Source organism: Eublepharis macularius, chromosome 1 (genome assembly GCF_028583425.1).
Source record: "Eublepharis macularius isolate TG4126 chromosome 1, MPM_Emac_v1.0, whole genome shotgun sequence".
In the NCBI taxonomy this organism is placed as follows: domain Eukaryota; kingdom Metazoa; phylum Chordata; class Lepidosauria; order Squamata; family Eublepharidae; genus Eublepharis; species Eublepharis macularius.
In genome coordinates, this window is record NC_072790.1 from 149,969,465 (window position 1) to 150,041,553 (window position 72,089).

The 72,089-nt window shown below is 44.0% G+C and overlaps 1 pseudogene; it reads right to left on the minus strand.

Annotated features, from left to right (window-relative positions):
- Positions 1-639: 639 nt before the first annotated feature.
- On the minus strand, positions 640-42,262 carry LOC129324720 (AT-rich interactive domain-containing protein 4B-like; annotated as a pseudogene).
- Between the last annotated feature and the right edge of the window lie 29,827 nt (positions 42,263-72,089).

Genomic DNA, 72,089 nt, shown 5'->3' on the forward strand with positions numbered 1-72,089 from the left:
ACCCCTTCTCCGTACATCACGTCACCATCATGCCACTCTTCTGATGAGGGCGAATTACCTGACGCTCCTCCTTCTAGCTCCCTTCCATGACTATGCTTGCAGGGAGAACTTGTCTCATCATCTATCACAGAGAGACTATAGTGGGCATGGATCAGATTATTCCAGGTCCCATCGTTCATATTCCCCGAATTCTGGCAGGGATGACTGGGGAGAGATTAGAAGTGAGTACTCCCGTTATGGCTTCCCTGGATGGGACCTGGCTTATCAATCTTCAGAACCGGGTCGGGATCAGAGCCCCAGTTCTCCTTCTGATCCTTCTCCTGAAGACATTATTATTGGGACAGGACGTATTTCCCTGAATGAAGATTACCAACTTTGCACAGAACAGATGTTTTGGATGGCCCGTTCCCTGGATATTGAAGTGTCTGCTGTAAATCCGAAACCAAAGGATAAAACACTGCAGTATATTCATCCTGGAAATCCTGCCACCATGCCTTTCCGTTTACAGAGGGCTTAGTGGAGGTTATCGCAGCAGTCTGTGAGAAGCCAGCCTCTATTTATCCTACTTCTCTTAAATTGGAAGCCCTATACAAGACAAGGGATAACGTCTGTACCTACCTCTTTTCACATCCACCACCATCATCCCTGGTCACCAAGGAGATGTAGGCTCGCCAACAGCAGGGATCTCATGCTGTACCTGCAGATAAAGAGAGCAGAAAATTGGATTCGTTGGGCAAGAAATTCTACTCATCTGCAGCCCTAACTCTGAAGATATCCAATTACTCAGCTATCATGGGAGCTTATCAAATCTTCCTTTGGAATCGCATCATGATCTTCATAAACAAACTCCCGACACTGACCAGAAGGTTCTTGCTAAAGTTATTCTGGAGGAAGCCTTACGTCTGCCAAGGCAACAAATTAATGCTCGCCGTGATTCAGTGGATACATCTACAAGAGCCCTAGCTTCATCTATTGTGCTCCGCAGACATGCCTGGCTCTGCACGACTGCGTTACCTATTGAAATGTGAAACAAGGTAGAGAATCTACCTTTTGAGGAACAAACCTTGTTTTCGAGCAAGACAGACAAGTATCTGTTGCAGAAACGTAAAGATCGGCTGACAGTCTACTCCTATGGGATTCTACCAGCCACACAACCTGCCGAGCAATGCTACCAATATCGCTCATTGCAGAGTTACCGTGGTAGGCACCAGAGATACCAACCGTATCCTCGTTATGGGTCCTACAGGCAGTTTCAGCCTTCGACAGGCTCATATCAGCACAGGAGGTCCAATTATTGACCCTGTCGCAATCAGCTGAGTCCCAGTACCAAGGAACCTGCAACTCAACCCAAGCAGTTCTGAATATCTCTAAAACAATCTGTTGTTTTGGGGGACAGATTGGCTAAGTTTGCCCAGGCATGGGCTGAGATTACAGTTGATAGTTGGGTTCTTAATATCATAAGAGTTGGTTATAAAATTCAGTATGAAATTTATCCAGAGTTGTCTCTTCCTGATTTTTCCCAACAAACCTCTTCTGACAACTTGCAGACGGAGGTTGAATCTCTTCAGCAGAAAGGAGCAGTATGGGAAGTCCCCTCACAGGACTCTCCTTGGGGGTTTTACTCTAGGATGTTCCTGGTAGACAAAAAGGATGGAGGAGTTTGCCCCATCTTAGATCTGAGGGAGTTGAATAAATTCATTCAACTTAGGAGATTGAGAATGCTTACATTAAATACGGTGCTTCAATTAATGCCCGATGACATGTGGTTTGCTGTCCTAGATCTTAAAGACGCATATTTTCATATTGCCATACACCCTGAGCATAGGAAATATCTTAGGTTCGTTTGTAAGGGCAAGATTTTTCATTACCAGGTACTTCCATTCGGGCTATCCACAGCTCCCTGAGTATTTACTAAATGTATGGCTGCAGTGGTGGCTTTTCTTAGAGAACAAGGATGCACAGTCTATCCTTATTTGGACAACTGGTTGTTAGCAGCCCCTTCAGCAGAAGCACTCCAGGAGCAAGTCAGAATGGTGGTGCTTACCTGCTCCCATTTGGGTCTCTTAGTAAACGTTAGGAGAACGCTAGGAGAATCCTGTTCATAGGTATGGTACTGGATGGCATGTTAAATAAGGGGTTCTTACCCGGGGAGCGGGCTATACGGATCTGTAGGATGGTGGCCCTTTTTACTAGATGCAGGTTCCAATCTGCAGCCGCTATCCAGAGACTTTTGGGACTAATGGCCCAAATGGTTAAGGCAGTGAATGGGCAAAGCCACCTGCTCTACTTCTGATCCCAGCTGGGTGAAAGGGGGTGTGTGCATTGCCAAGTGCTCTGCTACTAATACCAGCTGGGTTAAGGTCAGGGGTGTCATTGTCACCTGCTCTGCTCCTAACAACTGCTGTGTTAAGGTGGGAGGGGAAATTCTACCTGCTTTGCTCCTAATACCAGCTGGGTTAAGACACGGGGAGGGCATTGCCACCTACTCCGCTCCTAATACCAACTGGGTTAAGGTGGGCGGTGGGCATTGCCACCTGCTCCGCCACAAACACCAGCTGGGTTAAGGCAGGGGAGGGCATTGCCATCTGCTCCACTCCCCAACAACACAGTCCACTTCAATTGTGCTATATGTTTTCACTCTTGATACTTCGTACCTCTTCTTGATTTGGTGCCAATGTGTCAGAAACAGATACACTGGATTGATGTCTACTTGATTCTGCTGTAGTGACAGATGGTGGTGATTCAGGTGTGGTTGGAGGAGTGTTTAGCACTGAATTACTGCCACTACTTGGGAATTCAACTTTCTTGTCATTCATTTCAATTGTTTTCTCCTCAACAGATTTGGGATACGAGCTGAGAGGCAAAGGCCTTTCAACTTTAGAACTGGACAAAGAGGTCTCCTCTTCTACCAGAGTTTGCAGATGCTCCTCTGGTACAGCATCCTCTGGAGAAGCATGTGGTGGAGAAGCTGCTGCTTCTGTGTCAGAATCTGAAAAAAGTTCCTTGAGAGTTTTTTTAGGCCACTGCCCCTGAATACTAGACCATACATCTTTCTGATCTTTAGCTCTGGTAGTTTGAAGCCTTTCATCAGAGTTAGTTAGGGGTTTTACTCTCTTTTCTGCCGCTTCAGAGAAACCTGAATAAAAAGCATTTGTCCGTAAAGATTTCCTCTTTTCCTCTAACCCATTATACTTCTTTGTCGGTGTGATTTTTAATTTTCCCCCCTCATCTGCATCTGAGGAGCTGTTCTCTAAACTAAGCATGTCTTTGCCATTTGTTTTGTCATCCTTAATATTAAGTGACCCAGTTTTTAAACATTCTTCTGTGACACAGATCCTCCGTTTACCACGTTTTGGTGGTGGCTTTGTCTTATCCACTGCTTCTTTTTTTACCTCTTTCCTCTTCTTGGTGGTTTCATTTTCTCCATCATAATCAGTATCATCTGATAGCTCTGCCTGTTCTTTCCGCAATCTTTCTGGAGATCTGGATATTGGTTTAGAGACTGTGGCATCTGCCAGGGTTTTAGTCTCTTCTGGAAAGGAAGAGTTGTTCTGCTCTTTTGGACAGTTCATTATTTTCTTTGCTCACATTTTCATCTTGAGGTTCTTCCTTACCATTATTATATACACTTGGAACACTTTGGTCATCATCTTGCTCACTTTCATCAGAACTTTCAAAAGCTATTATTTAAAAAAAATAAACATTGCATGCCACTATTGTGATCACACTTCCAGATATATTACAAGTACAGTGATAAACAATATTTACATTTTCTACTTCACATCTACTTCACATTTACATTTATTGTATTCGAAGGACTAATGATTTATGTCATTATTCAAAAATAGAAAATGTTAATGTCAGAAATCTAGACTGAAAGGGAATTAATGTGTTAGTATTTATAGTTGTAAAGAAGCATTATTAGGTCATGACATATGCCTGCACATAATTATAAAAATTACATGCATCTTGACATATGTAACGTCCATCAATTTAATGATTATTTTAGATGGCTGCATTTGCTTATGTCAAAGGACTGACAGGCTTGATATTTGCCCATCTTCAGTCCAGATGTATGATGTTGGCCCCTTTCTAGCTTTATTTTTTAAAAAAAATTAAATGGAATCTCTTACTTTTAAGTCTTGTCTCGGCAACCTCCCCAAATCACCCCTCCATTTTTGCATCAAAATACTACTTGTCAGTTCTTGTTAATGGTAACTGAACATTTGAATATTATCAATGAAAGCATTTATATGAATATTACAAGTAAATATTATTCTAAGATAACGTAGATAACTTGCAAGACAAACAATGAAACAGGCTCAAAAATGCACAGAGACAAAGGGTAATGAGAATTATTCTGTGTTTTGTGCTGGAAGGGCTATAACTGTTTGTTGCCAACTTCTGGCAGGAGCTTTTACAAGTAGCAGGAATTGAACAAGGATTAAGCTCCACCTATCATCCCGAGAGCGACGGACAATCGGAAGGAATTAATCAAGTTCTAGAACAATTCCTCAGACGTTACATTAATTTTCAACAAGATAATTGGACCCAATATCTTCATTTCGCCGAGTACACATATAACAACTCGATTCACACCTCAACTGGAGAAACTCCATTCAAAATTGTTCATGGATATGAAGGTTTAACCTTCCCCTTTGAAAGTAGCCCAGAATCAAAAAAATCGGGGGATCTAGGAGAATGGTGGACCTCCCTCACGGAGCAGTGGGCTGTAATCCAAAAGACTTTAACCAAAGCCAAAGCGGACTACAAAAAATATGCTGACTGCCATCGTGTGAAGCAATGGGAATTGCACCCCGGAGATAAAGTTTATGTCTCCACCAAAAACTTCAAAATGGAGCAATCCAGTAAAAAGTTGGGATTGAAGTATCTAGGGCCCTTCCCAATAAAGAAGGTCATTAATAAAGTGACTGTAGACTTAGAACTGCCAAAGAATCTCCGTCAAGTCCACCCTACTTTTGACAGCAGTCTCCTCAAAAAGGCACCTCTTCGAGATGACTGGCATCCTGAGACACCGGTGCCCCACCCAACTCTTATAGATGGTGAGGGGGGGTCTTAAGGGGGGCAGAATGTCAGGATGTCAGTTCTCTAGCCAGAGTCACGCCATATTAACTTGTGTTATAATCAGTAGTTATCTAGTTTTCCTCCCTCCAGGCCCAGGTGTCGTCCAGGCCGCTCGTATCCATGGGAGCGAACAGTCCTTATCTACCCAGTCCAGTCAACGACCTTGATGTCCTCGTCTTCTCATGCATTCGCAGACGGGATTGGGGGGAAGCTGGGAATGGGTGTTTGAAGTATTGTAACTTTTGCTTTGCGTGCCAGTCTCAACAAAGCTTTCGTTCAGCCAAGGGCCTCATCAGCCTTTGGATTATGGACACCTGTATCATGAGCATAGTCTTTCAATAAACCTTTTGGAATCAAGAAATCTTGTGCTTCTTGCAAGAGGGGGGAGACGAACTCTGGATAACTGGGATTCCATAGTCTGACAATAACACAGAAATATATATTCAGAGGACAACACTGGATAAATGCCAAATGCAGAGTTACTAAGAAAGAAGGGGTGGGGAAGGAAAACCCAGGACCGACTGGGAGTTAAAAATGGCCCCAGAAAGAAAGAGAATCTGCCCAGCCGATACCACTCGAGCCTTCCCAGGTGCTTCCTTTCTCACATGGGCCTTGGCTAGGCCAGGTACCTCCTTCCCTGCGCCACCTGGGTTGAGAGCTGCTGACTTGTAGCAGTGGTTGTTGCCCACCTCTCACTGGGCAAGGACTGCCCTTCACTTGGGGCAAGGTGTTCCAGTGAGGGGTTGGACCCCCCCAGGGCCACTGGCCCACTGCAACCTTTTCAGAGGTCTTAAATGGCCAATCCACATATGGCCTCAAAAATAGCAACACAACTTAGGAGAATGCTTCTATTGTGAGAAATAACAAACTGATATATGTTATGGACCATGACCAGTATTTTAACAAAGCCCTCCTGGTCATTTCCATGTGCACAAAGGCCCTTTAGATTTTATTTTCCAGAAAATCAGTCCCTTACATCACATGGCAAATTGCATTTCAAAGCAAGGGAGGTTTCATGGCATTCCGCTGTTCAAAGAAAGTCAAAACTTTCTCTGGGTATGGCACGAACCCTTGGGCACACATATGGTAACTTTCCAGATTCTCACCCAAGACTAGAACCTAGAAGTTGCTTCAGCAAGGAACAGAACCACTTGTAAGAGGCTGTGATTCAACAGAATTTTAAAATAAGACAAGAAATGAACAGCAAATCAAAAAATGTGTTGCTGTGCCATCAAAAAATGAAATATAGCAACCCTTGATTAATAAGTTTCAAAGATCCAGAGTTGTCTTCTGCCAATGAGAGAACATTTTCATGATCAGAAACTTGGGGGGAGTGGTGATTTTGTAATTTCCCTCTGCAGACCCCCACAGCAGACCCCAAATACTGCTCCTGGATGACTCCCAACCTCCAAAATCTTACTAGTAGTGAATAATGAATAGTCTACTTAAGCAACAGAGTAACTGTGATAGGGAAGAGCAAGTTGCAATGTACTTCATGGAGGTGAAACAATCTTCTAGGTAGCTAAGCAACAGTAACATAAAATAGGAACATCACTCTTCAGGCACTGAACTCTAAAGTCATATTAGGGTGGTAGAAGCATGCATATTAATGATACAAAAATTATAGACACACTATAAATAACTTTCTGAGTTTAAAAAAGAAATGCTCATTTTGTGCAACTCTCTATTTAATGGTTGCTTTGTTCTATCAGCTGCACAAAGGTGTCCTCAAAAATTTCCAGCCCATTGAAAACAAACACAACAGCCCTAATACAAATTCCTGCCTGCAAATACTTTTGCTAGCTGTTGATGAATACAGACTACCAAATATCTCCTACTTCTTAAAGGAAAAAAAAAGACACATTCAGACAATGAATCAGAAAGTCTGTTAACACTACCTTGCAGTCCGTTAAGGAGGGAAGCAATCTCTAAAGATTTATTTGGAGTTGAGTCAGAGGTTTTGGCTTCAGTGCTGTCTGATTTGGATGCCATCTCAGGTGATATACTGGCACGAAAGGGTGGCTTTGATGAGCGGCGCTATTTAAATGTTTTAGGAGAATATTTCTCATCTTTCTCTCCGTCAGCTTTATTCTAGTTTAAACAGGGGAAAAGCCATTATTTACATTCTGTTAATTAACCCATAACAATTTAGGAGTTCACTATGCTGTGCCAAAAGAAAGCAGTCAGAGAAAGAGATTTTTTTCTGTCATGGACCCTTCAATGTCCATCACAGAGATTATATTAGCACAAGGGGAAATAATGGCATATTTCATGCAATGTATCACATAAGAAGTAGACAAGTTATTGGAAAACGAATGGAGCTTTTCTTCCCTAAACCCTGCTAATGAAATGTTGCCTTTATTAAATAGTGCATTGCTGCAAAATGAATAAATTATAAAACATCCTAATACATACCTGCATAAGAATATTTAGTTTTGTCATTGTACAAAGTCCTTTCACTGATCTGTATTGAATCACACATTCCTAAGACTTGAGCTGTGCAATTCTGAGACTTAAAAAGGGCTTAGAAGGATATAAATGTTTAGACTTGCACTGAAGGTCACTTTCATTTTCTTAAGGAGTAGTAATTTCTACCATTTCTCCTTCCCAATGCTAACCCCTATTTGCCCCAGGAACAAAATTGTGAAAGCCTCAGATTGCTGCAGCAGGAAGAGAAAATTGGCCCTTTAAGAAAATGTAAGTGCCCTTGTCTTCAGAACTATATGCTAATATACAGGTCCCTTTCTGTCCCATAACAGAATCTTATGCCTAAATCAGCATTCTGTGCTACAGAATTCATTGAGAACCTAAGTCAATCAGACTAGAGGTGGGCAATTCTAGGTCTTGTGTGGTGAGTCTTAAAGGGAACTGCAGTTTCTTTATACAGCTGGCACTGAGATTGGTCACAGTGTAAGCCTAAATATACTCAAATTGTTTGCATTCTTAATTTACTTTCCTTGTTCTGCTTTATGGATAATACAGAGAATTCGCCTGTTTTCTTATGTTGGAAATCATGCATGTTAGTTCACTAACAAAACTGGGCCAATAGACAGTATTACAGTGTCTACTTTTGTATTCAACAAACCAGAAGATAGCACTCATTAATGAATATCTGAAATAGAAATATTAGCTTTGTTCTTCACAATCAGCAGAAGGAGCTTAAATTTTGACTCTTGGAGATACATTATGCACAGATAGAATGTAAATATGAACTCTATAGCCTTATTTCACTGAATCTCCCTTCAACAATAACACAGAGAAGTATTGTGTTCTCTTCTCCCTCTTTGCATAAGAATAAAATTCAGCTGTAGTCCTTAGTGAGCTTTATTTTCTTTCGATGTTTTATTTTTGGCACATTTTTGTCAGCTGGTCTTACTATCTTGTCTGCTTTTATCCATTCATCATATCTATGAAGAAATAAAATACATTCAGTTACATTATGGGTAATATTCAAAGTGCAGTTTTTAGGAAGACACATTATGTTTTACAAACCCGTCTCTCTGCTATAGATGAACATACTTTCAATATTCAGGATAACAACAAGAATAACTTTTAGCATTTATACTTCAGAGTTCCCAAAGCATTTTGTATACATTATCATACTGAAGCAACAATTCATTCTGGGAGGTTAGTGTTTATTGTCCCCCTATTGCTTAGGAATTAAGGTAGAAAAGGCCACCTAGGGAATTCAGTGCTTCCTGATGTTAAGCTTACTCTGCTGGTCACTATGCTATACCAAATCTCTTGTATTTTTGCAACTTAGCATTTGTATATACTTCTTAGAAGAATCACAGAATGAGAGGCGCTTTAATCAGGTTCTTCTCCTTCTATGATTTTGTTATGGACCAGCTCTCTCCCTATATATGGAATATGCTTCAGTTGGAAAGCCACTTAACAATAGTGGAAAGTGATGGAAAAACAAGAGAAGAGTGAATTGTACCAATTTTCATATCAAAACAAGTTCTGAGAGTAAGAATAAAAATACAGCATTATCAGCAGGGCTTTTTTCAGCTGGAACGTGGTGGAACAGAGTTCCGGAACCTCTTGAAAATGGTCACATGGCTGGTGGCCCCGCCCCCTAATCTCCAGACAGAGGGGAGTTTAGATTGCCCTCCACGCCACAGTGCGGAGGGCAATCTAAATTCCCCTCTGTCTGGAGATCAGGAGGAGGGGCCACCAGCCATGTGACCATTTTCTCTGAGGGCGACCCACTGAGTTCCACCACCTCTTTTCCCAGAAAAAAAGCCCTGATTATCAGTAACATAATATAATTTATTACTATGAACTGGACAATCTACAGGCCTTATGCTCAAGTCCAGACAAGAATGTTTACATTATTATTTATAGTTTTGATACAAAGAACTGGAATTTGCCAGTTTCCTATTCCTGCTGATGCTTCCCAGTTGCTCCTTTTGGGAATGGTCTAGGATTAAGCATGCAGGACATGCCACACACAATGAAATTGGCTCTTCCACCTGTATGAGCTGTTGTCTGATCAACATGTCCAAAAGTATTGGTTAAAAAAAGAGCACCATTATGAAGTACAAAATTTGTGGTAGTTAGGCAATTCTCTCAGCAACAAGATCATTTACTACAAAAGCACTTCATGCCAGTTTATTCAGAACACATTTCATCCTTTCCTTTAAAAAAGTAACACAGCTCTTATGAGATAAACGCATCACTTGTGTTTGTCACTCATTGAGTACACTCACTACACAAGAGCAATCACATCAACACAAATTAATTATGGGTTTGATATTCAAAGTCAGACACTATTCAAGTGATGTGAAATCACCAGGTAAGCATTCCTTATGGCGACTGCCTTGAAGAGACTAACTAAAATCTATGTCAAGTGTGTAAGACTTGGAATATGACCCGAATAAGGGCCAGTTTACATCTTACACAAGAGTAAGACTCTTCCTTGGCTCCTTAAGACACAGAGGACTGACAGCAAAGGCAGTTTTCTTGTCCTGTCTCTGTTCCGCTTCTGTCTGTTCTACTTCTAAGCAGATCAATTTGACATTGTGTCTCAGGTTTGTCCATTTAAAATTCCAAACATTGCCAGTGCTGCTCCTATCGGCCATTGGAGAGACTGCATTGCCAGTGCTGCTCCTATCGGCCAGTGCTGCTCCTATCAGCCATTGGAGAGACTGATGTGTGGCCATCTGTAATGATTTCAAGTAAATGTGTGCACCCCCGGAAATATGTGGTGACGTCACTTCCAGAAGTGACGTCACTTCCGGGAGTGCCATCATTGCACAGGGCGCAATCACCCCCAGGAGCCCCCCTGCAGTTCAGGCCCACTCACCTTCCAGCCCCTTACCTGGCAGCAATGTTCCCTCTAAGTGGTGCAGTATTGTGAGCCAGAAATTTACTTTGTGAGCAGCAACTTGCAAGTTTTGAGCACGCCTTTTCCAAAATCAGAATCCATTTGATTAAAAGACCTTTGAATTAGATTGTCTGAGGCACTGGTATTGGATATCATTAATATTTTAATGACACCCACTTATGCATGTGGTTCTCAAAAGCTTATGCCTCAATAAATTTGGTGCTACTGGACTTTTTACTATTTTGCAACTAGAGACTCACTACTATTACAACTACAGACTAGCAATATGACTATTCCCAACTGCTGTCTATCAACATACAATAAAATCATATGAAAACCAATTTATAAAAACAAAGAGGGAAAGAAAGGGGAGAAGCAGCATGGTGGTACTACTGGGCAATGGCTGAAAGCCTTTCCCAGGAGTAAACACAGTGAATAATAATGTGGACTGACTTTCTGTGTAGACCTACTTGCTCATAGAGTTGATGGTTGCTAGGCTGCTACCAATGCTGATGTGGAAGTGTATCAAAAAGAGTTGAAGTTCTTCTTACCCAGGAATCCTTCCCTTATCTTCAAACCAGTCACCTGGTGTGGCTCATTAGCTTTTTTTTTTTTAAGTGTTACCCTGTGCTTGGATTAGATCATTAGAGGGTATTGCCTTCCCCTGGCCAGCTGAAGCTGTGGGGGTTAAAGAGCTCAATTGTTAACATTATAGTGTCTCCCCTTCCTCTCACCCACATGCATGAGTTTCTCTTTGCTAACAAGATTGAAACCCTCATTTTCAGAGATCAATGCTGGAGGAGATGGAAACATTTTGTTTCTTTCAAACGCAAGCTCATATCCCTGGAGTGACAGTCACAAGAGTAATATCAACATTATATTTCTAACATCCTAGTACACTTTTTTCAAGTTTTTTTTAAGAACACAAGAGTCATACTTCATAATTGTAAAGTGCTTCCTTTATAATGCAGTTCCCAATTCAGAAAAGCTCTTAATAATAATAATATTTGACTTACATACTGTCCTTCAGGACGTCTTAATGCCCACTCAGAGCAGTTTACAAAGTATGTTATTATCCCCGCAACAAACACCCTGTGAGGCAGGTGGGGCTGAGAGAGCTCCTAGAAGCTGTGACTGACCCAAGGTCTCCCAGCTGGCTTCACATGGAGGAGAAGGGAATCAAACCCGGTTCTCCAGATTAAGAGTGCCGCTCTCTTAACCGCTACACCAAACAGAAGAGCTTAGTAATTATTTTTAAATACGAGGGAGGACAAATCTTTATGGTCTCTCTAGATGTCTCTTTAGCTTGTAAAAACCTAGAGAAATATATATTTTTGGCAGATAAAGAATGTATGCAGGAAAATGTTAAAGGAATCCAAGCTTGGGGTATATTATTAATCACAATTTTTTTTGTTAATAATAGAGTTCCCTCACTAAAGATGGGACACTTCCTATACCAAGTCAGACTATTGGTTCATCTAATCTTTGACAACCAGAGTTTCCCAAGGCCTTAAGCAAAGGCTTTGGGAAATATACAACACCTGAAATTTATGGAGATTAAACCTGGGACTTTCTGTGTAAATGGCCCATGCTCTGTCTCTGAGCCATAGCCCTTTTGACAAACGGGTGCCTTACAGAGTAACATTTGTTTTTACCTGCCTTTTCCTTGGGCTGAAGGTTGCTCAAAGTTCCAAGAATTAAAACCATACAAAATTACAGAGTAACATCTAGTTATACATTTATCCCCTTCCCCAACAAACTGCAGCTTAAGCGCCAATAAATAATGCTACTCACTGTTTATTATTGCAGTCCCCTCCCCCTTTTTTGCAGGCTCCCTATGTTATTTGTCGAGAAGCTGTTTTCCCTTCAGATTGCTATTTTCAAAGCTCCCAAATTCCTTCATTTACTCTCTTCCTGTACTAGCCCAGTCAAATTCTGTTTCCCTTCTTTCCTCTGCCAAGCTTTCTTCTTGTCCTTCTTTATGTTATTCACTTTATTTTATTAACTTCATTTCTCTCTAAGATTTTCTCTAGTTACCCCTTTTCAGTAAGCAACATACTTCCAGCAGCAGTAGTTTCGGTTTTGAAGCACGCACCAGGCTTGCTTTTTCACTTCCTGAGTCACTTAAAGTGGCAATGCCTCCCTCACTTTCCCGCCCTCTTTCTCTACTGCAGATCGTGAAAGCTGCCAAACCGTGGTGATTTTAAGAGGCATTTCATTTCCTCATTTAGGATTCATTAAGTAGCTTAAAAAAAACTTCTGTTGCGATGAGAAAAATTACTCTGTTTCTATTTTCCGTCTAAAAAGCACGCTTGGTCAGTGGTTTAATGGAGCTCTGAGCCTAATAATCAGCCTGGCAATCATCAAAAATCTCCTTTGAAGTCAAAGGAATACTTTCTTTTCTCCTTTTGTAAAAAGGGAAAGCTGAGCAGCAGAGGCTCCTCGGCAGTTGCCTGCCCTGTTCTGTGCCCCACAGGCACAGGCCTTCCCCTGCTGCCCCCTCCCACCAGGGAAGCCTAGAGGCTTCTGGGTAGGGCCAGCCAGCTGGGAAAGGGAGGGAAATTTAAATCGTGCTAGGTGCTGCTGCTCCAGAGCTGCACCAAGCACGATTTGAAGTTCAAGCCCCAACCCCTTCCCCAGCTGACTGGCGTGGCCAGACAGCTAGGGGAGGGGGGAACTTAAATCGTGCTTGGTGCTGCTCCAGAGTGGCAGGGAGCCGGATTAAACACACACCCCCTTCCCCAGCTGACGGAAGGTAATGGAATCAGGTGGGTGGGCCACCAGTCATGTGACTTTTTTCGAGAGGTTCTGGAACTGAGTTCCAGCACGTTCCAGCTGAAAAAAGCCCTGTGCAGAAGAGAGTACAAACTGCCATCAGCATATACATGAAACTCCACTATAAACTTACGAAGTTCAACTATTAAACATATGGTTCTACACAAGCCCATCAGTTTAGTATTGTTGTTTAGTTCCAGTGTGGACTTTTTAAAAAATTGCTTGGCAAATCATATATTTTCCACATGCGCTTTTAATATTAAACTTGAGGGAAAATATAAACATGTTAGGTTGTCAGACATGCTTACCAGATGTCTGCCATGCCTCAGCTACCTGCCTGGGTCCCTGTGTGCTACTTGGATGGGGGGAAAGGGGAGATGGTATGAACCTCCCCCTACCTCCTACCGCCTTATCTGCCTCCTGCTGTTTTGTTTACACAAGCCTTTCTACTTTGTTTGAGAAAGGATGGCCTTGAGGAACTTTTCTCATGGGAAAGACTAACGATTCCCCGCCTGAAAGCTTCCCGCCAAAATTAACGGCCCCAGCTGGGGGAAGGGGTGGAAGAGGGGAGTATAACCACTGATGCTTCACTTTGTACTAGTATTCCTGTCAATGACCTGCTGCAGTCATGAACTTCAGATCCACTAATAAAGAGCTTTAACTCATACAGCCTGGTCTGATACAATGAGGTATCTGGGGGGGGGGGGTGTCAACTGCCACGACCTGACAGTTTGACAGGAATCATCCTAATTCTCTCGGACTTGGAGTATTTATGAGATCCTACTACCTGTGCCATGACAACAGAAGGTGTGGGCAGCAGTACTCCCGTGAGACCCAAGGAACAACCCAATCAACCTAAAGACCCTGCGAACCCACATGGGCCTAATGCCAATGCGTTGGTCAAGGAGGAGGTGCAAACTCCCCTCAGCTTTCCGTGATGGGACAGCAGCTTCCTAAATAGGTTGGAAGACACCCTGCCGGGAGGGACTCCTCAAAGGAGGGAGAAGAGAATGCGGAAGATCCGATGGAAAAGCCTGTGTTGATGGAGCCTATTCCTGCGGGAAGGACCCCCCAGGAAAGAGGACGGAGAAGACAGTGAACAAGAGTCAGAACGAGAGGGGGTAAACCCCGTAGCTGAGCTTCAGGAAGAGATGGAGGTGCTGAGGTGCGACATGTATGCCTTCATGGAATCTGTACAAGGCATGGTGCAAGAAGCAGTCCAACCCAAACAACCAGGAAATCCAGACAGACACCTAGACTTAGTGGCTGGAGCGCCATAGAACCAGCACCCCATGCTCCCGGAAGACCTGTGAGGCCAAGAGCTGATGCAGCTGGGGGTTCCACCTCTTGTTCCCGGGGAAGGGCTGCTGGGAGGGGCCCTGGCCCCAAGGGGGGGGGAGTGCCAGGGATGCCACTTCAGCATCTGCTGGAATTACGCAAGCTGGAGGCTCGATTTGAAGGGGACCTCAAGGAGTTGGGGTACTTCCTAGTGCAAGTGACAGAATTCTTGAGAGAATGGGGCCACACTTTCCCTGATGAAGCAAGCCAAGTGAGTTATTTGGGTTCTCGGTTTTGGGAGGGGGGGGACAGCAGCTAAATGGTATGTGACTCTCTACGCTGCCAGAGCTCCAGAGCTGAGTGTGAATGCCTTCATGCAAGTGTTAAAGGAACAATACGAAGATCCTCACAAGGAGGAGAGGGCGAGAACAAAATTCCTTCTCTACAAAGTTAGGTAAAAAGATAGAAAACAGAAAAGCATCCTGCCCAACAATCAACCTGAAAACTATATGTAAGATAACAATCATAACAAAAAAACAGAATCAGTTCTCATCAGGTGCCAAAATAATGAATCACTCTCTAATGCCAGAAAAAGAATACTCTTGCCTAGAGAGGGGCATGAACCAGAAAAAAAACAAACCAAGCGGTTCGTGGTTCGTCACATTTTACGAACCATGAACTTTCACGAACCTACCCTGGTTTGCGAACCGGTTTGTATGGTTCATGAAAACGTCACATCCAGGTCAGGAAATCATTACTCCCGGGTCAGCAGAAGGCCACTTCCAGGTCAGCAGAAGGTCTGCAGGAAGTCCATCCCCTGTTGCCTAGGAAACTGATTGATCGGTGCCAGGCTATCTGCAGTGATGAACCAAAAAATGAACCAAACTAACCAGCCTAAAGTTCGTGGTGATTTGTCAGAAATGGGCTCTGATGAACCACTGGTTCATGAACCACGAACAAGCCTGGTTCATCAGAGAGCAATACACTGCATTAGGAAGAGCAGAGGGAGAAAAGTTCCATTCTGTTGATACAAATTTAAGTCTGGAGCCACCCCACTGGGGTTCTGCAGCCTAAGCCCATTTGGTTGGATTCAGGTGAAATTTTCCTTTAAGGGAAAGCACCTCCATCAGTATAATGGCAGAAGCAGGAGGGGTAGGCAGAATAAATTCTGTTATACTGATGTAAGAGCCTTCGACTAATGAAAACTGAACTTTGGATCCAGCCCATTATTTTTATGCACTAACAAAATTCTGAGACCTCCAAAACAACTGATCCTGGAGGTTGCAGTACCTGCATCGACAAAAGATGTGGGGGAGCTGCTGTGTAGAGGGAGAACTGGGTGAAATTGCCCTACTCTCTCTCTTTTACCAGCAATGATTGTGAAAAAGTGTCTGTTGAAGTAACAGTGAGGTAGGGTTGATATAAATTACTCCCCTTCCTCAATGTAGCCCCTAAGGCAGTGGCCATGCCCATGCAAGCCCACAATCTCCAGCACCAGCTTTTCAGAGGTCTCTGGGTAGCTGAGAGAAGTGTGAAAAATATGCCTCCACCAATGGCTTCTGTCAGCAATTATATGTTCACAATGATTATATTCAAGAATGTTCACTGCATCAGGCTAAAGAGGAGCAAATATCCTCACCACAAAGAATTTTCTGAACTAAAATCATGACAACTGACCTTGTACACGTAGCACATGTTGATACTACTCAGGGCTTCCCTTGAACCTGATCCGGCGGTTACAGCTGGTACAGAATGCGGCGGCACGTGTTATCACGGACTTGCCAATGCGTGAGCATATAACACTGGCACTGCGTCAGCTGCACTGGCTACCAGTGGAGTACCGAATCAGGTTCAAGGTTTTAGTAATAACCTATAAAGCCCTATGCGGACTGGGACCGGCGTATCTGCGGGACCGCCTCTCCCCATATGGAACCCAGAGGACTCTCCATTCTAGTGAGAAACATCTGTTAAAGGTCCCTGGCCCCAGGGAGGCCCACCTGGCATCGACCAGGGTCAGGGCCTTTTTGGTCCTGGCCCCAGCCTGGTGGAATGCTCTGTCTGAAGAGACTAAGGCCCAGCAAGATTTGTTATCCTTTCGCCGGGTCTGCAAGACTGAGCTGTTCCGCCAGGCATATGGGTGGTGCTAGGCGGAGCCCCCCTGGCCGGTTGATGAGGGATTGGGCCCTCCCCACCACCACCACCAATACCCCCATTTTTAAAAAACTCTTTAATGCAGAGGTGCTCTGAAGTTCTTTTAAATTTGATCAGTGGAATTCTGTGCCACTATGTTGATATTTATAATTGTATTTTAACTGTGTAAATTGGATGTTTTTAGAATTGTTAACTATAATAACTGTTCTATATATTTTAACCTTTATGTATTTTGTAATCCGCCCTGAGCCTGCTGGAAATGTGGGGAGGGCAGAATAAAAATAGGAAAAAAAAATAAAAATAAAAATAAATGCAAGTAGAGACAAAGCGAGCATGCTGGCCCAACCCTTCCCTTTCTCAAATGAGCTTCTTCCAACCTCTCTTGTGTGTCTGAAGGTAGGCATAGTTCTTAAGCTCATACAGGTAGGTTGTGGTGTCCAGGTTTCAACAAACACCTAAAGGCAGGGCTTGCATGCTTGAAGTGAAAGACAGAGCTATCACACTCACCCCCCACTCCATCTCTATGAATACTGACTTATCTGGATATATGTTGTATGTACAGGGCTATAGACTATAAAACAAACCTTATTTTCCCTTTCTTCTAATGTCAGAAGAGTGGACTGCAAGATCTACACTGAATTTTACAGAATGGAATTGATTCCCCCTCCCCCCAACTACTACAATGACTAATTATACATATAATATTGGTCACCAAATTCGCTGGGTGACCTTGGACTAGTCATTTTTTTCTAAGCTTACTCTTAACACACAGTACTTGAGAGGATAAAGCAAAGGAGGATAGAACCAAGTATGCAGCCCTGAGCTCTTTAGAGAAATGGTGAGATAAAAATTCTATAGCTAGGTAGACAGACTTTTCCTGCTCTTGCTGGTACCTTGTAAAAATAACAACATTCTGATAGTCCTGAATCAAGAATTTATTAAATATGTACTAGTTCCTACACTGCTTTAGTTAAAAGATAGTCCAAATTAGTTACGTTAATACAAGGCTTTGACTTGATTAGATTGAACTCAGATCCTTTGCCTAAAATATTGGTGCAATGCAAACCCTGATATACAAATAGGTTTCTGCCAAAGGGTAAGACTCAACAGTGAATAGTCTACAATTATGATGGTCTTAACCAACATTAGAACTATTACACAAATACTTTTATCTAACGCCAAAGCATGCATTACTCACTACCAGCTGAGAAATATTTTCAGCCCATGTCAATGTTCTCTGCATGGAATTGAGGGTGGGGTGGGGATTGGAAATAGAGATATATAACATGCTTTATCTTTAAATTGTTTACCCTTGCAGATGTACTTACAGAAGATGGCAAACACAGCTGGAAAGCTTCCTGAAATACCCCTTCACCACTACAACCAGCAACATCTCCTCTAAATACACGTAAGTGGTACATGGAGCTACATTACACTATATCAGGGTTGCCAGTCCCCTGCCCCCAGTTGGGAATCCCCCACTTCCACCCTCCACCACCACCCCACTCCCACTTACTTGGCTGGTGGGGGGGAACATACCTCCTGGGGCATGCTCCTGGGCGGTACAGCTCACTCCCGAGCACCACAGCGGCCCAATTTGGGCTGAATCAGGTCAAATTCAGGCTGGATTTGGGCCGAATTGGGCCGCTGTGAAGCACAGGAGCACTCTCACACTCTGCAGCAGCCTGAACCAAGCCTAAATAGGGCTGCTGAAGAGCACAGGAGTACTGCGCTCCGCAGTGGCCTGTTTTGGGCCCAAATTGGGCCAAATCTGGGCAGATTTGGGCCTAATCAGACCGCAGCAGAGCGCAGCAGCACTCCCGCGCTCCACAGTGGCCTGATTTGGCCCCCAGCAGAACGCTGGAGGCCTGCATGATGATGTCACTTCCCAGAAGTTATCGCGCAGGCTGGGAGCGTGTGCACAAAATCAATAAGATAAGGTGTGAAATAATAAAATAATAAATAAAACCTCCCGCCTGGGGGGAGGGGGGAACTGGCAACCCTACACTATATACAGTGTAAGAGCACTGTATGCATATAATCAAAATGAGAAATATTCTGTCCTTGGAATCTGAGCTGAGAAGTCCAAGCTATCTACAAGTTTTATAACTCTTGACAGTGCCCAGTGGCATGGCTTCTAGGGAAAGTAAATCTAGAATCACACTGCCCTTGAACTGATTTGATGGCCTACATCGACTACTGGTGATAATTCTTAAGATCAGATTTAAACATTAATAACAGAAGTCCGTGTACATCTCCTTCTCTGAACAACAATGACATAGGTTAAGAAAATTTTGAAGAAAATAGTGAAATATTCTCAATCTTGTCCTCAAAAGCAAGAATTATATCCAGAAATACAATTAAAGTTCAAAAGAACCACCCAAGCCATGATAGAAACTGCTTACAATTTGCTACTTCAATCTTTACCTATTATCAGCTAAAAATTAATTGGCTTATACATTCCATTGAAAACTCAACATACAAAGTCTGGACTTTTTATTTCAGATTGTAGTAAACGAGGTCTGCAAAAATGGTCTTAGGTTTCAACTCATTCCCACTCTTAAGGAGAAACAAAGAATGTTACTTGAATAAAGGTCTTGGTACTTGAGGAGGAGGAGGAGTCGAAAATATATGGCCTTTCTAAAGATTAATAAAATAGGATAAAAGCAAAGGATATAAATGCCTTTTGCACGTTTCTGAGGCAGTACAGAAGTGATGTATTGTATTTTCATCGTTATACCTATGAGATGGTGGTGGTAGAAGTGCTGTAAAGTCACAGCTCACTTATGGTGACCCCTACTGGGGCTTTCAAGGTGAAAGACTATCAGAGGTGGTTTGTCATTGCCTGCCTCTGCAGCCCTGGTCTTCATCGGAAGTCTCCCATCCAATTACTAACCGAGGTTGACCCTGCTTAGCATCTGAGATCTGATGAGACTGGACTTGCCTGGGCTCTCCAGGTCAGAAACATTATACTGTGATCTATATTAACGTATGTAGTTTGTATTGTCTGTTGTTGTTGGTAGGATTCTATGATATAATTTTTGTACCATTTAATGTGTCATATTAATGCTTATATTTTGCTTCAGTTCTGTTTTTATTTTTGGTTGGTTCCATATCCTATTGCACTCTCTGCTGGATGACCCATTCTATTGATTATATTGACTTACTATGTGTAATTGGCCTTGAATGCCAATGAGAAAAGCCGACTATAAATAACGTAAATAAATGAATAATCTTCTGAATAACTACTTTGCATTAAACATGCATGTGGGTCAGGCAAGAGTTAAGGAAACAAGATACTGTAAAAAGCTTAACACAGAATCTTCAGTATCAGCCTCTGATTTGTCTGATTAGTGATTTCATTGCACATAGTTCCACTATGAAAACAGAGGTGGTGGTATGACAGTTTTCCAACTGTGAGTCATGCTGGCTACTTTTGCCAGCACTACAGAGACTAACATGGCCTCTCTCCAACCTTCGTAGATAAAGGTGATATAAAAGTAATGAACATCCAAATGGCAAAGAAAAGATGACAAAGAGTTCATAGCCAATATTGGTGAGAAATGTTGAGTCTGCCACAAAAACCTTTGCAAAGAACATATTCATAATCAAGCTTTTAAAAGAGAGCCTGAGGATACAGCAATATGGAAAGTACACAGAGAAGAACATGAATGACATAAAAGACTTCAAGAACGTTTTGGCAAAATATTAAACCTGTCATTTGCCAAAAGCACTAAATTATGGCAACAAGCCATAAGGATAGGAAGGTGCTCAGACATAAAAATAACTCAGTCACCAAGCCAAAAAAATTCAATATTCTGTGTGTATTTTAGAAGTAGAAATACACTAGTGTGTTTTAGACGTATTTAAAGGAAGTAATCACTAGCTAAATCTCAGTTACCTCACATTCCATCCGCAGTAGTGCACCAAGTAAAGGACTTCTCCACCTTCAATATCAGAATCTTTAATACTAGCTTCGTACATTTTTTGATTTTTCCCTCGTCCATACCGCACTTGGACTTTCATGCCTGGTGGATAACATTCAAACTCTTCCTCCTCATTGTTGTCACTGTGGTCATCTTCCTGTTCTTCCTCCTCCTCTTCAACTTCTTCATCTTCATCTTCCTCCTTAATGGTGCCATGGCTTGAAAGGTTTAAAAAATGTCAGTTAATAATAAAAATACTTGAAAAAATGCTCAGTGCCAAATGGTGTATACTGATTAATATTGTGGATGCACAGAGAGTGAAGAACAGCAGGCTCCATATATATGTGTATATATATATATATATATATATATATATATATATATATATATATATATATATATATATACACACACACATATAAAATCCTTTACAGATGAGATTTTTTTAAGTTAGTATTGTCAACTGACAAGAATATCAAGCAACCAGGATCAGTGACAGAAAGATGCTTTAAAACTCAGAAGATTTTAAAAGATGACTTGGTTTAATGAGAAATGTCTGTTACATCGATGAAGATTAAAGATGCCCTTTTAGGTCAAGATGCTACTGGATCTGACTACCCTAGTTGAAATACCTATTTCCCCAATACTGGGCCTATAATTAAATAAAGATATACAGTCTTGCCTTTTTCTTTCTTTCTTTTGCTGTGTATATTATACATGATTATTCTTCAAAAAAATTGTGATTTACTTACGGGAATTAACTGATAAGAAACTGCTTGAAAAGCAGACACTTTTTTCTTACTAAGGTCTGGATCCAAAGAACTGTGCACCTAAGTAAGCACTCTCAAGGTGGCTTGGGGACTGTTTTTCTGAAACAGCAGTGTCCCATGCCTCTTGTTAGACCACTTCATTACAAAAGGTGTTTTAAAAACAGTCTGTGACATGGTATAGGGAGGGTATTAAGCTAAAAATCCCAGGCCTCCTTTTATGTTTAAAGTAGTTTTTTGGATTCTGGATAATACAAAGAAATATTTGTGATGAATAAAAGTCTTCACATTAAAAAATTCAATTCAATATTTTCATCAAATGTTAAGACTTTAAAAAAATACATTTCATTTTGGCAGTCTTTCTATAAAGCATTGGGCAGGCGGTCTATCACATCTACTAAATTCGGTCCAAAATTTTGTCATGGTAGGCACCCAAAATTAGAGGCTATTTTTTTTAATGTTTAGATCAGGATTCAAAACAGAGGATATCTGTGTGTGAGAGAACATGCATAACTGAAGCTTCACTAGCAGTTTTTGCTGCTGAAGAGGCAAGTTCTATATAGAAGGTGGTTTCTCTTAAGTGCTCGGGACCGTTGTGCCAAGAAGAGAACTGAGATATACACAGTTTTCTTTTACATTATGTGTCTTTTCTCTGCTTCCCAGCCTAGCAAATTACCCTCTAATCATAAAGTGGATCTGGGAATGTACTTATATTATGGATATTAAAAACATCCATGCTTAATAATTGAATACTATTTAGAGAAAATCTGAAAACTGAACAAATATTTTTAAACAGATTAACAATTAAACAGAGCAAGGTGCTCTTCTAATGATGTAAAATTCAAATTTAACTCTTAAAATACTTAGTATAAACAAGCCATTTCTCATAGAATGAAATGTAACCCAATTCTCCTGGACGACCACAAACAATTTTAATAATAATGATAATGATAATCATGATGATAATAATAATAATGCCCTGACCTGGATAGCCCAGGTGAGCCTGATTTTGTCAGATCTCAGAAGCTAAGCAGGGTGGGCCTTGGTTAGTAATTGGAAGGGAGTCCTCCAACAAAGACTAGGATTGCAGAGTCAGGCAATGGCAAACCACCTCTGTTAGTCTCTTGCCATGAAAACCCCGCCAGGGGTAACCATATGTCAGCTATGACTTGACAGCACTCTCCACATAGAATAATAATAATTTATCCACTTTCCCCACAAAATTTAATTTATTGAGCTGCTTCAGCATAATATAATCTACCACAGCACTGTATTAACTGTTTATCTTACCTATTTAAAATCAGTGCCTCAGTTTCAAGCCCTTGCTTTGCCTATCTTTGTCTTCCAAGTATGTGATTATTATGCCATTCTGCCAAGTTACGGAATCATCTATTAAGTCTGATTCTTATTTGAACAAAACAAATACTCTTTTGTACTTCTATCTTTTGAATAAAATAGTAGTTTGTAAAGCTTTACTATGGGATTCAAATAATTAAGCCCAGTCAATTTTTTAAAAGTGCGTGTGTGTGTGTGTGTGTGTGTGTGTGTGTGTGTGTGTGTGCATGCGCGCATATACACGTGTGTGCATGCTGGCACAACAATCTATGGAGAGCTTTGCTAATAGCAGAACCATTCCCCATGTTGACTAGCAATAATTCAGAAACCTCTGGTGACTTAAAATTGGTGATCAGATGAGTGATGGCTTGTATAAAATTGTCATACGCAATAAATACAAGTAATAAATATTTTAGCAAAGGGGATCCATCCATTCTGCTAAGTAAAGTTTGAATCATTCCCCTAGTATAAGGTGCCATCCACCATGTGGGTCCACTTAAGTTAAAGGAAGGGTTCTTAAACTGGATGAAGGCGTCAAACTTTGCTGAGTAGAGCGGAAGGATCCACCCCATTATTTTTAAAATGCTTTCGATGTTTTAAGTGCTTCACATACATTATCCTGTAATTCTTGTAACAGCTCTGTTAGTATTATTGTCCTTATATTACAGATGAGGGGACTAAGGTTGAGTATGCAGCAGGTGGGTTTGTGGCTGATTCTCTAGTTCACAGGTCATTCTTTCAGCCACTGTTATATACAAGGTCTATAAACAAATTGTGAATAGTATTTTGGTAAATAGTCTAATCTTACTTGCGTCGCACAACAATTTAAAGTTATACAAGAGACAGTTCACCATATGATGTGAACTGTGATATGTAACTTCTAGAGCTATACAAATAAAGCTATCAAACATATAACAGAGAAATACTTACCAACGCTGGAAACCAGAGATTTTTCTTTTTATCCACACTAATATAGTCTACACATACAACTTCTCCTAACAATTCATCAGTTTGTTTCCTGTCATCTTCGTCATCTTCACTTGAGGATGATGAAGATTCTTCTTCTGGGCTACAAGGGAAAAATGCAAATTAACTATATAGTTTATAATTCAGAGGTAATAAATTACAAGGATTTAAAAATAATCAGAAACAGGAACAATAGTTATTTGAAATAGCCAATGGATTCAATACCAATCTGTTTTCTAAAACATAAAAATCTAACACAAATACATTCTCAATATACTATAACAATTATAATGCCATTTCTAAGAATTAATATGCGAGCAACTGTCTTTTTCAATGGAAAAGAGCAAGAGCCCAGTAGCACCTATAAGACTAACAAAATTAGTGGTAGGGTATGAGCTTTAGTGAGCCACATCTCCCTTCTTATTCAAGCATCTGATGATTCAGCCAAATAGTCAGCTGATCTGGGAGAGTGTCACATGACATGGGCAGCTTAACTACAGAAATATCAGATGGGCAAACCTGGCCTTGAGTCAGAAAAGGTAGAAGTGGTGTTGTGAAAGCTGTCATGCCAGGGATCAATTAGTCTTGGAATTAAGTGAGGGGAAAGAAGTCAGAGAGGGAACTGGTGTCTTTGGCTGTCTCTTAGGTAACTGATGAAGTTTATTTAAATAAATTTAATAACAACATAATAATAACATTTGATTTATATACCACCTTCAGGACAACTTAACACCCACCCAGAGTGGTTTACAAAGTAGGTTATTATTATCCCCACAACAATTACCCGGTGAGGTAGGTGGGGCTGAGAGAGCTCCTAGAAGCTGTGACTGACTCAAGGTCACCCAGCTGGTTTCAAGTGGAGTGGGGAATCAAATTTAAATCCCACAGTTCCACAACTCTCTACTGCTGTTATTTATATGGATCACTTCATTAGATTAACCAATAGGGTTTCCCCCCCTATTTGTTTAACTTTGCTCCTCCTGCTACTCTTCACTACCTCTAAAAAAACTTAACCACAGATTTGGTCAGGATGGAGAACAGTACCTCTCAGTTATCACTTTGCCCCAGGGGACCAGCAAAGTCTAGTCCTATTACTGACCTTTCAAAAGACCTGGAAGATGTATCTATATACAATTACTTGAAAAGGCTGGGTAATATAGAGATATATTTGAAGGAATATACTTATATAGAAGTATTTATGAAGGAATGTTCTTATTTGTTAGGAAGGGATCCATTTTATAAGTTATCACTTTAATTAGAGATGGGCACAAAACGAACTACGGAACAAAATTCTGTACGGAACGGCCGGTTCATAGTTAAAGAACCACGTGTTCCATGGGATTGCATTTTTCCGAACCAAACTTTTCTTACCGTTCCGTTGCCGGTTCGGACACATTTGGCGCCAAATACACCCTCGCCAAGGCAACAGTGGCAGTCTTTAGCTTGCCCCCAATCTGAGGCCTCCAGGCTTGATTGGCAGCTCTCCCTGCCAACTAGAGAGCTCCCACTCTGGCCTATCCAGCTAGGAAAAGGTGGGGAGGGTTAGAATCTCCAAGGCAACTGAGGAGATGGGCCTTTAGCAGCCATGGTAACACCAATCTCTTCCTTCCAAAATCATGTTAGGCAGGTTTTTCTGCCAACCACAGTGCTGCTGTATTGTTCAATCTTTTGGCTTTTCCATAAATAGAAGCCGTGTGATTCCTGGTTTCAGTTTCTCTAGAGTGGGAGAGGGAAGAGAACTTGGTGGCTGGCTGTGGTGTTGGGATTGGAACTAGAACTTGGATCTTTGGCCTGCACTTCTGGCTGCTGGAAAAGGGGCTGAAAAGCCTCTTTTCTTTTATCTTGCTTTCTTCTTTTTCTTACTGACTGGGGACTGGGGAGGTTGTTTGGGGAAAGGGTGCATTTTCCTCCCCCGCCCCCATCCTAAGCTTTTCACACACACCCCAGCCTAGTCTTAGGCCTTTGAGTTCAACTGCGGTCTTCTTGCTTGACCAAGATTTGCTTTTATTTTTCTCCTTCTCTGCTTTTTGGAGGCTTTCTATGCTGGTTTGGTTTCTGGGGGGGGTTGCCCCCCCACCCCCCCAGGAAGCTTCACTTTTATTTGCTTTTATTTCTCTCTTTCTCTGCTTATTGGAGGGTCTCACTTGTTTATTTTGTGGGTCCCCCCCTCCCAGGGAGCCTGGCTTTTCTGTTAGATCCTGTTAGATGCATCTGAAGAAGAGAACTGTGATTCTCAAAAGCTTATGCAACAGTAAAGTTGGTTAGTCTTAAAGGTGCTACTGGACTCTTCTATTTTGACTTTTCTGTTAGCTCTCTGTGTGGTGTAGTGCAGTTTTCTCTATTTCTGCACACCCCTTTAGTGCCCTTTAGTTTTCTTTTGTGTGCCTCTGCAGCCAGTGCCAGTGACTAGGTGGTGTTTTGGGGGGCTCTGGTGCTCTGACTCACACCTGCATGAGGTTGCTCCACTGTCTCCGCTGTGCACACCATCAGCGCACACACAGTTTAATTTTATTTTGAGTCCCTTTCCAGCTGGGGACAGTGTCTGGTGGAGGTGGTTTGGGGGGCTGACCACTGACTCACATCTGCATGGGTAGCTTTACTGCCTGCAGGCTCCCCACTTGCACACTTCACCAGTGCAGCTTGCCTTTGCTGTGTGCACGCACACCATCAGCGCACACAGTGTTTTATTTTATTTTGAGTCCCTTTCTAGCTGGGGACAGTGTCTGGTGGAGGTGGTTTGGGGGGCTGCCCACTGACTCCATTTCTATGGAACTTTCCTGGGGGCACCAGCTTTGGGGCTCTATAACTCAGAGATCCATACTGCAAGCTTCATGAATCTTGGAGGGTGGCTGGAGGAGAGTCTACTGAAAACTCCCTGTGAGTTTGGGCTCTCTGAGCATGAAGGGGGCAGTCCTGGGCCCCCCCAAACCCCGAACCAGTTCAGAAATTGTATGAGTTCGTTAAGCCCATGTCCTGTGGAAATTAACGAACCACAAACTGAGTGGTTCATTTTTTTCCTGTTCTGTGCCCATCTCTGGTCTCAATGCCACTACTGATGTAAGCAAAAACATAAACTGAAATCCCCTGTAAATGTCATGCTCTCAGTAAAGAGAATAATCTTGTCTACAAATGAAAGATGAAGAAAGTTCAGATAACACACAAACGTTTCAAGGGTGCTACTAGTAAGACAAATGTCATGAACATTTGAAGTTGCCTTCTACTGAATAGACCACTGGTCCATCAAAGTCAATATTGTCTATTCAGACTGGAAAGGGTTTTGCAGTTTCTTAGGGAGAAGTCTTTCACTACTGGAACTTTTTATCTGGAGATGCCAGGGGTTGAACCTGGGACTTTCTGTATACAAAGCAGATGCTCTAGCACTGAGCCACCGCTCCTCCAAAACCAGTATGTATAACGCTTGATCAAAGACATTTTAATATCAATGATTTTCTCGAATATGGTGCAACTCACTGCATCTTTCCTTCAAATCAGTGGTAGGATCCAGTGACCCATGTGTACAAGGTTCAGGCTTTCCCCCCCCCTTGGTCCCCTTCTCCACCAGCAATCCATTCTGACCTTGGTTAAAACCAGGTTGCCATCTGTAACTGGTGTTCAGAACCTGCATAGATTAATAGAAACTCTCCCAAATTTACTACGTTAGAATTCGGAGCCAAGCATGTCCCAGTTGGATAATAATCTGTACTTCTTTTCAGTAGCTATAACTCTGGAATCTCTGGTCATCATCACTTTTATTTTCCAACTGTGACACTATTTCAGAACCAATTCAGAATAGATGCAACAAAACCTATGTAAAGCAAGGCAGCCCAGCTCTACATGCTGCAAACACAAATACCCTTCCTGAGGCAAGCCAAGCAAATCTCAAACTCTTTGCTTTATCTATTGCTAAATACAAGGAAAATCTGAACTGGCATTAGGAGTTCAAGGCCACAATTGCAATCTTTTCTTGTAAGGCTAGATCTCTGGGTCCTCTACTGAAACACACAGACAATAGATCCAAGGATGACAAAAAGTCCCCCTACATTTAAAGCATGAAATTTGCTACCACAACATATGGTGGTGACTGCCACAATAGCTAAATGGAACCTCCGGCCTCTGCTTACAGGTTTCTCGGGGACATGCAGAGATTGTAGGCTTCCTGGTCTGATCCAACAGATGGGAAACAAGAGGCCAGTATTAGGTGGGTTTCTGTGTTGGTCCACAGTAGAACAGCAGGATTCGAATTCAGTGGCCCCTTAGAGACCAAGATTTTCAGAGTGTAAGCTTTTGAGAATCAGAGCTCCCTTCTTCAGACACCCCAGAAACAAGAGGCCAGTACTGTCCCTGCCCTGTCCTTCCCCAAACTAACCTGCAAGAAAATTATTCTCCTTTTATGGATGAACTTCACAGCAGTGCTTTCTACTTAAATTTCAATCATTTGCCACATTATTTTTCAACAATACAAATTAATTTGCTGACAATAAGATAATAAACCACAGAGCAGTTAATAACAACACTTACATGTGATTAGATCTCCTTCCTCTGTTTGTTTTCTTTCCAATGACAGGAGTTCCAAAATGTTCAGGGTTGGTAAGTGGGAGCTGATCTAGTGTCTGTTGGTAAAGCATTACATTTGTTAGCATACACAGATGTGAGAGCCCAGAAAAAAAAACAGGGAACCCCCCCCCCCCCGTTTTCCCCATCAAGTCCTTTTTTCCCAGATGGAAAAATTGAAAAAATCTGGGGAAGCACTAAAAAGAAACTAGTTTTAAATATTTTATCTTTTATAATAATGAGCAAAATGCTTCTTAAGACAAGGGTTTTTACACTCAAAATGCGTAGTCTGAAAAGTTTGAGGACTTTTTCAATTTTTCCAGTGGGAAAACTGGGGGCACACTGAAAAAAACCTCCTATGAAATATTCTCTCATTTTGAATGAGGAAAACCTTGTCTTACAAAGCATTTCACTCAATCCAAACATACCACATGAATAGTCTGAAGATTTTTTTTATTTTTCCAAAGGAAAAAATGGGAAATTTGGGGGAACACTGGGGGGAAATTCCTCTTATATTTATAAATGTAAATAATTCTAGGAATAATTAATATACTTTAATGTGTTTATTAAGTTTTTGTCCAAATTAATACACTTTCTTTTTTTTACTACAGAACTTGTTTTCTACATTCATCTTTAATTTTTCCCATGTGTCAGATGATAAAAACTAAAGATGCAGCAGTCTGCAGTTCTTTCTCAGGTATTGGGTATACTTAGAATTTTAATTATAGAAAATGAAGATATTTATTCTTTTAAATTCCATAAATATCCCAAACAGGACAATTTTACATGCTTACTTAATTATAAATGATACATTTTATGATATTCAATCAGTTGACTAAGTTTAAGTTTGATAGGCAAGTAAGTGTTGCATATATTTCAATGACAGTCACGAACCCCGGGGGGGGGAATCTCAGGGTTTTTTCCTGTGGCTTCAAAATTTCCAGAAATTTTACATCTCTATTAGCACATAAATTTTCTTCAGGTAGTCTCCACCCTTGACCACCCTTGAATATTAAGGAATGAACTAAATTTAAAGTGAATTTTTGGAACAGGATCTAGTACTTACACAACTATCTATTTGAAGGAGTGTATAAAACACTGAAGGAGAAGAACAGGCTGTTGAGTCTCAGCTGACTCATGGCAACCCGATCTATGGGGATTTCCAGGTGAGAGACGAGCATAGGTGGTTTGCCATTGCCTTCCTCTGCACAGCAGAAGAAGCCATCCAAGTACTGACTGTGGCTCACCCTGCTTAGCTCCCGTGCTTTGATGAGCCTGAGCTATGCTGGACTATTCATTCAAAACACCTAAACAGCAATTTGGCAGTAAGAAGGGGATCTACAGACATTCTTGTCCCTCCAAATTTAACTCCTCAGTACCCCCAAACCCAAGATGCACTGCTCTTTATGGCAATAGCTGCTCCTTGCGGGTAAAGCATCAATAGAGGGAAAAAATCCAAAATTCCATTTTGGAGTAGCCCTGAAACAACAATTTCTCATTATGCTGGATGGTGGTTAATTGCTATAATTTTGTAAAGAAAAACCTCTTGCAGCAGATATACAAGTTGTGGTAAGAAAAGACAAATGATCAACAAAGAATTCAACTATGGGAACTGATTAAGAAGGGTACATTTCAGTCCCAGTACTCTGACATTTATGTATCCTTTGTGTTTGGAAATAGGTGTCCACATATATGATCAATTTCCAGTGGAAAACTGATAGGATTCAAAATTACTATGTTAACGTGATGTGTCATAGAAATAAACATATAAATGGTAGGGAGAGTATATTTCAGGAATTAAACCAAAATTCACTTTTCACTTGCTATCGCAGTAAATATGACTACAGCAAATGTCACAGTTGTGTTTACTGCTGTCATTACTTTGTACTACTGAACGCTTACAGGATTCAGTCTTAAGTACAATTTTTTGCATACCTGTAGCATACATGTTATCACTGAGAAAACAAATTAAAATATAACTTTTGATAAATCATATATTTTATAAATAGACAATATTATCTTATTGGATGCCCCATATTACATTTTGTAAAAAGCTACCTGAAGTAAAAGTTATGTTGCTCAAGCTATGATAACATATTTATATGACTTCAATAGCAAGTCAGAGGTCTCTTCAAACAGAATAATGATTTTCATAATGATTCACATTATCCTCCATTGTTTTCAGTTGAGTGGGGTTTAACTGTCCTTCCAGTAATAGCTAGGTAAACCTGAGTGGGGGCATAGCAAGTTGCTGCACAAAAACTTAAGAAACTTCAGAAGAGGCGTGGATTCGCAAAAGATACTTGTAATTAATTAATAAGTCTTACTTCACTTTCAGCAAAATGTCTCTCTCCTTTCAGGCAAAGTGAAGAGCGTCTAAGGGTCTTCTCATCTCCATCATCAAATACTATTGCAAAAGGTGAAAGGAAAAAAAACTGATAAGGCAAGTTTACCTTTGATGATACAAAGTTATTTAAGTTTCAGTTCTGCAGAGAACTAAATGCACTTTAATCACAATAATTACAAGAAGTCAGAATTCCATTGAACTGTTTTTAAGATTTTATCTAAAATATTCTGAAAGCATGTTCATAACAATATATCAACTTGAAAGTCAATAGGTTGGATCCTATCAATCCATTATGCTAATACAGACTCCTCTGTTGTAACTAGTCCTTTAGTTTAGTTTCACCAGAGGAAGGCTCCACCGCTAGTGAAATGGGATCACAGACTCAACTCCATTGACATACATGTTTAACTTCTAACTGCTTGCTTACTGAAACTAATCATTGTGTCCACTGAAAATGACTAAGATGTAAGAGGATTCATGCAATACGGATAAAGAATATGCTAATGAAAAATAAGGAAGAATAAGAGAACTGAAGGTGTGATGAGGTAGGCTGGCATTAGCAAAGGGAAGGCCGCCAACAGTCTGTGGCTGGAAGGTCATTGAGCAGAGGTATTGCCCACCCATCTCCTCAGAGATGAGGCCACCAGAGAGCACACCAAGTCCACCACCCACCCCTGCAGAGGCCTCAGGCTGGTAGGGAAGGAGGTTGAATCGTTACCCTGATTCACCAACTCCCATTGAGGCTCTCCTGCCCTTCTCTCTGAGCTAGCTCTATAGAGAGAGGAATAATTCCAACTCTGTTCTTCTTGGTTCAGGGCTGGAGGAGCTTAAATAGCTCCTCACAGTCCTTGTAATCCTGCCCTCCACCTTCCTCAGGATTGCAGTGAACCAGCCTATCCCACGTGTTGCCTTCTGTCCCTGGGAAAGGCTTGGGAATGGTCTGCGCCCGCTTGAAGCCAGCTGTACTGTGGTCTCTTCTTGGCCTGACCCCATCAGGCCATTGTTAGGCTCTGGAGGTATGGCTTTGGTTTCTGGACTGCCAGAGTTTAAAGCTACCTTGCCACCCACTTCACTCATCCCATGAGGAAGCCTGGCCCCACAGCTGCACTGACCATCGGCTTTGCCTAAAGAGCTGTAGGGAAGCCCTGTGTCTTCTTCTCCACTGAGAGATACTGGCCCCATTCTCCTGCTCCTTCTTTCAGTTGTCTTGGGACAGACATTGGAGACTCTATGTGACTCTGGGCAAAGGTCTTTTGCACTACTTGAAGCTTATTGAAATGTATTGTTTATTTGTTAATTTCCTGATGGCACTATCAAGTTAACTATTAGCATAACTATACGCCATTACAGAGCTTAAAAATAGATGAATATACACGAGGAAACACTTATAATCTTAGGGCCTACATTCTTAGCATTTGTTGATTCTTTTAAGTTAGAAAGTTATACTTTGTTGATGTTGTTGATGTTTTTCTTTTGAAAAAAACTCTGTTAAACTAGAGTGTACTGAAAAGGGACTTGCTAAATACTGGGATTTTATAATTTACTTTTTATCCCCAATAAGCTACTAAAACGTTCAGAAGTTAGTTCTTGTATTGAATATCTCTTTGTAGATTTTCAAAGCAGCAACAACAAAGGCAAAAACTGCACAGCTATATGCTTGTCACAGACTTTAACAGGGTCACTCAACATTAAGGTTTCTTCTCAGATTAAGCTTCTTTTGGGGACCAAACTGACAGTATCCCTTTAACAAAATATACATTACCTGAAATTAAATTATTGGTTTAATAGTCACTGATAATTTTAGAAAGAGAAAGTTTCCAGCTAAGTAAAATATTCATAGTAACATCTACTTAGATGTGATGCATGATGCAAGAACATTGTAACTAGCTAGAAAATTATTTGTGGTATAAATGCTATAGAAATGTGTACCCTGATCCCAAGTGCTGGAAGACAGTCTGTACAATGGGGTTTCTGTTTCTCTCTTTCAAGAAGTAACTCAAGAAGAACTGAGAGCCAGTGTTGTATAGCAGTTAGAGTGTCAGACTAGCATCTGGGAGATCCAGGTTTAAATCCCAACTCTGCCATGCAAATTTGCTAGGTGACGCTGGGTGAGTCACACACTTTTGGCTTAAGCTACTCCACAGGATTGTTGTGAGGATAAAACAGAGGAGAGGAGACTGATGCAAGTTGAGGGCAGAAAATATATATAAATAAATAATCTTCCACATTGACTAGCAAGATGCATTGAGACCAAGTGGAACACTTCAAAGGCAGCTTTCAACACTTCTTGAAAAATGTAAGATGTCCAGAACTCTGCAGCATAATTTTTTATGGCCTTTAAAACTAGTGAAAAATACAGTCAGTTTTCCTTACCTACAGTATACCAACTAGCATCAGTTAATTTGTTGATGATAGCTTCCTGGTAAATCCCATCTGGATTCCTTACTTCCACCACAGTTCCCACCTAAAACATAAAAGCTACTTAGAGAATTTCCCAAAGAAATATTCAATTAAAAACCATTGGACATGTCATTTTGCATCTGGTTAAATATACTGCTCAATTTCTACTTTCAGAAACCAATGTAAATTACCTGAGCATAGTATCTGAAAAAAGATCTTGAAAAACACATCAAAAGGCATTTGGGAGAAAAAGCTGGACATTTAGCTATAACTTAACTGAGAAATGCTGACTTAAAAAAACAGGGTTAGCTCCCGTGAAGCATGAGTGGAAGGAGCTTGTGGTGGTAGATCTTTATTTGCTTTCTCCTTCCCCTAGCAGCCCCCTAGGGTGCCTGACAATACAATACAGGGAATGAAGAAGCCACGTAGGCAAAATTACTTGGGGCACAGTTGGCTGCAGTGAGAAGGAGGGGGGTGCATCTGGAAAATGGCCCCTCCTCAAACCACTGGAAAGCTTGCTCCACTGTACTTCATCAGTAGAAGGAAAGCGGTAGGGGTGATTTCACCCATTCTCCCATCCTTACTAGAGCTTCCTGTGTCCTGTGGCATTTTCCACAAGCATTAGTTTTCTTGGAGACTTCGGGAGACTTTCTGGGAGAAGAACCACTTCTACAAGCATCTTTTTAACTTTGTAGAAACTAATCCATGCTTTTAGAAGAAAATATCGGGGTTTTAACATAAAATATACTAAAATTAAAATTTGTTTTGCAATTTTAAATTAAAGCCATTGGCCCCCATCCATCTTCACAAGAGCTGGATTTATAACAATTCATCTTAAACCAGACTAGCATGTGTCAAACTTTACTCTCTTTATCTATTTCTGCTAAGATGGTGTCATTTAAGACTAACAATATTAACAGATGCTACAAATGTGCATGTTTCACTCACAGAGAAAACACTGTATATAACAGAAGGTCTATTGTACAGAAGTGTACACTCAGATTATGCAGTGCATCTGTTTAAAAAGTTAAATTATAAAATTATATCATGACTAACCAAAGAAACTCATTTGCAAAGTACTTCTGAAAAGTGGGTAGGGAGAGCCAATTTTCCTTCTTCCTGAAGCTCAAATTACATCAAATGCAGCTATTGAGTGTGAAGGTATCTTCTTGAGTGCTTTTTAGGAAATATATGTGGGATACGCTGGTAGGACAGGAGGGAGCTAAAAAGAACACTAAATGTGGTTCTTCGAATGCTGGTTCTTAGAGTTTGTACTTCTGATGCAAATTTTATAACCAATTATCTTGAAACTGTTCAGTATTAAGTAGGGAGTAAAAACCCTTGTATGACACAAATCCTGCTATGAGCAATACCAAGAGGAGCAGCATGCTTATGATAGCATTTGTCATATACTACTAACTCCTGCCAAAGCAAACACCTAATGCTGTGACCAGGGTCAGATGTAGCTTTAAATAAATGAGCAGATAATGTAGATTGTACATCTGGATTCCCCTCCTCCCATGTCCTTTCCCCCCAATAAGCATAAAAATAATAATATACTTGTATGCAGTGTACGTACCCATACTCACACTGAAACTGTACAATATGTAGCTTGCAAGGTATTTGTCAATATATAAACAAATAATTATTTTAAAGCTAATCTCACTCACTTTAGCCTGAAAGTTAGTAAATCACAAATACTACCATACAATTGTCATTTTGCATATTTACAAGACCAAATTCACATTATAAATAATGGTTTTATAAAAATCAGTATGCCCACATGATTTTAAGAAGTTTCCTACTTAAACATCAAGATGCCCTTAAAAAATTTTAAGGATATTTTCATTTGTCTAGTATCACTCCTTTCTGCCAGCAGATGGTGAACAAGAGCTAATGGCCAAAGTTTTGTATAGAACAGAGGTCTTAAACAGTAGCCAGATGAACTTTTTACTTTTGTATCTCAAAGTTTGCAGTTTGAGCACTGAAGTTTCAACTTCTCTGTTATTTCCAAGAAGATTGAGAAGGAAGAATCTCTAACAACGATAAAACGGATCCCCCCCCCCAAAGGAACACATTTGTTTGGTCTCTTTTCTATTCACATTTTGGTTAAAAATCACATCTCTTTTCATTAACCTTTAGTTTCCTTTCAGTTTTCTCTACTTACACTCTATATACAGTGCACAGAAAGGGGCCAGTTAATATTAATATTATAGCAAACAACAGAAAAGCTTTGTTTTTCCAACACAGAGACTACACTTGATTTAAATTTTAATGGTAATGAGGAGATATTAATTTCTATTCATTATTATTTATTATTTATTACATTACATTTCTACATCGCCCTCCCTGTCAGATGGGCTCAGGGCAGTGTAACAACCAACAATTTACAACATATAACTTTAAACAATAAAAACATCATGAATAAACAATTAAAACATTTACAACATTTTTTCATATACAATAAAATTTCTCAGTGGCGGATATAAATTAACATTTAGTGCCTAGGTCTTACAAAATGCCCTGCATCAGACTTTGTGAGCTCCTGCATGGGTGGTGGACGTTCTTCAATAGTATGGTCAACAAGAGGACAGCGTAGCCCCCACCAAATGCCTGGCGGACCTGTCACTTGCAAGGCAGGAAAGGGCCCTTTAAACTGTCAAAGGCCCCTTTCCCTCCTGCTGCTAAGCAGCCAGAAAGGGACATTTAAAACCCACAAACCATGAACTGGTTCATAAACCTGCCCCATTTCATGCCAGTTCCTGGTTCGTGAAAACTCATGAAACACAAACCTCATGGTTCGGTGTTTTTGTGGTTCGTGCCCATCTCTAGTCCCTAGATAGAACTTGGAGGGAGACCACTGAAGAAATCTGCCTCTGCTTGTCTCTTGCCTTAAAGACCCCAGGAGGGGTCACTGTGAGTTGGTGGCAGCTTAACTTCACCTTATGCACATACGTGCACACATGCACACAAACGCTTATTAGCCATCCCTTTTTATGTATTTTATGCATTTGTACTTGTTAAATGTTTTATTGATTTTAAACATTATGTATGTATTTTGAAACCTTTTTAATATTATTCCATCTTGAGGACCTTGAATTGAGTGAAAAGGTGGCATAGATATTTTCTCTTCATTTGATTGTCATTGCTTCAAATGGATATTTAAAGTTGTTACTGTTGAATAAGTTGAGGGTTTTTTTGTTTAAATTCTTGATTTGTATACTTTTATTTCTGTAAATTGCCTCTGGTGCTTTGGTAGAGAGGTGACTCATAAATATTAGAACGTTTAAAAATTCTAATCCCACCCAAAAATGTAAAATGACAAAAAAGTACAACTATGCCACATTATTTTTTAATGAGGCTGCACTTGTGCTCCTATATTATCTCTTGTATAATAACAGATGGAAGAAAATACCTACATATGCAATATTTGCAGTTATGCAAGTTATATTAGTGCTGAGTGAGATGCCAGAATGGAAATCTGGCAGACTTAAGAGTGGCAATTAATTGCATATTAATACGCAGTCTCCATATTGTGTGCAATGTCTTATGACCATGATACATGAAGAGGATAGGTTGCATTTTGTGCTACTTCAGTGCCTGCAGTATTATGCCTCATCAGTTCTTAGGATAGTTGAAAGACAATAATAGATCTTCAGTGTTGTCCAGGGTAGAAAAGGTCCACTGAATTATCTTGAAATAGCATTGCTGGACTAGCACAGCTGTTTTGTTAAAGCATTGGTAGCCCCATGATACTCTCTTAATTTGGGAAAGAGCACATCGAAGCTCTTCTGACTGTCGTGTAACGCCAAAGGTTGGAGGGTGAGCTAGGTGCTATTATTTGTAAGCTTTGGGATAATTGCTACTGGTTCCCTGTGCACAGGTTGGTGCAGTCATTTCCAATGGCTGTTTCAGATACAAAAGTCTTTTTTATTGCATACTCACATGCTAGTAATAGTTTTCCAGCATATATATAGGTGCTGAAATAAGATATATGTATAAGAATCTCATGTTTCTCTCTCCATATGTTCCCCGGAGGTCGCTTTGATCAGCTAATAAGCAGTTACTGATGGTCCCTGGCCCCAGGGATTTCCATCTGGCCTCTATCGGAGCCAAGGCCTTTTCAGTCCTGGCTCCAACCTAGTGGAACTCTCTGTCTGAGGAGACTAGGGCCCAGCGGGATTTGTTATCTTTCCGCCGGGCCTACAAGACGGAGATGTTCTGCCAGGCATTTGGTGGTGGCTAGGCTGTCCTCTTGCTGGCCATACTGCTGAAGATCGTCATAACCCATGCAGGAGCTCATAAAGTGTGACGCAGGTCATTATGTAAGAGCCAAGCCCTACGCCTAAAATGCTGAATTTTAATATTTACACCCGCCATTTGAGAAATTTTATTGTACATGGAATAAAGTTTTAAATGTTTATTCATAATGTTTTTATTGTTTTAAACTTTATGTTATAAATTGCATGTTGTTACACCACCCTGAGCTCGTCTGACGGGGAGGGCGGTCTAAAATGTAATGTAATAAATAAATGTTTCTTACTTCTAATAAAAAAACTCTAAGCAGCGTGAAGCTTGTAACAGGCTCCCCCCCCCATCATAGCTCACTGAGCCTTTTGAAGTTCTGCTTCTTGTGAGATCAGGGGACATTCACAGATAGCACGGGGGGCAAAGCAGGGGAGTACAATAGGAGGAAGAATTGACAAAAAGCACCCACCAGCACTTCAGTCATTGAAAACAAACTGTGAGATATAAACCTGTATTTTCATACAATTTCCATGGGATTTTCTACATGGAAGTGCTGTCTATATAGGAAACATCACGTTTTAAATGTCCCTTTTTGTGTATAAAAAAAACACATGTACAAATGTGAATGTACCTAGATGAACAAGCAATTTATGCAGAAGGATATTTCAAAAAGCAGCCTAAGAAGATTTTTGCATTCTGATGTTTTATTCTACATCCAGTGAATGTAGTCAAATTATAAATCGGACCTGTTCACGTTCAAGCGCAATCCTATATCAGAAGTAGAGATGGGCACGAACCACAAAAAAAACAACTCATGAAGTTCGTGGTTCATGGATTTTCACGAACCAGGAACCATAAACTGGGGCAAGTTTACAAACCAGTTCGTGGGGTTTAAATGTCCCTTTCCGGCCGCTTAGCAGCGGCAGGGAAAGGGGCATTTGACAGTTTAAAGGGCCCTTTCCTGCCTTGCAAGTGGCAGGTCCTTTTAAACTATCAGCTGGCAGGTGGCAGGGGAGGATCCCCCCCTGCCGCCTGCCAGCTGATAGTTTAAAGGGACTTTCCGCTTGCAAGCCACAGGAAAAGTTTATATGGCCATTTCCCCAGGGAAATGGCCATTTAAACTGCCTCTTTACGACCCAAACGAACCAGTAGACCAGTTCATGGAAGTTTGTGGAAACGAGCTCCCATGAACCACTCGTTCGCAAACTACAAACTGGCATGGTTCGTGCGTTATTTTGGGTCAAAATTCAATTCGTGCCCATCTCTAATCAGAAGCTCAAATCCGTCAGACTCTTGTGCTTCTGCTTCTTGCTTCAACTCAGCCCTCCAGTCATGAAAAGGCATGCCTGCATCATTGTTTTGTTAGTTTCCTTAAGAGGACAAATTTAGATTAACTACAATCCCTGTTCACTGTAGGTGTTAGATTAATCTCTGATCACTTTCTGACAGTGGAAGAGTTTGCTGTTGGCTCTTAGTGAGGTAAAAAGTCTTGCTGTGGCTAACTGCAGATTGCCAGTTACATTATAGCAGCCCTGCTGATATGAAGGGAGAGTAGATTTGAGCCTTTAAAAAAAACTTTCAAGGTTTGCTAACCCCTACATTTGCCACTGTTACATCGCTTTTATAGTTCTGTAACTGAGCCACGCTTTTTGCCACTTACTTGGTACTAGTTGCAGCTCTCTTCCCTTCTGTCTATTTTTTTGTCCTTTTGCTGCACCGCAGCACAGCCATTGACTTTGTTTGGACCTTTAAAACCAGGACTGTCAACAACAGCTGTGCAGCACTATGACAGCAGAGCATCTTCTGGCCTTAAAGTGCCATTAGCCTTTAGCCAGAAGACAATTTTGTTCTCTAATTAAAGCATAGATAACTTTTCAGAATTATCAGTGTTCTTATGAGTGGTCTAAAAACTTAGAAAAGAATAATCTGTAATAGCATTTCTCAAACTTTTAACAATCATAGGACCCCATTTTCATTTTTAAAAAAACGTTACCAGTTTGTTGACCCTCAGGCTAGGAACCACTTTTCTCCAGAGGCATTTCATCAAGTTCTAGCCTCAGCAATAACAGTTTAACACCAGGAGAGCAGATCTGATCCACTGTAAGGATCTGCCGAGAAACCTTCAAAAGACTCCACTATTTATTAGTAAGAGCTTTATATTGAAAAGTTGCTAGTTCATGCTCTTACTGGGTTCATTGTCAGGAATGAGGCATGCTTGCATATCAAGCATCATTCTATATCATATACAAACATTCCCCCCCACCCTTTCTAGAGGTTGACTAAATCTGCTGGGAACTAACTGTACAGGAGAGTACATAAGGTTCAAGATTAATTGGGCTCCTTTCCCAGTGGCTAGGAGCAAGCATAGTCTAAGAGAGATAAGAATTCACATCCTGGGAAGCTCAGCTGCAACAGACAGTCATAACATCATAACCTTCAGCCCCAACCCTCCCAAGGTATGGGTATGGCAGATGCTATCAGCATCTTGACATCCTCATTTTAATTCAGTGAATGAGCTTTAACAAAGAACTCCAGGTTTTACCAGCCTGATTACTACCAGCTGGCCCGTATGCTTATTGCTGCGCATGCTTGCTTCAATAAAGGCTCCCCTGTTTGCTCCCACGCACAGGACCTTGCCTCAAAATTCTCTAGCTGGCATCTCCAGCTGCTCCACCCTTACAGCATGTTAAAGCCTTGAGGCTGCTATGCCTCCAGTGTCTTTAGTAACTGGGTCTTTTCCTGGCTAGGAATGCCTTCTCCTTTGACCCAGGATGACCTGGTCATCTTGTAGAACTCCTTGCTGGCTGCTGTTTCTTTTTTACTTTCATCTTCTTCAGCCCTTTTTCTGCCTCTTTCCAGCCATGCCTCCTTTCTGGCTCTCAGAACTTTTGCCAAGGAGATCCTTTCTCTTGAGAAGGCCAAGGAAGTCAGTGCAGGCAGCCATTCCTTCGCCTGATCTTTGGTGCCATGAGGTGTTTGCTTTGTCCTGCCCTGTGTTCAGTGGCTGTGTCACTGCCCCTTATGGAGATAACCCCATCCTTCCCCTTTTAGTCCCTAACTTGGGGTGCCCTAGGCTGTTACAAGGTTTGAGATTAGAAGCTGCTGTACTGTTGTGGTATATTTACCATCCCTTTTCCACCTCATCCTATGCAGAGTTACTCAAGAGCCTACTGATTTCAACGGGCTTACACTAGATTTAACTTTGCATAGAGTTTTAAATGTCTAATTTCAATAGGCAGTGTCCTATTTCTAATCTCAATAGGCAGTGTCCTTTCCTCTCTCTGCTCTGAAAGAACCTATGCATATGTATTTCATTTGCACAGTTAAATTACATGAATGTTCTATATTTTATTATACGTTTTTCTTTTAATACATTTTTTATTGAAGAACCATATACAACTAATTAATTACAATATATAACCAAACAAAAATACTATTTGAAGTATATTATCTCAACTCCTTGTAGAGAGTCTACATTGCACATTCAACCTAATTTATAATTAACATTAGATACTGATAACGTAGTGTTATTGCTGGCCCTGTATTTACACTATGTACTTCTTTTTTCCCTTTACTTTACAACACGATCATTAATTAATTCTATAATACAATCAACAATATCTAATTTCTTAGGTTCTTCGAGGTCTTCTAACTTCTTGTTTTAACCCTCATAATACAACTAATTATCAAACAGGTATATATACAGAAACTCAAAAAAACTGAGCAGGTCTAAGGAAGCTCAAGTTCATCTTCGTTCTTCTGTGCCTCCACACATGGGGACTGCGCAGGCGCAGGCCAGCCGCCGGAGAATTTTCTAGAGCTTCTATGGCTCCGAAGGGGCCGTTTGTCGCGCGCCTCAGCGACCGTTTTCCCGCCCAAACGGTCACGTGCTCCTCCAGCGACCAACGGCCCCTTCCCTCAGTTCTCTTCTTGCCGCCGCTTGGAGAGAACGTGAGCTTGTGCTCTGTGCTTTGTGCTTCGTGCCTTTCTTCTGACTGATTGATCTTGGCTTTTTGACTTCGGACTTCTGACCTCGACTATTCTTCGGATCTCGCTTTGGACTTTGACGTGGACTCGGTAATACGACTCGGACTGTTTTGACCTTTCTCTCGCGTGCCCCTTAAGATGGCCTCCACGGCTCTCTTTAAGCACTGCCTTCAGTGCCACACCAAAATGGCCAAAACCGATGGCCATGAGGTGTGCCTATTTTGTTTGGGGGAGACCCACAATGTGTCGGCCTGTAGGATCTGCCAGGGTTTCACCAACAAGGCCCGGCAGGATCGCAAGGCCCGACTGAACTCCTCGCTGTGGCAGACGGTCATGTCTGAGGGCACTCCGTTACCTCCACCCAAGGCCGGCCCTAGCCCCTCTGCCGGACGGCAATCGAGAGCTGGCTCAGTGGCTTCCGCGAGGTCGGGGTCGAAACCGCGTCCCCCGAGTGCCTCGGCGTCGAGAGCGGCCTCTCCAGCGCAGGGTTCGGCGCGGCCGCCCCGGAGCGCGTCATCCACCAGGTCGTATCCGAGACCGGCTTCGGAACCGAGGATCCTGGTACCGAGTCCCCGGTCGGAACCGACGACCGGTTCGATCCCGATCAAGGCGAAGAGGTCGAAGCAGAGGTCCCCTTCCAAGGCGAGGAGCGCATCGGTTCCGAAGTCTTCTTCGGAACCGGCCAAGAAGAAGAAGAAGACCAAGCATCATCGGTCGCCGCGTCCCGCTCCTCCAGAGGAAGTCATCGTGCTTCCTCATACTCCTTCCCCTCATCTGGGCTCTCCTGAACCGGAGGAAGTCTCCGTACCGGTGCCGGATCCGATGGCCTTTGAGACGGTGCAGGCAGAGTTCTCGTCTGGGCCGGACCCGAGCCCGCGGTCCCATCGGAGCCGACCATCGCCTGCCCGTCGGTTGCCGAGGTCGGAACCGAGCCCATCGCCTCTTCGCAGCCGTCCATCTCCTGCCCGGCCATCTTCACCTGCTGCCGGTCGTGAGCGGCGTCGGTCCGGGGACAGTGTCCGATCCGCCCGGTCCACTGCATCCCGACTTCGACAGGCCTCCTACCTTCCCTCACCGTACCATTGCCACTGGGAGGGGCACCTGCCGTTTTCTCCATGTCGGAACCGAGGCCTTCAACATCAAGGCCAGCGTGGGTTCCCCCTCCAGTCCAGGTTGAGGAATCCCAGCTCGGTTCCGATGAGGGGGAAGTGGAGAGCCTCGGCGACTACCAATCGGAGTCCTGGTCCGAGCCATCGCCGGCTGACGATCTGGTGCCAGCTACGGGTTCACCGTACGAGGACCTCCGCATCTACTCCGACCAGATGGCAAGGATGGCTCAGGCCCTCGAGATGGACATCTCTTCGGCAGTTCCCCAGACCAAGGACAAGCTCCTCAAGCGGATCTATGGGGATAATCCGGCGTCTATTGGCTTCCCCATGCTTGAGGGTATAGAGGAGATAGTGGAGCGGGTGTGGAAGGTGCCCTGTGACCAGCCGCCGACGTCTAAACGGATCGAGCAGCTTTATAAGATTAAGCAGGGCACCTGGCAGGCGTTGGTGAAGCACCCTCCACCTTCCTCTCTGGTCACGGGGGAGTTCAACCCCCGGCGGTCGGGTCATTCCTCTGTGCCGGCCGATAAAGAGAGTAGGAAGCTTGACGCTCTTGGCAGGCGCCAGTACACTGTGGCTTCGTTGGGCCTGAGGATCGCCAACTATCAAACCATTATGGCTGGCTACCAGCTCTACCTGTGGGAGAAGTTGGCATCCTATACTCGAGACCTCCCACCTGAGCAGAAGGTTGTGGTATCCCTGCTGCAGACGGAGGCTGTCAGGCTGTCCAAGCAGCAAATGAATGCAGGGAGCCACGCTGCTGATACTGCTGCTAGAGAAATGGCTTCAGCGGTGGTTCTCCGGCGCCACTCCTGGTTGCGATCTACTGCCCTTTCCCAGGAGGTGCGGTCCAGGGTGGAGGGCATGCCTTTTGAGGGGGACTCGCTGTTTTCTAAAGCTACCGACGAGACCCTGAAAAAGAAAAAAGAAGACAGGCAGACGGCGCGGTCCTTGGGGCTGGCTCCTGCGGACAAGCCCACCTCCAGGCCACGGTACGCTCCCCGGTCCGGCCCTTACCACTTCCAGGGCAGGTACCAGCAGCAGCGGCCGGGCTACCACCAGCATCCTGCCTACCAGCACCGGCCCTACCCTCCTGCGCAGCAGCAGAGGAGACGTAGGCCCTTCAAGCCTCGCCCGTCGCAGCCGCCGGCCCAGCAGAGAGATCAGCAGGGCGCCGGGAGGCAGTACTGACGGGTCGCGCCAGCCGTATCCCCGAATTTCTCGGACAGACTGAGTCCACTCCTTTCTGAGTGGGAGTCAATAACATCTGGCTCATGGGTCTTAACAATTGTTGAAATGGGATACGGGCTGGAGTTCGTTGAGCTGCCTAGGTGCAGTTCACCCCTGACAGCTGTCAATAATACTATGGCCGAGCTAGATGCGGAGATTGTGTCGCTCTTGGCCAAGCGTGCTGTGGAAGAATTGCCCTATGAGGACTCTGTAAGGGGGTTCTTCTCTAGGTTCTTCCTGGTCCCCAAGAAGGATGGGGGCTTACGTCCCATTTTAGATCTGAGGGGCCTTAATGCCTTCCTCAAGGTGACCAAGTTCAAGATGGTTACATTGGCGGCTGTGATCGCCTTGCTGAAACACGGGGATTGGTTTGCGGTCCTTGACTTGAAGGACGCATATTTTCACGTGGGAATACGGGAGGAGCACAGGAAATACCTGAGCTTCGTTCACCGGCAAAGGGTTTTCCGGTATAGGGTGCTCCCCTTTGGCCTGTCCACTGCCCCACGAGTGTTCACGAAATGTGTGGCCCCTGTGGTTTCCTTCCTGCGGGAAGAAGGCTGTACCATCTTTCCGTACCTCGATGACTGGCTCATCGTGGCTGAATCGGAGTCTAGGCTGGTGCAGGACATTGGCTTGGTACTTAGCACTTGCCAACGCCTGGGGCTCCTGGTGAACTTTGAGAAATCCAAACTGGTGCCCAACTGCAAAGTGTCCTACATTGGTGCACTATTAGACTCTGTGGAGGGTAAGGCTCTGCTCCCCTTGGAGAGGGCTCGGTCCCTAAGGGGTCCGGTGTCCATGTTTAAAAGGAACCGTTTCCAGTCCGTGCGCACTATCCAGTGCTTACTAGGGCATATGGCAGCGGCCACCTCTGTGGTGCCCTTTGCTAGGCTGCGTATGCGCCCTCTCCAGAACTGGTTTGTGCGGAGGTACGATGCTCTGCTGCACCCTCCGTCCCTCAAATTCTCTATCCTGAGGGTCATCCTCTCCTCCTTGGACTGGTGGCTGTCTGATGACAACTTGTTTAAAGGGACTCCCTTTGGGTATCAGCACCATGACGTCACGGTTACCACTGATGCCTCTCTGTTGGGATGGGGGGCTTACTGTGGTGATGTGTCTGTGCAAGATGTCTGGTCTGAGAGGGAAAAGACCCTCCATATTAATGTGCTTGAACTAAGAGCCATTCGTTTCGCACTTGTGTCCCTTACAGCACTGCTGAAAGATCGCCAGGTGTTGGTGCAGACGGACAACACAACAGCAATGTACTACGTAAATCAGCAGGGGGGTACAGTATCCATGGCCCTGTGCCGGGAAGCCACGCTCACTTGGCAGTGGGCTATCAGGAACGGCGTGTCGCTCCGTGCTATACACGTGGCTGGGTCAGACAATGCCCGAGCAGATGCCCTCAGCAGGGTCCCTTTGCTGGACCACGAGTGGGAACTGAACGTAGAGTGCATTGGGCCGATCTTTCAGATGTGGGGTCATCCAGTGATAGACGTGTTCGCCACTGCGGCAACCACCAAGGCCCACACGTTCTGTTCCAGGGCAGGGAGCAACCCCCTCTCTATTGGGGATGCCTTCCAGTTTACGTGGACGCAGGGCTTGCACTACATGTTTCCACCATTCCCCTTGATCCCCAGGGTCCTGTGCAAGATAGAGGAGGACGGGACGGACTGCATCCTGGTGGCCCCCTTTTGGCCACGGCAGGTTTGGTTCCCGAAGCTCCTGCGGATGTCCCAACGGACATATGTCAGTCTGCCCCCTCGGCACGACCTTCTCCTAAACGGGAGCCTAGTCCACCACGACCCCAGGAAGCTGCACCTGACAGCTTGGTGGATCGTTCCTCCCCTGTAATTTTTACTGACGAAGTACAGAGGGTCCTCCTGAACGCCCGTCGACCATCCACTAGGTGCGCTTATGCGGCCAAGTGGCGCAGGTTTGAACTTTGGGCACTTGCTAAAGGAGTGGTGCCTGACAGCAGCCCTTTAGGGGTTGTATTCGAGTACTTGTGCCACTTGCAGGGCTTGGGCTTGAAGGTTTCCACCCTCAAGGTCCACCTGGCAGCTATATCTGCTTCTCACACCCGAGTTGAGGGTGTTACGGTGTTTTCTCACCCTCAATTCCGCCAGTTCCTTAAGGGCATGTTCAACCTTTACCCACCTGTGTCAGCGCCAGTGCCTCAGTGGTCGCTGTCCCTGGTGCTTTCACGTCTAATGTTGCCTCCATTTGAACCTATGGCTACCTGCCCCTTGGATGTCTTGTCTTACAAGGTGGCATTCTTGGTGGCTGTGACATCGGCCAGAAGGGTCAGTGAGCTGTCTGCGCTGCGGTCTGACCCTCCTTTCCTTGTGTTTCATCCCAACAAGGTGGTCCTGCGTCCCAGCTTGGTTTTTCTGCCCAAGGTGGTGTCCGCTTTCCACCTCTCGCAGGATATCTCGCTGCCTGCATTTTTTCCTCACCCTTCCTCTAGAGGGGAGAAGGCCCTCCATTCCCTAGACTTGAAGAGGGCCACTGCCTATTACCTGGATAGGACGAAGGGGTTCCGCTCCGGTCCTCACCTGTTTGTATGTTTTGGGGCCAAGGACAGGGGTAACAGGGCTTCCTCACAGACCCTGTCTAGGTGGATTGTGATGGCCATTAGCAAGGCCTATTCCCTGGCAGGGGTGGCTTGCCCGCTTCATGTCAGAGCCCACTCCACGCGGTCCCAAGCATCCTCTTCGGCACTCCTCAGGGGTGTGCCCCTAGTTAACATTTGCAAAGCGGCCACATGGTCCTCTGCAGACACTTTTGTCAGGCATTATGCCATTGATGTCAATGCGGAGCAGGATGTATCTGTGGCCAGGGCTGTCCTACACTCCCTTTTTTCCTAGGGGAGTCTTGGATGTAGGTCCTTGCGTACCTGCTAGGTACCCTTGGGTAATTTAGTGTATATATATGTATATATGTATATATATTTTCTGTATATAGTGTTGTATATACTGAGTATGTATATGTTTCTGCACATCTTGTGGACTGTATATATGTCTGTGTGTATGTTATGTTATTCTTCTTTGTTCAATAAAATTGTGTTGGACTTCACCCCACCTTCCTCATTGTGTGAAGCTTGGTACACTCCCATGTGTGGAGGCACAGAAGAACGAAGATGAAACCAGGGTTAACATACCTGTAACTTATGTTCATCGAGTTCTTCTGTGCTGACACACAACCCTCCCTCCTACCCCGCTGTGAATTCCAATGCACAAAGATGTGGTGGCTGTAACGGAATTTGATGTGTTTTAAGGTGTTACGGCTAAGTGTGTTGGTCAATCGGCAGCAAAGGAGAACTGAGGGAAGGGGCCGTTGGTCACTGGAGGAGCACGTGACCATTTGGTCGGGAAAACGGTCGCTGAGGCGCGTGACAAACGGCCCCTTCGGAGCCATAGAAGCTCTAGAAAATTCTCCGGCAGCTGGCCTGCGCCTGCACAGTCCCCATGTGTGTCAGCACAGAAGAACTCGATGAACATAAGTTACAGGTATGTTAACCCTGTTTTTCACTGTGTATTACAGGAAGTAGACTCATGGTCATAAATTGCCTGTATGCTAAACAGGTGTGATCACTTAACTTTACTTATAACGGGGTGTATCTTACTAGCTATTCCCTTGTATTGATAAGTAAAGTTCATCAGTGGCCTGTCTAATAATTGAAAATGCATGCTGCAAATATATATTAAGCATCTCATAGAAGATATTAAGCATCTCATAGAAGATAAACTAGCACTAAAGATGGTGGCGCGGACAGGAGCCTAATGATACGGCTCCTGCTGTGGAAGCAGCAATTAACATCTAATTAACACCTAAGTAACATTTAAATAACATCTAACTTAAGCTGCTGGAATTGTTGAGAGCCTGAGCTCACACCAGCTCGATATGGACAACAGAGCTACTTAATTTGCAATGGAAAACAACATCTAAACCAGGAGGCAAATGGTGAGAGAATAAGAGAGGGAGAGTCCTGGCACAGCTTGGAAGGTTGAATAAACACCAGTTGAAAGACGGTAGAGCTGACTCACCAGCCGCCTTTGATGTGACCTAGTGAGGCGAGGTCAGTTGAAGACGCTGTGCTGCAGGAGACCCCCTCAAAGAAGACACTGAGGCTGGATAGAGGGCTGCTACCTGATATCGGGAGGCCTGCAGAGTGGCTGATGGTGCCTGCCTGCGGGGGCAGGGCCTGGAGTTACCAAAGGTACCCGAGGACTGCCAAGGAGGGCTAAAGGCATCCAGGAAATATCCAGGGATTGCCGAGGCCTACAAAGGTTGCTGGAGACACGGAAGCCCTAAAAGAACTATTGGAGACTCCTGAGAGCTTTGGGGAGTTTCTGGGAGTATGTGGAGACCTCCGAAAGCTGCAAAGATACTGGTGGCATTCTCTCTGGGAGAAAATAAGAATGGGTTAGAGTTGCAGGAGTTATTGTGGGAGAGTTGAGAAATTGTGAATGGGATTATGTAAATCACTTTATTATCAGACTTGTTGAAGAACTGGGGGGTGGGGGTGGAGAGCTATTGAATTGTTTAAGGTTTTAGAGCCATTTATAAGAAGAATTATTGAGTGCTGGGAAGCCACTGGCACACAGCAATTGCTGATTGATTTGTACACTATAGGTCATACTCCTGGTATAGTGGCCTTAATTTAACATGGCAAATTTATAAAAGAAAACATTTGATATAGTCATGGGTATGATTGAGTAGGGAATTTTGAATTGATGTAAAACTTGTTGGTGGGAAAGGATATTGGCTGTAGTTCTACAATAATTCTATTGTAGTTCTACCCATAGAATTAAATGTGGCTGTGGTTCAGAACCCAGACATAAGAGAACTAATTGATGGGCAGAGAAGCACTGGTCTGAATTTCTGATAGGGTACTGTCCACTGATAAATGTCTGTATACTGTGATTAGCATTGCAATTGAAGAGAGCTAGTAGCTTGGACGAGTGGTGTGAGCAGCAGGGTGATGGACGTGGAGAGTGGTCAGCATCGGGCCGGATCCAGGTCCTCTGGGGACGAGGGGGGTATGGCGGTGGGACCCAGGGAAGGATGAGAAGGACACGGAGATATGGTGAAGCTCGATGTCCTTCTAACCTGCGTCCCATCCCAAGGCATGTTGGGTGTGGAGCTAGGAAATATAGCCCTCCTTCGACAGTGATGTTGTGTAATGCCAGGTTCATAAATAATGACTGGAACATTGCACGATTACTTCATGGCAAATGATGTGGACCTGGTATGCATGACTGAGACCTGGGTGAGGGAGGGTGAGACGGTTGCCCTGAACAAACTAGTCCCGCCTGAGTTCTCAGTCCTTCATCAGTCTTGAACGGGAGGTCGGGGGGGAGGGGTGGCGATTCTTGTCCGAGAGTCTTTCTCTTTCAGGTCGCTCCCCATCCTGGAAATCTCCGGCCTTGACTGTGTAGGTCTAGTGTGGGGTTTGGCCCATCTGTGTGGTGTACTGGCCACTCAACACACCAGCAGATGTCCTGCCACGTCTGCTAGAGGTGGCGGCTGGATGGGCCTTGGAGCACTCAAAACTATTGGTATTGGGTGACTTCAACATCCATGCTGATGATGATGTCTCTAGTCAGGCTGTGGACCTGGTGTTCTCCATGGCTGCACTTGGACTTTCCCAGATTGTTTTGGCCCCTACACATCAAGCAGGCCACACGCTGGAGTTGATCTTTGGGATGGGGATGGATGTGGTCCTAGAAACAACTGAGTTGGTGCCATGGTCAGACCACATGGTCCTGAAGGCTTGGCTGGATATCCCACCCCTACCCTGCAAGGGCAGCAAGCTTATTTATGCTCGCCCGCGGAGACTTATGGATCTAATTGGTTTCCAGAATGCTCTGCGGGATCCGATGCTCCCTGGCGGTTCGTTGGATGAGCTGGTGGAAGATTGGCAAGTCCATCTTTCCGAAGCCATCAATAAAATTGCTCCCAGTCGCCCTCTCTGCCCCCGTACCAGACTAGCTCCCTGGTATACAGAGGAGCTACGCCGGAAGAAGCAGGAGCTAAGATGGCTAGAGCGAGTATGGTGGTGAACTTGTGACGAAGAGGCAAGAGCATCTTATAGGATGTTTATGAAGGCCTATGAGATAGCAGTGAAGGCTACAAAGAAAGATTTTTATTCAGCCTCCATTGCATCAGCTAGCTCATGCCCAGCAAAACTGTTCGGTCCTTGGTCTCCTTATCAGGAAGGGACTGTCAAAATCCAAGTTCGGATATTAGCTGTGAGGCTTTTGGGAGCTTTTTTGCTGATAAAATCTTGTCTCTCCGCTGTGATCTGCCAGCCACAGTTGATACAGTGTGCGAACTGGAGGCCCCTTGGCCTCCTTCTGGAATAAGATTAGACCATTTCAGTCCACTCTCTGGGGATGAGATTGTCAGGATCCTGCGAGCAGTTAGGCTTACCACATGCTCCTTGGAACCGTGCCCTTCGTGGCTGGTGAAGGCCAGCGTAGATGGGCTACAGGATGCCCTGGAGGACATTGTCAACATTTCTCTGAGCTCCAGGATCTTTCCAGAAGTGTTGAAGGAAGCTGTGGTTAGGCCTCTCTTGAATAAACCATCTTTGGACCCTGCTGACCCGGTCAGTTACCGCCCAGTTGCGAACCTCCCATTCCTGGGTCAGGTGATTGAGCGGGCAGTGGTAGAGCAGCTGCAGGTCTTCCTGAATGATTCCTCATCCCTTGATCCCTTCCAGTCCGGGTTCCATCTGGGACATGGGACGGAGATGTTACTGGTCGCCCTGATGGACGATCTCCATAGACAGCTGGATGAAGGCGGGTCGGCATTGCTGATATTGTTAGATCTATCAGCAGCATTTGATATGGTTGACCATGACCTGCTGATCAACTGCCTTGCCGATGTGGGGATACGAGGGACGGCCTTACAGTGGTTTTTCTCTTTTCTCCATGGTCGGGGACAGAAGGTGGCTTTGGGGGAGAAGGTGTCATCCCGCCACTTGTTGGTGTGTGGTGTCCCTCAAGGGGAAATACTCTCCCCCTTACTATTTAACGTATACATGCGCCCCCTCGCCCAGCTGGTACGGAGTTTCAGACTTGGGTGCCATCAATATGCAGATGACACCCAATTGTATTTGATGATGGACGGCAGGCCCAACTCTGCCCCAGATGTCCTGGAATGTGCCTTCGAAGCTGTGACTGGATGGTTGAAACAGAGTCAGCTGAAATTGAATCCCATGAAGACGGAGGTCCTGCATGTGGGTCTAGGGTCCATGGGAGCAGGACTCCGGCTCCCGGCTCTCGATGGAGTGCCGCTTGTGCTGGTGTTGAGAGTTAGGAGCCTGGAGGTGGTCCTGGATGCTTCCCTATCTATGGAGGCCCAGGTCACAGCGGTTGTTCGATCCTCATTTTTCTATCTTAGACAGGCTCGGCAACTTGTCCCTTACTTATTGATTCATGACCTTACGACAGTGATCCAGGCAATGGTCACCTCCAGATTAGACTACTGTAACTCGCTTAATGTGGGGCTTCCCTTGGGATTGATCCAGAAACTGCAGCTTGTTCAGAATGCTGTGGCACGAGTGATTGCCAGAGTTCCAACCATGACAACCAAAGTGGAACAAACCACGACTAAGGGATGTAGCCAGTCAAGGTTCTATACAAAATTTTTAGTGTGATAAAGTGGCGCAGTGCAGTGTAAACATCAGTAATATTCTAGTCATATAAAGTCAAATGAATAAACAATATACAGTAAACAGCTTAAAGTCAGCCAATAGGGAGATATTCATAGAAACAATGGTGCAACCAAGTTCATAACAGAGTTCACAACAGAGATTAAACGAAGATGAATGGACCAGAGAAACCGTGAGGCCCCCTCGTTCCTGTTCAAGATAAGTTCTTGATCCGATGTACTCTTTTCATTTTATTGCAACAGATGGAACAAGGAGATGGAACACTATGCAGGACCGAGACCCAACAAGGAACCGGTCATCAATAGGGGTGTGCAAACCCAGACCAATTCGGTATTCCTGTTTTGGTTATTACTGAAACAAGAAACCGTTTCGGTAATCACGAATACCGAAATGGCAAGCCGTTTTGGTATTCGTGATTCGGTAACGTCGTTTCGGTATTCCGGCTTGTTTCGGTAATAGATTTCAATGGGAAAACCCTCCCCAGGCTTCCCGGAAGCCTGGGGGAGGCATTTTCCCACTGAATCAAGCCAAACTTGGTGGGGACGTTTTCCTAACTATTCTCTAACTACCCCCCAAGTTTCAGAAAGATTAGACTTTGGGGGGGCATGTTATGGTCCCCCAAACAAGGTGCCCCTATCCTCGCCTAGCACGAGAAGCTTTTTGCTTGCTGCTGCTGATCTCCCTTATTCCCTATTATTTGCTTGCTGCTGCTGATCTCCATTATTTCCTATGGGGGAAAAATGAAGAGGCTTGTGTGGCTGGGGGTGGCATTTTGCATGCAAAATGCCCCGAACCCTCAGGGGACCTCCTCCCACCTGTCCTCCCACCCTCCACCAAGGCTCAGCCTGCTCCCACCTGGGGGGGCATTTTATGGCCTCCCAAAGTAGGTGCTCCCCCGCCCTTTCTCCACTATTTCCAAGGTGGGAAATAACAGAGGCTTGTCTTGCTAGGGGTGGCATTTTGCCTCAGGGGCCCTTCTCCCACCTTTCCTCCCACCCCCCACCGTCTCAACCTGCTCCCACTTGGGGGGGGCATTTTATGGCCTCCCAAAGTAGGTCCTCTCAGTCCCCAAAATACACCCCCTACAGCCCCACACATACCCAATTCCCCACATTAGCCCCTCACAGACCCAAATCCACCCCCAGCAGCCCCACACCCATCATAACCCAAGGAACAGGCTGGACAGCCGTCCCCCTTTGTTCCCTATGCTAGGAACTTTTAAACTCTCTTTCCCAGGGCAATTCTGCACAGCCCATGGGTGCCACAATGGTGGGCACACTTCTGAGTGCCAGCTGATAGTTTAAAGGAACCTGCCGCTTGCAAGCAGCAGGGTCCTTTAAACTGCCCAAACCCAAGCCCCCAGCCTCCACACTTATCTTGTCCTGTGAGCCCACGTCATCATCCCCCTCCTCCTGCGAGGGGCGGGAAGGCCATTTTTGGCCTCTTCCACTGTTCTATGGGCCTGCAGGGTGGTGGAGGAAGCCGAAAACAGCCTTCCCTCCCCTCACATGCCTGCATTGCAGCAGCGGAGGCTGAAATGGCCTTCCCGCCCCTCACAGGAGGAGGAGGACGCTGCGGGCTTGTAGGGCAAGGTAAGTGTGAGGCTGAGGCTGGGCAGTTTAAAGGGCCCTGCCATATCAGCTGGCAGGTGGTGAGGGAGGGATCCCCCCCTGCCACCTGCCAGCTGATAGTTTAAATGGCCCTTCCACTTGCAAGTGGCAGGAAAAGTTTATATGGCCATTTCCCTGAGGAAATGGCCATTTAAACCGCCCCTTTATTACAACCCAAATGAACCCAGTTCATGGAAGTTCATGGAAATGAGCTTCCATGAACCACTGGTTCACGAACCACGAACCGGCCTGGTTCTTGCGTTTTTGGGGGTCATAATTCGATTTGTGCCCATCTCTACTAGGGCTATCCTAGCTTAGCTTCCAAGATCTGATGAGATTGGGTTAGAATGGTACTGGCAAAGGGGATTAGATTTTGTTACATTTTGCAGATGACAGAATTAGTGTGAGTTTCAGACTGCTTTGGTGTTCTGCAAAGTCTCCCCACTCCCACCTCTGTGCGCTTAGGCAGGCATAGATACTGAGGGAGGGGTCAGGGCTAAGTATTAGTGAGGTCAGGGCTAAGTATTAGTGAGGGAGTGCCAAACAAAACAAAGAAGTCTTCACCTGCAGGCAGAAGACAAAGATAAAGGGATACAGATGAATGAGAAGGATTTCCAGAGTTTCAGCACCACAACTGAGAAAGCTCTTTCTTGGGTTGCTAATTGTCTAGTCTCAGATGGCGAGGGCAAGCAATGTAAGGCCTCTGAAAATGACCAGGAGTTGTTAGGTGGTTAGTATGGGAGCTGGTGGTCCTTCAGAATAGGCAGTCTTTCAGGTATGCTGGCCCTAAGCCATATAGAGTTTTAATGGTAAGTACCAGAACCTTGAACTGGAAGCAATTTGGGATCCCTGAGGGCACATATCCCAATCAGCAGAATCGATTCACAGAGCAGTTCTAGGAAATGCGCACATGAGTTACCAGGGAGGAAAGTTTTCCAGACAGGATGCTCTGAATGTCTGGGAAGGTGTTTCCATGAAGTAAAGGCTGCAGAGGACAAGGAAATTTGGCAATAGTAGGAAAAATCATAATGAATCCCTGATGTTCATGCCCATGATTTATAACGGAAGGAGCCAATCACTGAAATATTCCTCCACCAATGCACTTAAGGTGGATTTCATTAGAACACAGCAAATAGCTGTTTTATGTATGTATTTGCCATTAAGTCGCTTTCGACTTATGGCGACCCCAACAAAGGGATCACCATAAGGGGTTGATGTCAAGTGAGAAGCAGAGATAGTTTGCCATTGCCTTACTCTGCATTATTCTTTGGTGGTCCCTCATCCAAGTACTGACCCTGCTTAGCTTCCAAGATCTGGCAAGATCAGGCTATAACATATTATTGTATATCCCTGTGGAAAACCTAAAAGAAACTACTGTAATACCTCTTATCAGACAGATCTGAATTATGTCTGGCTTTTATATTTTCATAGGGAGAGTAGCCAATTCTCATAAGTCTTGATGCAAATTAAAATTTGCTTTGCACTCAATACCATCTAAACTAATTAAGTCTGTAACACCTTCAGTACTCCATTTTGAGGTATTTACAAACTGCAGAATTTGGAGATTTTCCACCATAACATGAAATACCCCCCATCAGTTGTGTTTTTGTAATGAACACCTAACCCGATGAAGAATTCTAGAAAACTTGCGCTAGTTCACTACTTAATTGTATTTTAAGTGGATTCTAATTAAACAGTGCTTTAAAAAGTGAGACAAGAAAAGAACAGATGAAAAGAATAAGATTTTTTTTTCATACTTCTACCTACCCACACTTTCTCACCTGATCCAACTAAGGCCATTCATATGTAAATATAGCCTTCTCTGTGCTCTGCACTTGTTGGATTAGGAGCCAGACATAAATCAGATGCACATTTAAATGTTCACCCGAGTGTCTATCTTCACGGTTCTGTGTTTACTTCATATAAATACGTACCCAATTGACATGAGTGCTTCCCCACAGACCTCCTTATTTGAACTAGGGCATCTGACTTCAAGGAGGTGACTTGGGACAGCTGCTACAGCCCCTCAACTAGAACAGATAATTTGAGTAGCTGATTGCTGCTAGGTAGTGGAACCGCACTCAGAGGTTGTACCCTCCACCAGTTCCTCCCTATCCATGGTCCTCCAGAACAAGAAGCACACAAGCTGGTGATGCAATTTAAAGACATGAAGCACACAAGCTGGTGATGCAATTTAAAGACATGGGCGCAGACTGAAACAGCCATACTTCATGTGTGTCTTGATATATGAGCTACGTTCACTTTTTTTTTTAAAAAGATTTTTATTGGGTGAGTAAAATTTAATATTACAATTTTTTTGATTAATACCCTCATTTCCATATTCCCCCACCCTTTCCCGTCCCCCCTTTATCTCAGACTTCCAACAGTTTTCCAACCCACTGTCTAAATCTACTGCTTATATCTCTTTTTCTTTTCTTATTCATTCTAATATACTACTAAAATAGATATCATATGTTAAACTATAAAAAACCTAATATCAAATTAACAATTACAACATGTTTCTAACTTATCTCTTCTCCTCGTGTAATGATCGCCCTCTCTTCCCTTCTGCCAAATTAATAGTTATCTAGCACCCACATTTCTCCCTTTACGTCCCACTTCCCCTCCAAACACTGTTTCAGTTTCCCCCAATCACCAAAGAATTCCTCTGGATTCTGTTCTCTCAGCTCTCCTGTCACTCTGTCCATCTCCACCATGTACAGCAATCTTTGCATCCAACTTTCAATAGATGGTACTTCTTTTGTCCTCCACCCCTGCCTGGGAATCCCCTCCACACTCAAATTCAACAACAGCAGCTCTGGGCTCTTATTTATTTGAATTTGTAAAATTGCAGTCATAGCTTCTGTAATATCTCCCCAGAACCGCTTCGCCACCCCACAGGTCCACCACACATGATACAATGAACCCCCATAGCCTTTACATTTCCAGCACTTATCTGACACCCTGTGTCATAGTACAGCCTGAGCTTGATGAGTCCTCAGAGGAGGAGGAGCTGGAACAGCTGACGCTTGCTGACAGCCTTGCTCCTCCTGAGGAGGAGCAGCCTGCCTCCCAGCAGCCGACCACAGCTGAACGGTCAGATGCTGAATCCCAGCCAGAAGCTCCCCTTCCCCAACCAGAGCCACCAGCCCAGACGCAGCCAGCTTCCTTATCCCCTCCAACATCTCCAGACTATCGAGAGCAACGTCGGCGTAGCAGGGACAGAAGAGACTTACGGACCCAACGTCAATCTGCATGCCTCCAGGCTCTGAACAGGCCAGCCTTCTCAGAGGAAGGAGGGGCTTCAGAGGAGGAGACTTGAAGCGAGCTGACTGAATGCTCTCAGAGTATAAAAGCCAGAGGGAGGGCTCCTTTCAGCGTGGCTTCAACGAGTTCTCTAAGCTGCTACTGTACTGCCTGTGTTTGCTCCTTGGAACTGTCTCTCTGACCTCCGACCCGGCCTGTCCTCGACTACTCCCTTGATTTACAGACTTTGCACATTCCTCGCCTTGCCAGCTGGACCTTGTTACCTGTCAGCAGCACTCTGCAGACTTGGCAACCACTGGAAGCAGGACACCCTGCTATTCCCACATGCCACCTTCCTCGGCGTCAAGCACCATCTATACACCATCCCGCAAACACTCTCTCCAATATTAGTACAAGTCGACATCCCCAATGCACTTTTCCACAAGTATTCCCATGCCTCCATCGCCATGTCTCTACTGCAGTCCATAGCCCACTTCACCATCCGGACCCCAACAGCCTCGTCCTCTGTACACCATCCCAACAAGATCTTATAAACTTTAGAAATCTTTCCCCTGCCCTCTTGCAGCATACACTCCCCCAGCTCCGAGTTCTTCCATTTAAATCCCGATTTTATATGATCCGAATCATACAAGTCTTCAATCTGCCTATATTGGAAACATCCGTAATAAGATACTTCATCTTCTGTCCCAAGCTTAATCATATTCTGCTCCATTTTCAACACCTCTTTATATGACACACATTGTTCCCTATTATAAATTATCCTCGGGTCAATGGCTTCCATTGGCACCACCCACGTTGGGATACCTTCATCCAAATATTTTTTATATTTTTGCCAGACCGTGAAGAGACTTCGGCTAATATAATGATGCAGAAACATAGAGTCCGCTTTAATTTTATCGTACCATAAGTACGCACGCCAACCAAAATTTTTTTTATATCCTTCAAGAGTTAAGAGTTTAAGATTCTCTAATAACATCCATTCTTTAAGCCACACCAAACATATTGCTTCATGGTATAGTCTTATATTTTGTAATTGTAGCCCCCCTCTTTCTTTGGCATCACATATAACTTTCATCTTCACTTGAGGCTTCTTCCCTGCCCATACAAAGTCCGATATTTTCCTTTGCCACTTGTCAGATTGCTTGTTGTCTCTTATTATTGGTATTGTTTGCAGTAAAAACATAATTTGTGGAAGTACATTCATTTTAATTACTACTATTCTTCCTAGCCACGACAAATTCAACTTATTCCATTTGATTAGGTCTCTATCAATTTGTTGCCGCAGCTTTTCATAATTATTCTTGAATAAGTCAATATTTTTAGCAGTAAGCTCTATTCCTAAATATTTTACTTTATGTGTTACCTCACAGTTGGTAATTTCCGTTAATTCTTGTTGTCTTTGTGTCACCATATTCTTACATAATATCTTAGATTTTCTTTTGTTAACATAAAATCCAGCCAAATCACCAAATTCTTTTATCTTATCCAACAATCTTGGCATATTTTGGATTGGATCCTCTACAATAACCATCACATCATCCGCAAAAGCTCTGACTTTGTATGTAAATCCCTTAATCTTCAAACCTCTTATGGCGTCGTCTTCTCGTATCTGCATCAATAAAATTTCCAATATCAAGACAAACAACAGTGGAGACGATGGTTGTTGTGGGTTTTCCGGGCTGTATTGCCGTGGTCTTGGCATTGTAGTTCCTGACGTTTCGCCAGCAGCTGTGGCTGGCATCTTCAGAGGTGTAGCACCAAAAGACAGAGATCTCTGTCTTTTGGTGCTACACCTCTGAAGATGCCAGCCACAGCTGCTGGCGAAACGTCAGGAACTACAATGCCAAGACCACGGCAATACAGCCCGGAAAACCCACAACAACCATCGTTCTCCGGCCGTGAAAGCCTTCGACAATACAACAGTGGAGACAATGGGCAACCTTGCCTTGTACCCTTCCGTATTGTGAGCTACGTTCACTTGATGGGATGTATACATATATTGATGGTGGTATACAAAAGATTAGCTGGTCAGTATCCTATCTTCTGATGTGGCTGGGAGGACCGGGGAAGCAGTTACCATCAGTTCTCCATTGAAAGAGAGGATGTACATTTTGGTTTCTTACCTTTACATAGCTAACAGTAACACTGCCTTTATGCATCTAATCTTAAATTTTGATCAAGGGCCACATGTTTGTGACTTTGATTCAGAAACTCAAGTTCCTCAGAGGAATGATAATACATAAATACCAACACAGGTTACCATTTTACACCAATGATACATGTGAGGGAGGAAGAACTGTCTACAAATGAGTTAAGAAGCAAGAAAATTGCCCATTCCCTTTCAGAGGTGAGACATTCAGTAAAGAAAAGCAGAGGCTTTTAATTACAGCACCCCATCTTTGGAAAGCCCTTTCCCTTATGTGCTTGTCTGGTACCAAAACTTTGGAAAGTTTAACCTTTTGGTGCTAGTTGAAGACACATTTATTTCCCTATGGATTTTATGGAGAGAATGGAGCCATACATGCCACTCTGAGCTCCTGGGAAGAGGAACAGTATAAAAATGTATTTTAAAAATTTCCTACTGATTTTTTAAAAATGTAAACATGGGTCCCTTTGCATTTGTGCATTTTTATACATAAGATCCTATACAGCTGCTACTTTTAAGAACTATGTTCTCTTTTTCCATTATTTTAATCTGCTTGTCATTGTGTATTAGGAATCTTTAAATATTTGTAAGCTACTACAAGAACTAGTTCCTTGTTGAAAGATTGCAAGATATAAATATCTAAAGTAAATAATTGGCCACAAGCATCAATCCTGTCACAGATTCCATTTTACAAACTTTCGCCAAAAAGTATATTTTTCCCAGCCTGCAAAAGGGTTTTTACAATAGCATTAAACTGCAGTTTAAGAAATTTAGCTCATAATTTTGGCAATGTTCACAAGTTATGCCCATTTTTATAGTCATAATTTTATTTAATTCTTTTCATTTACTATAATGATCTATACTTCATATTTGAATAAAACCATGCATACACATTGTTACTTTAAAATGGTTTAGAGTATGGTACATAACTACCTCATATGGTTACTGTGAGGATAAAATGGAGATGATGTAAGCTGATTTTGGTCCCCACTGTGGAGAAAGGCACGGTATGCATAAAGTAAATAAATAAAAAATATAGCTGGAAATCTGGATCCATTTCAGTCCGGCTTCCGCCCTGGCCATGGGACAGAGACGGCATTGGTCACTCTCACAGGCAATCGTTGTCAGCATCTGGACCAAGACAGGTCGTTGCTGCTGGTGTTATTGGATCTGATTATGACCTTCTGACCCACCACCTCGCCAATGTGGGGATACCTGGGGCTGCCTTGCAATGGCTGGTCTCTTTTCTCTACGGTTGGAGACAGAGGGTGGCGATTGGGGAGCAGATGTCGCCAAGGTGTGTGGTATGCAATATGTGGTGTTCCTCAAGGAGAGATTCTCTCCTCAATGCTATTTAATATCTGTATGTACCCCTCTGCCCAGTTAGCCCAAAGTTTTGGACTGGGATGCCATCGATACGCTGATGACACCCAGCTGTATCTGTTCATAGATGGCCGGTTGGATTCCACCCTGGATGTTCTGGCCAGGGCTTTGGACACCATGACTGTGTGAATGAAGCAGAGTCAGGTGAAGCTGAACCGGGTCAGGTGTTGTTGAACTCAGGAATCCGGCTCCCAGCCTTAGACAGGGCGTCTTTGACACCTGCATCCATAGTGAGGAGCCTGGGTGTGATTCTGGATGCCTCCTTATCAATGAAGGCTCAGGTCTTCTCAGTTGTCAGATCTGCAACTTGCTCCCGACCTCTCCACCCATGACCTAGCTACAGTGATCCATGCAACAATCCCCTCCAGATTGGACTACTGTATCTCACTCTATGCTGGGCTACCCTTGAAACTGACCTGGAAATTGCAACTAGTCCAGAAAGTGGTGGTGTGTGTCCTCACAGGAACTCTGTTTAGGACACATATTTGACCTGCACCACGCCATCTGCACTGGCTCCTGGTTGAATTCTAGGTCAAGTTCGAGGTGTTGGTGTTAACCTTTAAGGCCCTTAACTAACTGGGACCTGCATATCTTCAGGATTGTCCTTTTATGTTCCCCAGAGGGTATTACGCTCTGCAGATCAACATCTGCTGGTGGTCTTGGGCCCAAAGGATGTTTGCTTGGCCTCAACCAGAACCAGAGGAGGGGGCGCCGACGATGCCAGACGCCTAAAAAGAGAGCTATGTCTTCCTGCGTCTCCAGCAGCTGCTTAAAAGCACCCTAAGGACACCATCCAAAATAGCAAGTAATGGGAGGCAAGGGCAAAACGGCCAAACCCACTTCCCACTCTGTAAAAGCCTTTTTTCCTTCTGGGCCTCCTAAAGTATCGGCTAATAAAAGCGCTGCTAAGTGCTCCAGGATGGCCGCCGTGAGCCCCGAGGCAGGCAAAGAAGAAGAAATCCTTGCACTAGACAAGGAAATCTCCCTTAAAATAGACCTGCTTGACAGCAAGCTAATCAATAAGCTGGAAGCCTTGCTAAAGCCCCTGACATTGCAGCTTCAGGAGCTGAATAGCAACGTTCAGCAAGTGGCTAAAACTGCTGAAACTGCGCTGCAACTTGGGCTCACTGTGCAGGAAGAAACTAAAAGCTTACAAGAGGAGGGCAGTTGGATGAAGGCCCGAATCCTTGATCTTGAGAACAAACTGAATTTCAATAATCTTAAATTTCGAGGTTTTGATGAAGATGTGAAATGGTGAGAGGGGAAGGGGTACAGGAGGTAAGAAGGGGGGTGGGAGGGGAGGGGTGTGTGTTAAATCTGCTTGGCAACACTTCAGAATGTTGGATTAAATGGTCTGCTCTTTTCTTGCAACATGTTAATCATAGTAACCTGGAACTGGCCTATAACCTTGTTGTTCTATTCCCTTGGTCTTTCAAGACGCCATGCGATCATGGTGCGCTCTTCACTATCCACCACACTAGATTCAGTCTCAATGAAAAATTCCCTTCTGTCTCAGAAGTCAGAACTGTGCAGGGAAATCGCCAGCACTGTAGGGGGATAGCATTTACTACAATAAGCCATGTCTGACAACCTCAAGGTAATTTCTTTTAACTGCCGGGGGCTTAACAACATTATTAAACTGAAGCGAGTGACATCCTGCTTAGTCAAGCAACGCCCTAACATTGTGCTGTTGCAAGAAACCCATTTGAAGGGCAAATTGCCCCAAGTTCTCAGGTCAAACTGGTTCCAATACCACTTCCAAGCACCAGGATCCTCTAAAGCTAGGGGGGTGGCTATCCTGGTCGCTAATGTTTCAATCATTGGCAGTTAAGGCTGATTCCCGAGGGAGATACTTGTGAGTCAAGGGAAAGGTAAATGGCGCTATAGTGACACTGGCGTCAGTTTATGCCCCTAATAGCAACCAACTGGAATTTATCCAGGAATCGCTATCTGATTTGGCAGCCTTTGCCGAAGGGGGGGACCTTAACCACATTGTAGATAACACACTAGATAGGTCCCTCCTGTCAGATCTGTGGCTAGATAATGTCTATACTCCAGACTACCTTCTGCAATCAGACAAAAGTCCGTTGTTTTCAAAAAGTTTACTGAAGAAAGTATTCATTATAGTCCACTGGCCTAGATACAATATCCAGGCTGGTACACGTGTATTGTTACGAATGACAGGCAAAGCATAAGGTACAAAGTATCAGATCCCAGCAGACCCAACCTCCCCCCATAGTTCTCAAAACAATCCCTTTGAAGCTGAGAAAGCGAAAGTTTCCCAAGGCTGGAAAAGCGGTAGCCAAAACAATCCTCTTCTGCGAGATAGCTGCTGGGAACATCTTGGCACCTTTGAATGAAGCACTTATAACACTGAAAGAATTAATATGGAGTCTCTTTGGTTACATGCATAGGAAGAACATTCCAACCCTGACATTCTGCCCCCTCTAAGATGCTCCTCCCCCAGGTTTATGCGGATAACGATTATGAAATGCCTTGACTAATCTAGGAGCATGAACATGGACAGAGTGCACCCATTCATCAAACCCAGAGTCAAAGTCTTTCCATCTGATAAGATAAAATAGCTGATTTCTTTTAAGTTTGGAGTCCAAGATTTGTTGTACTTCATAATGGGTTTGATCATCGATCAAGGTTGGAATAGGAGGGGCTCGAGCGTGCCAGTGGTCTGCTGATGGTGCCCTCTTCAAAAGACTGACATGGAAGGTATCATGAACATGGTGCAAATTCTTTGGCAAATCTAAGGCAACAGTCACTTTGTTGATTACTTTACGAACAGGAAAGGGTCCTAAAAATTTCAAAGCTAGTTTGCGGCTGGTTTGTGCTACTTTCAAGTTTTTAGTTGAGAGGTAAACAAGATCTCCTGGTTGTAATTCCCACTCGGCCACACGATGGCGGTTGGCGTATTTTTTGTAATCCTGTTTGGCTTTGTTGAGATGCTGTTTAATTAGAATCCATTGTTGCGCCGCTTCCCCCCACCAGTCTGAAACGTCTTTGGTTGCTGAAGTAGGAGGGGGAAGCGCTTCAAACGGGAAGGGTTTGAAGTGGAAGCCATAAACAACTTTAAAGGGAGCTTCTCCAGTGGAGGCATGCACACTGTTATTATACGAGAATTCGGCTAGGGGAAGTAAATCAACCCAGTTGTCTTGTTGAAAATTAATATAACAGCGGAGGAATTGTTCTAATATTTGATTAGTTTTTTCGGATTGTCCGTTGGTTTGAGGATGATGGCTTGAACTTAAACCTTGTTCAATTCCCATAATTTGTAGAAGCTCCCGCCAGAAGTTGGCAACGAATTGCCCGCCGCGATCCGAAATCACCTTTGATGGAAAAGAATGCAGTTTTACAATGTGTTTTAGAAAGATATCCGCTAGTTTTTGAGCCGAAGGAATAGTGGTGCAAGGTATAAAGTGAGCTTGTTTGGAGAATAAATCTACTACGACCAGAATACAATTGTGACCCTTGGAGGGGGGTAGATCGGTAATAAAATCCATGAATATTGTTTCCCATGGTCTGCTTGGCGTTTCTAAAGGTTGTAACAGTCCTGGCGGTTTGCCCTTGCGGGATTTGGCACTAAGACAAATGGGGCAAGACGCTACATACTGAGAAATGTCTTTGCACATGCCCGGCCACCAAAATTGCCGTTGCACTGAATGGAGTGTTTTTAAGTACCCATAGTGTCCAGCCGTAGGGGCGTCGTAACAGCGTTGTAATACTTCTTTCCTTAGACTACTGGGCACATAGAAGCGATCTCCCCAAAGCCATTCTCCTTGTTCAGATTGTTGTAATTTTTCTTTGGGTACATTCCCCCCCTCCTTTTCCACTTCAGCTTTCAATTTTAGTCTCCACCCTTGATCAGGTTGGGGAGGTTGGGTTGTGCGGCTGCGCGTTGTTACCACTCCCCCTAATTGCGTAGGTGAAAAGACGGTGTCTATCGTCTCCTCCCTCTTGCTCTTGTGTTGGGGCATGCGCGACAGAGCATTGGCAAGAAAGTTAGTTTTGCCAGGCAAAAAATTTAAAGTGAAATTGAATTTAGAGAAATATTCTGCCCAACGCAGTTGTTTAGCATTTAGTCTTCTGGGACTGCGTAGGGCTTCTAAATTTTTGTGGCCTGTCCATACTTCAAAGGGGTGATGGGCTCCTTCTAGCCAGTGTCTCCAGGTGGCGAGTGCTGCTTTTACAGCGAACGCCTCCTTCTCCCAGACGTTTCAATTTCTTTCAGCTTCAGAAAATTTTCGAGATAGGAAAGCACAGGGTTTAAGTTTACCATCCTCCCCCCTCTGCAGGAGGACACCTCCAATCACAGTATCGCTGGCATCAACCTGTACTACGAAGGGGCGATTTTCATCAGGATGTTGTAGGACGGGTTCAGAAACGATCTGAGTTTTAAGGTGGTTGAACGCCGCTTGGCACTCCGGCGTCCAAGACAATTTAGCACTTGGCTTTTTGGCTTGGTCCCCCTTGTCTTTGGTTTTTAACAGTTCGGTGAGGGGGAGTGTTATTTGAGCAAAGTTCGCTATAAATTCTCTATAGAAGTTGGCAAAACCCAAGAAGGATTGTAATTCTTTGCGGGTAGTGGGTGTTTGCCAATTTTGTACGGCTTGTACTTTGCCCGGGTCCATTTTCAGACCATCTTTAGAGATGCAATATCCCAGATAAGTGAGTTCTGTTTTGTGGAATTCACATTTAGACAGTTTAATGGGTAATTTGTTACACATTAGAGTAGTCAGAACTCTCTTCACGAACTCTACATGTTCTTCTTCCGATTCTGAATAAATTAAAACATCATCTAGGTACACTACTACTCCTTTATATAAGAATTCATGTAATACTTCATTGATCATGGACATGAAAACCGAAGGGGCCCTGGCCAGGCCAAACGGCATAACCAAATACTCATACTGGCCGAGGGGCGTATTAAAAGCGGTTTTCCATTCATCACCTGCTTTGATACGAACGTGGAAGTAAGCATCTTTAAAATCCAATTTTGTAAAGATCTTACCTTGCGCCACGACGTTGAGTAAATCTCGGATGAGTGGGATGGGATAGGCGTTACTGGAGGATACTGCGTTTAGTCCTCTAAAGTCTGTGCAAAGTCTTAGTCCCCCATCTTTCTTTTTAACGAAAAGTACTGGAGCGGCATGCGGGCTATTAGCGGGTCGGATGAATCCCCTTTGAAGATTGGTATCAATGAATTTATGGAGTTCTTCACGTTCGTTAGGGCTCATGGGATACAGTCTGCCTTTGGGTAAAGATGCACCCGGTAATATCTCCATGGCACAATCTGTCCTCCTGTGAGGAGGTAACGAATTGGCTTCTTCTTCGGTGAACGCTTGTGTATAAGCCCTGTACTGTTTAGGTATTTGGTTGATTTTTTCTTGAGTTAGAAGGGCTTGCTCAATGAGGGTAGGGTTGTTACCCCAATTTTGGTTCCAACGGTGGTTTTTGCATGTATCATGGGAAAAAGTGATACTCCCAACTGCCCAGTCTATGTAGGGGTTGTGATCCCACAACCATTTGCTTCCTAGAATCAATGGATACTTGGCGGTGGCACTAATTACAAATGATCTTGTCTCCCAATGCTGTCCCATGCCTGTGATGACTGGCACGGTTTCGGTAGTGACAGGATTCATGTTAGTGCCATCCATTTGTTCAAAGATGACTGGAGTTGCCAGCTCTTTAATGGGAAGTACTAATTCATGTATTAGGGCCGGTGCAATAATGTCTCTAGAGCAGCTCGAGTCTATGAGAGCTTGAACGCGGACATGCGTTTTTCTATCTGGATTCACCAATGTTACTGGTATGAAGAGTATGGACCCATGAGGTCTGTTCAAAGTAGGAACTGACTGATATTTGATCTGCCATTTGGGTCCTTTTACGACAGATCCATTTCGTTTCCCGAGGCAGGACTCTCTGGATTTTCCTCCCCGGTTAGAGCTGTTGAATCATAGTCCATAATTTCTTCTAACTCTAACCCTCTCTCGGGAGGATTTCTACGAGAAGCCCCTCTGCCTCTTGTTGCTCTAGGAGCTGGCGTCGGGCGGGTTGGCGCAGGTAGAGCGGCGGGGGCTGGACGTCTTAGTTGGAGTGGAGTTCTTTGCACAGGCCGGTACGGACATTGCGCCGCAAAGTGACCGCTTTGGCCACACTGCAGGCACAACCCTTGTTGCCATCTAGCATCTCTCGCTCCTCTGGTAGCATATCCAGCACCTCTGCTTCCTCTCACTAGTACTGAAGAGCACCTTTGTCCAGCGTGTTGCTGTTGCTCAACTAAGCGCACTTCTTGCATGCGATTTTCTACTTCACAAGTTAACTGAATCCACCCCAATAGGGTGGGAGGATTATCTTGCATGAGGGCTCTATCCAACAACTTGGGATTATGCCTTGTTTGAACAGAATTATTTTGGTGGACTCCTCACACCTTGGGCATTTGGCGGCCAGCTGTCGGAATTTTGTAACATAGTCTCTAGCTGACATGTTGCCTTGCCTAATGGACTGCAATTCCGTCCTAGCTCTTGTTTCCTCTAAAGGATCTTTGTATTGGGCTCGTAGTGCATCCACCAGCCCTTGAAGAGTATTTAACTCGGGGGCGCCTACATCATAAAGAGCTACATACCAATCTGCAGCTTTTCCTTGAAGACGGGATCCCAAGTGTTCGATTTGGCTGGCTTCATCTCCAAACAAATGTCCCCACCGATTAAAGAATTGTAAGGCTTGCACAAGGAAAAATCCTAACTTGGAAGGATCTCCATCAAACGTGGCTTCCAGCTTTACCCAACCCATCGGTAATTCCTGTGGTCTGGCTGCTGGCGCTGGCACCGGATAGTAATCGAGTGGTACCGGTTGCGGCGGTGGTTGAAACGGAGGTTGTTGGGGCCTCAGTTGTGGAAGCCGCGGAGGAGGGCCCCCCGGAATTGGTTGTACCGGTGGAGGGGGCCCTCTCAGAACGGGTTGAAGCGGTGGGGGGGGTCCTCTCGGTGCGGGCAACATTGGCGCTGGTTGTAACGGTGCCGGTTGTATCGGTATTGGTTGGACGGGGGGAGTCCCTCGTGCGGGCAACAGCGGCGCAGGTTGTAGCGGTGATGGGGGCGTTCCTCTTGGTGCGGGCAATAGTGGTACTGGTTGTAGCGGCACGGGCTGTAATGGGGGAGGAGGGCCTCTTGAGATTGGTTGCCTTGGGATGGGGGTTCCTCTTGGCCCAGGCGTTTGTAGCGGCCGAGGAGTGGTTCCCCTTCCAATTGGTCCCGGCAGCGGAGTTAGACGCGGAGTGGTGCCTCTTTGCAATGGCGCCATTAATCTCGGTAGAAAGGGTTGCCCCCCCCGCCTGGGTCGTTGTTGGCGGAATAATTGGCGGTGTGATGCCAGGAGCTTCTCCTGGAGGATGTTGTGGTGTACCCCTCGGGGTTGTCGGAGGTTCCTCTAAAGGCAATCCCCCACCGTCTCCGTTCTCTTCCACTTCGTCTTCTACTTCTTCTACATCTGGGTCAGCACAGGTATCCTCACTTATTTCTGGGGTGGGATCCGGTGGTTCATCGGGTTGCTGCGGTACATTCTCTACTGGAAGAGGTTGAATTGGTGCCCCAACCTCAGTCCTTGGGACATACTTTTGTAAATTAGACAGGCTCTGACTGATGTTGTGCAGGCCTGCTGGCAATTCACGGTTTTCTTCTGAACCCCCAACCACGAGTACAGACAGGAGGTGGACTGCATGGGCCAGACTCTCTTCCATGCTAGTCAGCCTTTCCTCTAAGATTTGTACACGACCCGAGTTCCCTTCGGTGGCTTCGGTGTCGGCGTACTTATAAGGTGGTTCCTCGGTAGCTTGCGAGGTCTCCACGTATTCAGCATATGACTCCGCACAGGCTGCCCCGGGCCAAGGTCTTATTTCTCCCATGCCTTGGACCCCTGCACCTTGCTCTTCTTGTGATCTCCCTGCCAAGATCCCTTTTGCTAATCCCGTAACCGCTGAAATTCCAGCGTCAATCGCTACGGTTCGGCTTTGTAATTGTATCCACGTGTGTTCACTCAGGTCTTGTTGCCCCGTCCACGGGGTAACTTCTGCATAGTCCCAACTTAATACATCGCGGCGGGACGTTTCCCACTCCGACTGGTCGGCTTCTCTGTTCCAGTAGTACCATGGTTGGCAACTGGAATGCTCTGCAATTACTTCTAAACTCCGTTGGCCGTCCATCGGGGGTTGCATGAACACTGTACTTGCCCTTCTTTCTCTCGCGTCCCTTGGCCTCGAACCCCACTGCGTCGGAGTTGGCAAGGATATCAATGGATCTGCTGCAGCGATGGGCCGGGTATCCGTTCTACTGGGTGCGAGAGTATAAATCGTAGTAACGGAGGACCCTGTCCCCCTTGGAACGGGTCCTTGGGGGTTCCAGTCCTTGAGAGCCAGGGGAGGCATATGGATCAAACAAAGGGTCCCTGTCGGGAACGGCTTTGGCATCCGTCTGCTCCGGCTTAGGCATTGGAAAAGTATGATTCGTAACAAAATGTCAGATCTGTGGCTAGATAATGTCTATACTCCAGACTACCTTCTGCAATCAGACAAAAGTCCGTTGTTTTCAAAAAGTTTACTGAAGAAAGTATTCATTATAGTCCACTGGCCTAGATACAATATCCAGGCTGGTACACGTGTATTGTTACGAATGACAGGCAAAGCATTAGGTACAAAGTATCAGATCCCGGCAGACCCAACCTCCCCCCATAGTTCTCAAAACAATCCCTTTGAAGCTGAGAAAGCGAAAATTTCCCAAGGCTGGAAAAGCGATAGCCAAAACAATCCTCTTCTGCGAGATAGCTGCTGGGAACATCTTGGCACCTGTGAATGAAGCACTTATAACACTGAAAGAATTAATATGGAGTCTCTTTGGTTACATGCATAGGAAGAACATTCCAACCCTGACACCACCCACGCCAGCCTAGATATCACCCACAAAGCTCTACAAGCTCATCGAAGCTTTCTGATCTTTTTAACAAGTTCTCCCTGGTGGATGTGTGGAGAGGCCTACACCAAGGCAAAAGAGATTACACCTACTTTTCCCCCTGCCACAACATCCACACCCACATTGATTTCATTTTAGCATCCCCAGACCTGTCGCCAAATCACCTCTTCCACGATCGGACCTAAGGTGTGGTCCGACCATGCCTGGGTGGAGTGTGCAGTCCAACTTGATCCAAATAAAATGCAAGGCTTTCAGTGGAAACTAAACAAATTTCTTTTATTAGACCAGTCCTTTTTAAAAGAAATAGAGGAAGAATTGACAGTATACTTTCAAACTAACTTGATAGAAGAAACTTCTCAAGCCATAACATGGGACGCTATGAAGGCAGTGATTAGGGGCAGACTCATCTCACTGGCTACACACTATAAGAAGAAGAAAGACCAATATAAATCAGAGCTGCTAGACAATATCTGCCACTTAGAAGCTAAACATAAAAAGACCTGCAGCCCCAAAATCTACAGGAAATTAGTTAGTGAAAGGAAAACGCTAGAAGCCCTAGAAGTCCATAAAATACGTAACAACCTTCTATTTGTTAAACAGTGACACTGGCATAAGAGCCCCAAGTCCCTTAGTGTGCTGGCTTGGAAATTGCACAAGAAATTATCGTCCAATGTAATCTGTTCGATAAGAAACTCAAAAGGAGAGCTGACTTCTGCTGCTGGGGAAATGCTGAAGGTCTTCACGAATTACTGTCAAAAGCTATACTCTGGTTGTTGTGGGTTTTCCGGGCTGTATTGCTGTGGTCTTGGCATTGTAGTTCCTGACGTTTCGCCAGCAGCTGTGGCTGGCATCTTCAGAGGTGTAGCACCAAAAGACAGAGATCTCTGAGAGATCTCTGTCTTTTGGTGCTACACCTCTGAAGATGCCAGCCACAGCTGCTGGCAAAACGTCAGGAACTACAATGCCAAGACCATGGCAATACAGCCCGGAAAACCCACAACAACCATCGTTCTCCGGCCGTGAAAGCCTTCGACAATACAAAAGCTATACTCCTCAGAAAAGCCTGCTAAACCCCTTATTAACTCTTTATTATCAACTGTTAACCTACGCAGATTAACTCAAACCCACAGGGAGGTAATGGATAAACGCATCACCAAGCAAGAAGTCATTGAGACAGTAAGGAGGCTGAAATTAAACAAAGCCCCCAGCAAAGACAGATTCTCAGTCGAATTTTATAAAAAGTTTATGAACGTTTTGGCAGATCCCCTTACCTCCACTTGTAATTCAGTACTGTTAGCTGGTTCTATACCCCAAACATGGTTAGAATCCAAAATTATTGTAATACCCAAAAAGGGCAAGGACCCCTCGTGCCCGGGCTCTTATAGACCCATATCCCTGCTCAATCAGGATGCCAAAATTTTCACAGCCCTATTAGCCAGCAGACTTAACAAATTTATCACCAATTATATCCATAACAATCAAACCGGCTTCATGCCCCAGAGAAATATCACTGATAATGTAAGAAAGACTATTAATATGATTAACCACTGCAAATCCAATAAAATCAGCTCTCTCATTCTATCGCTTGATGCTGAGAAAGCCTTCAATAGATTGGAACCTCAATATCTCCACGACACACTTGAAGCAATGGGCTTTGGCCCTGTCTTCCTTAAGACCATACAACTGCTCTACTTACAACCTAGAGCCCAAATAGCTTTGAATGGCCTTCACTCAAAAGATTTTTACCTGACCGGGGCACTCGTCATGGATGCCCCCTCTCCCCTCTTCTGTTTGCCATCTCTGTGGAGCCCCTAGCAGAACAGATCAGAACCACAGAAGGGATTAAGGGGGTCACCTTCAATAACCAAGACTATAAACTTAGCTTATTCGCCGATGACCTGGTAATTTATATCACAGACCCAATGAACTCACTTCCTATTCTGGAATCAACAATCTTAACATTTGGCACTGTGTCAAGCTTTAAAATCAACTTTAACAAATCAGAACTTTATCCAATACACCTTTCTCCATCCCTAGCCTCTTTACTTAGGGAGTCCCTACACTACAAATGGATCAGCAATCACTGGAGCTACTTAGGGATTAAAATCCCGCTAGATATGAGGAAACTAAAGGAGTGCAATTACAACGACTTAAATTACAAAGTTAATAGTATCCTCAGAGACAACAATAAAACTAATCTTAATTGGAATGAAAGGATTAGCTTAGTCAAATCATTTATTCTCCCCCTCTACTTATTTTATTTTAGAATGCTTTCCATCTCCCTGACACATGGGGAAATACAGAAATGGCAAACTAAATTGTTCAACTACATCCGGGAACACAAAAGGCCCAGAATCAACCAAGAAACCATGCTCAGAACACCGAGGAAAGGAGGCCTAGCCATCCCCTCTTTAAAGGGATACTACATAGCATCTCATCTGGCCAATTTAGTAACCCTGCTATCTTTTCAGGAGCAAGTCCAATGGGTCACGATAGAAAGCTCATATTATAGCCCTAGGAATATCAGAGACGTTATTTGGACTGCTCCTAGTGAAAGGAGTTCCCCTGCCGCACAAGATGTGCTCTGTTCTACTACTCTAAAAGTATGGGATACCGAGAGAAAATGGCTTCTGCTTAAATTCTCTCCAGTAATGTCTTTTTTGGGGCAAAGTTGGTTTCATCCTGCTTCACAGCCCCAGGAATATGACTTATGGAGGAAATTAAACAAATGTAGATTAAAGGATGTCATAAAAAATGGGCTTATAATAGAAAAGTTAACTCTAGAAGCAGGTCATAACATCAGACTCCCATGGTTCCAGTACCTTCAAGTGCAACACCTAGCACATCGCAAGGAGGTCAAAGAGGCATTTAGCAGAAACCTCACAGACTTTGAGTCCCTTCTTAACCGGGACTGCTTACAGAGGAAAGGTCTTATATCCTGAATGTACCAGCTAGTCTCAGGCAGAAAGGAGGATTCACCACTCAGATATCAGTCGCTTTGGGACAAGGACTGTGGCCTTAAACTATCTGAGGCTCAATGGGTGGAAATATGGAAGGCTAAACCACTTAACTCCAGAGCAGTCTCATTACACACTCTCTCTTTCAAAATCCTGGCCAGGTGGTATATGTTCCCCAGCCAACTACATAAAATGAAGCAAAGCTATAGCCCACTGTGCTGGAAGAAATGTGGCCAGTTAGGAAGCTATATACATTGCTGGTGGACCTGCCCGGCTATCCAAATATTTGGGGGGAAGGTCCTTCTCCATGTTGAGAGAATTGTTGGTTACACTATCCCTATGCAGCCAGAATTAATACTGTTGGGGCTTTGGGAGGATGATAGCATCCCAAAGCTTAGAAAAGACTTAACCATGTACCTCTTGGCAGCTGCCAAATTAGTCATAGCCTCTGCGTGGAGAAGGGCTTCCCTGCCCCCAGTACCTATGTGGTTCAATAAATTGTGGGAAATTTTCCTAATGGAAAAGCTGACTGACCACCTTCGCTCTCTAGATAACCCAAACTTTCAATCTACTTTTACCACCCTAT